Source organism: Triticum urartu, chromosome 2 (assembly GCF_003073215.2).
Source record: "Triticum urartu cultivar G1812 chromosome 2, Tu2.1, whole genome shotgun sequence".
Classification (NCBI taxonomy): Eukaryota; Viridiplantae; Streptophyta; class Magnoliopsida; order Poales; family Poaceae; genus Triticum; species Triticum urartu.
This window is the reverse complement of record NC_053023.1, coordinates 485592382-485664470: the sequence shown is the minus strand read 5'-3', so window position 1 is coordinate 485664470 and position 72089 is coordinate 485592382. Positions and strand designations below refer to the sequence as shown.

The following is a 72089-nucleotide window of genomic DNA, read 5'->3' as shown; positions in this document are numbered from 1 at the left end:
TGGGTTTTTGTCTTTGTTTTGCATTTTTCGATGTCATGCATTGTATATCATGTCATCATGTGCATCTCATTTGCATACGTGTTCGTCTCATGCATCCGAGCATTTTCCCCGTTGTCCGTTTTGCGATTCGGCACTCCTATGTCCTTCGGCGCCCCCTTTTGCCTCTTTTCGTGTGCGGGTGTTAAACTTTCTCAAAATGGACCGAGATTTTCCAAGCGGCCTTGGTACACCACCGGTAGACCGCCTGTCAAGTTTCGTGCCATTTGGAGTCCGTTTGATACTCCAACGGTTAACCGAGGAACCGTAAAGGCCTCGTGTGTGTTGCAGCCCAACACCCCTCCAAAGTGGCCCAAAATCCATCCAAACCCCATCCATCATATCGTCCGTTCGATCACGATCGCGTGGCCGAAAACCGCACCTCATTTGGACTTTCCTAGCTCCCACTACCTATATATATGTGCACCCCTCTGAAATTTTCGGACGAAACCCTAGCAAACCTCCCACCTCGCCGCCGGACGCGTCCGGACCGCGCCGGACACGTCCGCCCGCCGCCGCCCGGCGAACCAGAGGGCGCCACGTGGTAGAGCGCCGCCACCCACCGTTTCCGGCCCGCGAGCCCAGGTCCGGCCCCCGCGGGCCCGCTCGTCCGCGCCGCCCGCGCAAGCCTGCCGCCGCCGCCCGCTCCTCCACGCTGCCCCGCGCCTCCTCCACCGCCGCCCCTGCTTCGCCGGCCGCCGCCTCTCGCCCGCCGCCCGAGATCTGCACCGCCGCGGCCTTCCTCCTCCGCCGGTGCCGACCTCCGCGACCCGAGCCCGCGCCGGATCCGGCCACCGCCCTCGCCGGAATCCGCCCTCTCAGGCCATCTCCCTCCACTCCGGCCTCTCCCTCCACTCTGTCAAGCTCCCCGGCGAAGATCCGGCGAAGTTCCAGTGCCACCTCGGTTCACGTGCAAAAGTCAACCCTAGATCTAGAGGTTGAATTTTGCCTAAGTCCTTTTCTGCTATATTTTCTAGCCATGTTCATTGCATCATAACTCCGCATCTGTAGCTCCGTTTTGTGCGTGCCATATATATTGAATCGTTCATCAGGTTGTGCTCATCATTTTATTCCATTGCACCATGCTTGTTTGAGACCATCTTGAAGCTCAAATTGTTGAAGCAAGAGTGCTATAAAATGTTAGTTCCTGTTACGTAGCAGATCTTGAGCATTTGTCATTTTTGCCATGATTATTGTGTGCTGCATATGAGCATGAGCTCTGCATGTGTTTTCGGCTATGCCATGCCATCTTTACAGGGGTGTATGCCATGTATTTTTGTGATCAATGTGGTGACTAGCACAAGCATGCAAAGTGGCTCTCATGATATTGCTGATTTCAGGGACTTGGAATTTCACTATCATTTCCCTGCTATTATTTTAATGCCATGCATTCATGTTGCTACAGAGTGATCCATGCTTCTTTTGAGTATGTTCAGTAAGGATGATTTTGACATATGGTTATGCTCTATCCATCCTTGTCCTTGTTTGCATTTATGGAGTACCCTAGCATTACTCAATCTTGCTCTACTTTTGCTATAAAATGTTCCTGGCAGATTGTTTACATGTTAATCAATTTTGCCAAGGTTGTTGTAGTTGATCCATGCATGCTATGAGATTGTTCTTGCCATGGTTAGCTTCTTGATCATGTCTTCTTTCTGGTAGTATGCTTATTTTATCATGCAATGCCTTGTGGTGAGTGAATCGAGCTCGCAAAGAGGCCTTCGTATTTCTGTTTATGCCATGTCCAGTTTTCTGCTAAGTCTGAGTCTGTTAACGATTCTTACTATGTTTACATTGGTGCCATTATATCGTCTGTTCCTTTTTAGCTTATGGTCAGTAAGGGACTTTTATTATATGATTTTAGTATATTCATGCCATGCTTTGTATTGCTATGTTCTGATCCTGTAGCATGTTGTTATCTTGCTCTAAACATTGCTTCCTGATGCTAAATCCTGACATGTTAGTATTTTACATGTTAGTATTTTCACTAAGTCTGTGAAGCTGATATCTTTTGCACTTTTTCCATGCTTTTTTGAACCTGCTCTTGTGTGATTTAGCCGTAGCTCAGTGTTCATCTTTTGTCAAGCATCTTGAGTAGATCACTGCCATGTGCATTGTTGCTATGTTGGGGTGCAGTAGCTTAGTTTCTTGTTGCATTCTAGATGGCATCGTGCTATTAATCGCAGAATTGTGCCATTATTGTTTTGCTTTCCATTTGCAAACCATGTCCCCGATTCCGGCGATCTTTATATCGATTTCAACTGGAATCATCTCGTCTTTCCAGCGGCACTCTTGGTTTGCCAAGTTGAGGCCTGGTTCAATCTTTTCCTTCCAGAGCTCGCATATGCATTGCATATCACATCCCGCATATCATGTCATGTCTTGCATCATGTTGCTTGCGCATTGCACCGTGGTTGATCGTTGTTTCCTTTGCTTGTGTTCTTGCTTTGGGTAGAGTCGGGAGACGATTGCGTGATTGAGGAACCCGTTGAGTACGCTTACGAGGATCAAGCTTACGTCAACTCGGAGAACTTTGCAGGCAAGATGACCATACCCTCGAAATCACTTCTATCTTTGCTTGCTAGTTGCTCGCTCTATTGCTATGCTGCGATACCTACCACATGCTTTATCATTGCCTCCCATATTGCCATGTCAAACCTCTAACCCACCTTGTCCTAGCAAACCGTTGTTTGGCTATGTTACCGCTGATGAAGCTATGTACCTAGGGTAGGGGCATGGACCTGTCCAAACTGACCTACCCAAGGACATCCCCGGAAGAAATCATCTTTCAATCGACTTGGAGGTGTTCCACTCGACAGACTCGAAGATACTCGACCAAGACCAAGCCACTCGACAGTCAGGAGACCTAAAGGCACTCCGCATGCTAACGGTCGGTTATTAAGTAGCTTTTATGGTCATCATGGCACTTTATTACTAGCGTTACCAGTAACGCCCTGCCTTAATGTACATTGAACCCTTTGTAACGTGGGCTGGCTGGGGTCCTGGCGCACTCTTTATAAGCCACCCCCCTCCTCCGAGACAAGGGTTCGCACCCCTGTAATTCATACACGCATAATCCAGTCGACCGCCTCCGGGCTCTGAGACGTAGGGCTATTACTTCCTCCGAGAAGGGCCTGAACTCGTAAACCTTGCGTGCTTACAACTTCTCCATAGCTAAGATCTTGCCTCTCCATACTTACCCCCCTACACTACTGTCAGACTTAGAACCACGACAGTTGGCGCCCACCGTGGGGGAGGTGTTTTAGCGTTTTGTTGGAGGAGTTGCGATCTTTTCCGACCCGAATCATCATGGTTTTCGGCGGAGTTTTGGTGGAGGGCCGCGAGATCCGTCTCGGCGTGCTCACATTCATCGCCGACGACTCCGCTTGGCTTCAGGAGGCTCCGCTCGACGTGGACGCACTCCCTGTCCGCGGGGCAACGCACTTTAGCGCATGCGTCCGCGGCGTTCTCCTGCGGCAACCATCGACCCCCTACCGGTCGGCTCCTGTGTTGTCCTCCCTCCCTGTTTCCCGCCGGCGCAAGCGCTCCGGTCGGTCGAGACTTCAGCGGTGGGTGAGACACGCGGTGGCACGCCAGTCGGCCACCCCTCAAGTCGCGGCGATCGAGCCCGACGAATCCCTCTACGGCCTGTTTGACCTGTCGACTGGCTCCGCAGAGACCGCATCCGAGTGCGACAGCAGCGATCCGGCGGTGGAGGTTCTGATGGTCGATGGACCGCCCAGTCCTCCTGGTTTTCCCCGCATCGACGAGGCGCAGGTGGAGGCGACCCGTCGCGTCCCCATGAGGAATATCTTCACGAGCCTCTCACGTCGCTGCAGAGAGAAGAACTTCGCCGCCGGAACATGGATGCACTACACACTCCTATCGTAGGAGAAACCCTCGAGGGTCGTGCCTTGGAGGACGCGCGTCTGGCAAACTTGGCCGAGCGCACTCGACTGGAGAACCTCCAGCGATCACTCGACGAGCGTGCGCGACAACGGGTTCCCGAATCCAGTCGACGTTAGCTCTTCCCGCCCCCGCAGGTATATCGAACTCCGATTCAGAATTTAGCAGCTGTAGCCCGTATAGCAGAGTCGATTCAGCCTTCCCAGTCGGAGGCTGGCAGAGGCTTGCTGCAGATCAGAGCGTTACTTCGGGTAGCAGGAGACCAGAATTCCGCTGTTTCTCAGTCGCGGAACAGGAATCACAGCAGATCCGTTGTCGCAGACACAGTCCAGTCGGCTCATAGCCCAAGATCGCCCCGAGGCGTGAGGGACGTGGGGACCGGCGTAATCAGTATGGGAACCGTGAGCAATATGATCACCGATTCGATCGTGATGATCGACGTCGAGTGCCCACCCCTCCCCCGAGGAGCGAGTCGTATGCGCCTCGACAATAGGATGACAGGTGCCCTCGTAGTGTTGGGCGAAGGATTCTAGTCGACTCTAGGGAGCCAGGCTTTGATGCGAGATCCATTCTCGTTAAAGGTTTGGTCGACAGGAACAGAGCTCATCGGGAAGGTCACGATAGAGATGCTCCTGCCAGCAGCAGAGCACATGTTTCGGGGCCAGAGTGCTTTAGTAGAGCCATCAGGGCCGCTGTGATTCCTCCCAACTTCAGGTTGGCAACTGGAGTCAGCAAGTTCACTGGCGAGTCCAAGCCCGATACTTGGCTTGAAGACTACCGAGTGGCCGTCCAGATTGGCGGCGGCAATGATGAAGTGGCCATGAAGCACCTGCCTCTCATGTTGGAGGGCTCGGCCAGAGCATGGCTGAACCAGTTAGCACCCAGCAGCATTTACACTTGGGAAGATCTCGCCCGAGTGTTTGTCACCACATTTGAAGGAACATGCAAGCGGTCGGCAGGGCTGACGGAACTGCGGTCTTGCGTGCAGAAGCCGAATGAAACCTTGAGGGATTACATCCAGAGATGGATCACGTTGCACCACACGGTAGAGAATGTGCCTGACCACCAAGCAGTCTGTGCCTTCAAAGAAGGCGTCAAGTACAGAGAACTGAATCTGAAATTCGGTCGGACCAGAGATATGTCTCTGGACCGGATGATGGAGATTGCCACCAAGTATGCTAATGGTGAAGATGAGGATCGACTCAGGAGTGGCAAGCTCAAATCAGTCGCCCAAGAAACCGGAGGAAATCCCAATCGGAAACAGAAGCGGAAAGCCGAGCCGGCTGCTCCTAGGGAAGCCTTAGCTGTAACCCAAGGAAAGTTTAAAGGGAAACCTAAAGGACCTTGGAACCCCAAGAAAGTTAAAGACCAGGACGGAAATGATGTGTTGGATTTGCCATGTCTCGTCCACACCAAGAAAGATGAAGAGGGTAATTTCATTTACCCGAAACATACCACTCGACAGTGTCGAGTCCTGATCCAGTAGTTCCAGGGCAAGCAGCCCAAAGATAAGGAAAAGGAGTCGGACAAAGTTGAGGACAAGGAAGATAGTGATGACGGATACCCTCAGGTCAATTCCACTCTGATGATTTTTGCTGATGTTGAAAGCAAAAGTCGACTGAAAGTTATCAACCGAGAGGTGAATATGGTCGCTCTGGCGACACCCAGTTATCTGAAGTGGTCTCAGACTGCCATAACATTCGACCGGTCCGATCACCCAACGCACATCGCCACCCCTGGGAGGCAAGCTTTGGTGGTCGACCCAGTTGTTGAAGGCACTCGACTAACCAAAGTCCTGATGGATGGTGGCAGTGGTTTGAACATATTATATGCTAAGACGTTGAAAGGGATGGGTATTCCGATGTCCAGACTCGGTGCCAGCAACATGAGTTTCCATGGAGTCATTCATGGGAAGAAGGCTGAATCACTCGGCCAGATTGCTCTTGATGTGGTTTTCGGTGATTCCAAGAATTACCGCAAAGAAAAGTTGACATTTGAAGTTGTAGACTTCCAGAGTGCCTACCACGCTATTTTGGGCAGGCCGGCTTATGCACGCTTCATGGCCCGACCATGTTATGTGTATCTCAAATTGAAGATGCCTGGCCCCAAAGGTGTGATCACTATTACGGGCAATCGGAAGAAAGTGGAAGAATGTTTTCAGAAAGGTTCGAAGATCGTCGATGCTCAGATGGCAGTGGTGGAGTTACGGGAATACCAGAAGACTGCAGACCCGAGTGATTTGTTGCGAGCCAAGAAGCCCGCTATAGAATCAGCTTTTCAGTCGACTGGCGACACGAAGATAGCTCACATCCACCCGACCGACCCCAGCGCTGCTCCAACTCATATCTCGACAACACTCGACTCCAAATAGGAAGAAGCGCTCATCCAGTTCCTCCGTGAGAACTGGGACATTTTCGCATGGAAGCCTTCTGACATGCCGGGTGTTCCCGGGGAGCTGGATGAGCACCTCCTAAGAGTCGACTCAAAAGTAAAACCTGTCAAGGAACATCTCCGACGGTCCGCCGTCCAGAAGAGAAAGGCCATTGGCGAGGAGGTGGCTCGGCTCTTAGCAGCGGAGTTCATCCGAGAAATCTACCACTCCGAGTGGCTCGCCAACGTTGTTATGGTCCCCAAGAAGCACAAGTCACTTCGCATGTGCATTGACTTTAAACATATCAATCGGGCCTGCCCGAAAGATCATTTTCCTCTCCCCCGCATCGATCAGATAGTCGACTCGACTGCGGGATGTGAGCGACTGTCTTTTTTAGACGCCTATTCCAGGTACCATCAGATCCGTCTGTATGGACCTGACGAGATCAAAACAACCTTCATCACTCCATTCGGGTGCTTCTGTTATGTTACCATGCCGTTCGGCCTCAAGAATGCCGGAGCCACATTCATGAGGATGATTCAGAAGTGTTTGCTCACTCAAATCAGTCGGAATATGGAGGCGTACATGGATGATATTGTGGTCAAGTCATGGAAGGGTTCCGACCTGCTGACTGACCTTGCTGAAACATTTGCCAACCTCAGGAGGTATGATATCAAGCTTAATCCATCAAAGTGCACATTCGGAGTTCCTAGCGGAAAATTACTCGGTTTTCTCGTTTCCGAACGGGGAATCGACGCCAATCCAGAAAAAGTCGATACCATACTCCGAATGAGAAGTCCTGTGCGAGTGCACGACGTCCAGAAGCTTACTGGTTGCTTGGCCGCCCTAAGTCGATTCATATCTCGTCTCGGTGAAAAGGCATTGCCTCTTTACCGATTGATGAAGAAGTCCGACAAGTTCGAGTGGACTCCTAAAGCTGATGCAGCGTTTGCAGAGCCCAAAGCTCTGCTCTCCACCCAGCCGGTGCTTGCTGCCCCAATCAGCAAGGAGCCTTTGCTGCTTTACATTGCAGCCACAGGACAAGTCATCGGTACGGTACTTACGGTCGAGCGGGAAGAAGAAGGAAAAACCTTCAAAGTTCAGCGCCCAGTATATTATATTTCTGAAGTCTTGACCCCATCGAAGCAAAGATATCCTCATTATCAGAAGCTTGTATATGGGATTTATATGACCACAAAGAAAGTTGCTCACTACTTCTCTGATCATTCCATTACAGTCGTCAGCGACGCTCCATTGTCAGAGATCCTGCATAACAGGGATGCAACTGGTCGAGTGGCAAAATGGGCGATTGAACTCCTTCCTCTAGATATCAAGTTTGAGGCAAAAAAAGCTATCAAGTCCCAGGCAATCACAGATTTCGTCGCCAAGTGGATTGAACAGCAACTGCCGACTCAGGTTCACTCAGAGCATTGGACCATGTTCTTCGACGGCTCCAAGATGCTGAATGGTTCTGGTGCCGGAGTGGTGTTGGTCTCCCCTAGAGGAGATAAACTCAGATATGTTCTTCAAATCCACTTTGATTCCTCCAATAACGAGGCAGAATATGAAGCACTTTTATATGGGTTGCGCATGGCCATTTCACTCGGCGTCCATCGCCTCATGGTCTATGGCGACTCAGATTTGGTGGTTAATCAGGTGATGAAGGAATGGGACGTCATAAGTCCAGCCATGACTGGTTATTGCAATGCAGTGAGAAAGCTGGAGAAGAAATTCGAGGGGTTAGAGCTTCATCACATACCCCGACTGAAAAATCAAGCAGCTGATGATCTGGCAAAAATAGGTTCCAAAAGAGAAGCCATTCCCAGCAATGTGTTTTTGGAACACATCCACACACCATCAGTTCAGGAGGATCCCTTCACTGAAGAGGCCCCGCAGCCAAAAAGTGCCACGGATCCGACTGAAGTTGAAATTCCAGCTGTGGTCGACCTGATCATGGAAGTCTTGGTCATCACTCCCGTCTGGACAGTACCGTACATTGCGTACATTCTAAGGAAAGAACTCCCAGAGGATGAAGAAGAGGCTCGACAGATCGTCCGTCGATCCAAGGCCTTTGCAGTCATAAAGGGACAGTTATATAGAGAAAGCGCGACTGGGGTCAGCCAGAAGTGTATTACACCAGAAGAAGTTCGGATGATCCTTGATGATATCCACTCGGGGACCTGTGGTCATCATGCGTCCTCTCAGACCATTGTGGCTAAAGCATACCAAGCGGGATTCTACTGGCCAAGAGCCAATGAAATGGCAAAAGAGATAGTCGACAAATGTGAAGGATGTCAGTATTACTCCAATATGTCGCACAAGCCCGCGTCAGCCCTGAAAACCATTCCACTCGTCTGGCCCTTCGCTGTTTGGGGGCTGGACATGGTTGGACCACTGAGAACGGGCAGGAGTGGCTTCACTCATGTACTGGTAGCAGTCGACAAGTTCACCAAATGGATTGAAGCCAAGCCTATCAAGAATCTTGATGCTTGCACTGCTATCAGTTTCATCAGAGAGTTGATATTCAGATATGGTGTTCCGCACAGCATCATCACTGACAATGGGTCAAACTTCAATTCCGACAAATTCAGGGCCTTTTGCGCCTCTCAGGGCACTCGGGTCGACTATGCTTCGGTCGCTCACCCCCAGTCGAATGGGCAAGCAGAAAGGGCAAACGGCCTAATTCTCAAAGGACTGAAACCCCGATTGATGCGCGATCTCAAGCACACAGTAGGTGCATGGGTCGACGAGGTTCCATCAGTCCTTTGGGGATTTAGGACAACCCCGAACCGATCGACCGAAAGAACCCCATTCTTTCTGGTCTACGGAGCCGAGGCAGTCTTGCCGAGTGACCTGCTTACAACGCTCCCCGAGTCGAGCTCTACTCTGAAGATGAAGCAGAACAAGCCCGGCAGGACGCAGTCAACCTCCTGGAAGAAAAAAGAGAAATGGCCATGATCCGGTCGACCATCTATCAGCAAGACTTGCGTCGATTCCATGCCAGAAACGTGAAGAGTCGAGCCTTCCAAGAAGGAGACTTAGTCCTCGGAGTGGATCAGCAGAAACCACACACACTCGCTCCTACTTGGGAAGGCCCCTTCATAGTCACCAGAGTCCTCCACAATGGAGCATACCACCTCTACAATGTCGATCGCCAGATTGATGAGCCGCGAGCCTGGAATGCGGAGCTCCTCCGCCCCTTTTATACTTGAATTCTCACTCGGATGATATGTAATAAGAAAAAACTCCTGTAGTTTATTTATCAAAGACAAGAGCATTATAATTTTCCCAGTGATTATTATTGTTTTTGTTTGCGTGAGAAATCCCCCAGTGGGTGGCTTAGCTGCGAATCCTCTTCGCCTAAGTTTGTAAAAATAATTTCCTACCGAGTGGCGAGCCAGCCTCCCACTCGGGGGCTTAGCTGCGAATCTGTTTCGCCTAAGTATTTAAAAAATCCTACCAAGTGGAGAGCAACCCTCCCACTCGGAGGCTTAGCTGCAGTCCAGTACTCGCCTAAGTTCTCTCGCTTGGAGACTTAGCTACAGTCCGGCACTCGCCTAAGTTTGAAAAAATCCTACCGAGTGGAGAGCAATCCTCCCACTCGGGGGCTTAGCTGTAGTCCAGTACTCGCCTAAGATTCTCTCACTTGGAGACTTAGCTGCAGTCCGGCACTCGCCTAAGTTTGAAAAAATCCTACCGAGTGGAGAGCAATCCTCCCACTCGGAGGCTTAGCTGCAGTCCAGTACTCGCCTAAGTTCTCTCACTTGGAGACTTAGCTGCAGTCCGGCACTCGCCTAAGTTTGAAAAAATCCTACCGAGTGGAGAGCAATCCTCCCACTCGGGGGCTTAGCTGCAGTCCAGTACTCACCTAAGCATCTGAAAATCCTACCGAGTGGTGAGCCAGCCTCCCACTTGGAGGCTTAGCTGCAGTCCAGTACTCGCCTAAGTACGAAACACATCTGAATCCTCAAGGACGACGAGGTGCAGGTCGACTGCCACCTTCTCCGTGAGAGCTTCGCCACAAATACAATGTGCGCTCCATCCTGCTCTACAGTAACGAGGTGCAGGTCGACTGCCACCTTTTCCTTGAGAGCTTCGCCACTAATACAATGTGCGCTCCGTTCCGCTATGCACTAACAAGATGCAGGTCGACTACCACCTTCTCCTTCGGAGCTACGCCACAAATACAAAAGTTGTCTCGAATGGAGAACGATTCCCACTCAACGGGGGATTCATGAAGATATTTAACGATAAACCAAGTTCAGATAAACCCTAAAGGTTCCGGACCACAGATCGAAGTGCTCGGGCTTTCAGCCCAAAAGAGTTTAACGGTTACAAAAACCACTCGGCATCCCGAGGCAAATTTAAGGTGAGGCATAAAAGTTTGTTCACTCCGCGGGAGGAGGACTAGCAGGCTCGACGAACTCGTCTAGGTCGACGTCGTCGGCGATCCGAGTGGCTGCAGCAATGAAAGTCTCCATAAAAGATCGGAAGTCATGCTTCTGGGTGTTGGCGACCTTGATTGCCGCTAGCTTATCTTGATGCACCTCCTTGCAATGGACGCGAACCAGAGACAGGGCCACATCAGCTCCACACCGGGCAGAAGATTTCTTCCACTCCTGCACTCGATCGGGGATTTCATTAAGTCGAGTCATCAGGGACTCGAGATCATTCTGGGGCATGGTCTCTGGCCAAAGTGCCGGGTTGATCCGCGACATGGCGACCTTCAGTTGAGCCAAGTAGTCCACGACACCGTCGATGCGGGATTCCAGTCGGAGCAGATTCATGGCAGTTTCATCTTTTATGGGAGAATTGATTGGGTCCAAACCTGGCTCAATCCGCCTAGTCTCCTCCTCGAAGTTTTGGCAAAACTCTGCATTCACGATCCAAGGATAAGTCAATTTTCGTACACCGAGTCGACATAAAAAAAATCAGTCGGAACAAAATGTGCACCTTCAAGCTTGATGAACAACTTCTTGGCAAGGCTCCTCAGATAGCTCTCCAGATCGTCCCTCCTGTGAGAAATGCTTTCCATCTTCTCGCCCAGGATGAGATTCTCCTTCTTCCAGCGCGAGCACTCCTTGTTGGCGTCATTCAGAGCAGATTTTAGCCTGGTATTCTCTTCTTCCAACTGGCCGACCGAAGCCAGTTTCTGTTCAGCCAGAGCGGTTCTGTCGTCAGCCTCCTTTCGAGCAGCATCCAAATCCTGATCCTTCTTCGCCAGATCTTCTCTCAGTTTCTCTACAAAGAAATGATGCCTGATTCAGAAAGAGCAGAAGGGTACTCAAGCCTAAGACAGACCAGTCGACAAATTTATTTTACCAGTGGCGTCGTCCTTGACCCTTTACAGCTCTGTCTTGGCCAGCTCCAAGTCAAGGTTCAGTTGGATCTGCTGTTTCTCCAACTCAGCAAAGCGAGCTCCAAGATCACAAGATTTCTGAAATCAAAGGGGAGAAGTTATTTTTACAGCGAAAAACAACAAAGTCAATAAGTACTAAGGCTACGGTCGACTGCCCGCAGTCCACCATAGCCTCGGGGACTACACCCAGTGGGTGCACTTTGCGTGCCCCCACCGGTTCTGATCCCACTTGACCGGCCCGCCGGAGTCGAGTGCAAAAAAAAAAGAACTCAGACCACAGTCTACTGCCAGCAGTCGACCGCGGTCTCGGGGACTACACCCAGTGGGTGCACTTGGCGTGCCCCCACCGGTTCTGACCCCACTCGACCTGACCGAGTGGAAGAGACAAACTATCAGTTCAGTTTACACTCGACAAAATACAAAGACTACAGTCGACTGCCCGCAGTCCACCGTAGTCTCAGGGACTACACCCAGTGGGTGCACTCAGCGTGCCCCCACTAATTCAAAGTTCAATCAACGCACCCAGTGGGTGTACTAACGCAAAGATTTTCGGAAAGAGTCTTCAGATATCATATCGTAGGCAGCCTGACTGGCGTCTCGCACCATCTTCATCTTCTCCATCATGACGCCCGCTTGGCGAATAGCTTCCTTGGCAGCATTCACTTCGTCTTCTGCGACATGATGGGTCGCAAAAACTAAAGGTGGGTCGATAGGGGCCTGAGCAGTCGACGAAGAAGGCAAGGCACTCGACAGTGGCACGGCGAAGGTAACAGAACCCTGATTGGCGTCGCCAGTGTCCTGAACGACTGGTTCCGCCCTCGGCATCGACTGTAGCGCCTCGCTTGCAGGATCTTGCCTATTCTTCCTCGTCAAAGACCTCTCGGGCTCTTCATCATCATCGGGGAGGTCAATAATGTTGGGAGCTGTGCAAAGTTCAATTGCCAAAATCACATCACCCAATGATGCACATTGCAGTTGAATCGACCGAACAAAGACAGTATGGCAGAAATCATACCCAGATTAGAAGTGACTGCATCCTCCATCACCTCATCATCGTCCCTGTAAGCTGAGGTCCCGGAAGTGGCAGCGCTGACAGTTCCAAAGTTCATCCAGTTAAAACAAGAAAAACAAACAGCGCGGGGCATCGAGTGAATACAAAGAGAGACACTCATGCGGAAGCGACGGGAATATCAATCTTAATCTTCGGCAACGCCTTCCGAGTCTTCGGCTCTGCAACTTTGGGGTTCTTTGGCACCTTCTCAGTCGGGGTTGGTGAAGAGATCCAAGGACGCTTCAAAGACTGACCAGCCTAAGCAGTTGCCTTTTCGCGGGCGCTCAGTCGTTCTTGGTCAAGCTTGGATCGCCTCTCCCTGCAAGGGGGTGACTCGACTTCTTCTCCATCGCTTGAGTTGTCGCTTCCTCCATCCCCTTCACCATCGGAAGTCCACTCGCCACTGTCGCCGCCGCTTGCCTCGCCTTCCAGAGCTTGCTCTTTCTCTCCGTTGGGCATTGAATACATTTCAATAATGGCCTGAAAGGAAGCAGGGAGAATAAAGTCAGTCGACGCGGTATAGGCAGCTGCGCGAGTGAATTCAGATTACAAGCGAAAACTCAGAATCAGACCTTCTCTGGTGCATGAGACTGGTCGAATGGGGGAACTCTCCTGGCTCCCCTAGGGTTATCCTTGTTTCCGGTAATGCCCGACAGCCACTTCTCCAGTGTGTCATCATCGACCTCCTCCGGGTGAATCCGAGTGGAGTCTTCAAGACCCGAATACATCCACATCAGATGGTCTCGGGTTTGGAGAGGCTAGATGCGCCGCTGAAGGAAGACCTCCAAGAGATCCATACCGGTGACCCCGTCACAGATAAGCTAGACCACTCGCTCGACCAGCACCCTCACCTGCGCTTTCTCCTCCGGGAGCACCTTCAAAGGGGATGGTTTCCTCACTCGGTCCATGGTAAAGGGAGGGAGGCCAGTCGACTGCCCTGGCGTCGACTGGTCTTTACAGTAAAACCAGGTCGACTGCCATCCGCGAACTGAGTCGGGAAGAATCATGGCCGGAAAGGAGCTTTTCCCTCTCATCTGGATACCAAGACCCCCACACATCTGGATCACTTGAGTCCTCTCTTCACTCGGATTAGCCTTTTTCATTGTCTGGGAGCGACAAGTGAAAATATGCTTGAAAAGACCCCAGTGAGGCCGGCAACCCAGGAAATTCTCACACAAAGAAATGAAAGAGGCGAGATAAATAATTGTGTTGGGAGTAAAATGGTGGAGTTGTTCCCCAAAGAAGTTCAGAAATCCTCGAAAGAAAGGGTGAGGAGGCAAGGAAAATCCACGGTCGACGTGGGTGGCAAGAAGAACGCGCTCACCCTCCCAGGGTTGCGGCTCGGATTCCTTCCCCGGAAACCGCGCCGAGTCATAGGGGATCAGCCCTCCTTTGGCCAAGTCGTCGAGGTCTTCTTGGGTGAGCTTCGAGTGGATCCAATCGCCCTGGATCCTGTCCTTCGGCAGGCCGGTTCGCGAGGAGGATCCGCCCGACTGGTCGCCTTCCCCTTCGACCCCGTTGTCGCCTTCTTTGCCCGCTCCAGAGCCGCCATCTTCTCCTTCCCCATCGTCGCCGGCGAGACGCATACGGAATGGTGGCGCGAGAGTGAGAGCGAGCGCAGCGGAGGAGCGTGAAGAGGAGAAGAGATAATGGGGACGCACTGTTCGGGAGACCCCGGTCCAACGCCTTATATGAGGCCGCTTCCGAGTGGCTGACTGGTAGGCCCGGGCAGTTCTGTCAAATCCCATAACAATCGCTTGCGCGATACGTGGTGAAAAGGTGGCACGGGGATTGAGGCGGCTCCGCTCTATCCCATCCGATTACTGCGGCCTCCCCGTCCCGCGCGCTTCCCAAAATTCGGATCCCACAAAATCTGCGGGCAGCAGAACAACTTGTCAGACCAAAGATCTCCTCCGCACCATCACTCGGAGCCTTTCAAGTAAAGAAACTCACTCGACAAAAACCTAGGAATGGATCAAGGCGACTGGAAAGGAAGTCGCTGCCATTGCTCAGGTTCATTAATCTGACACAAGAAATGCTCACGGCATGAAAAATGAGTCGAAGAAGTGCTCAATCCCTTTCCCACTCAAACCTCGATCCATTCGGGGGCTAATGATGAAGCTATGTACCTAGGGTAGGGGCATGGACCTGTCCAAACTGACCTACCCAAGGACATCCCCAGAAGAAATCATCTTTCAATCGACTTGGAGGTGTTCCACTCGACAGACTCGAAGATACTCGACCAAGAAGCAACCACTTGACCAAGACCAAGCCACTCGACAGTCAGGAGACCTAAAGGCACTCCGCATGCTAACGGTCGGTTATTAAGTAGCTTTTATGGTCATCATGGCACTTTATTACTAGCGTTACCAGTAACGCCCTGCCTTAATGTACATTGAACCCTTTGTAACGTGGGCTGGCTGGGGTCCTGGCGCACTCTATATAAGCCACCCCCCTCCTCCGAGACAAGGGTTCGCACCCCTTTAATTCATACATGCATAATCCAGTCGACCGCCTCCGGGCTCCGAGACGTAGGTCTATTACTTCCTCCGAGAAGGGCATGAACTCATAAACCTTGCGTGCTTACAACTTCTCCATAGCTAAGATCTTGCCTCTCCATACTTACCCCCCTACACTACTGTCAGACTTAGAACCACGACAACCGCTTTGCTCAGCCCCTCTTATAGCGTTGCTAGTTGCAGGTGAAGATGGAGTTTGTTCCTTGTTGGAACATGTTTATTGTTGGGATATCATTATTATATCTTGTTTACTTTAATGCACCTATATACTTGGTAAAGGGTGGAAGGCTCGGCCTTATGCCTGGTGTTTTGTTCCACTCTTGCCGCCCTAGTTTCCGTCATACCGGTGTTATGTTCCTTGATTTTGTGTTCCTTACGCGGTTGGGTTATAATGGGAACCCCTTGACAGTTCACCTTGAATAAAACTCCTCCAGCAAGGCCCAACCTTGGTTTTACCATTTGCCACCTAAGCCTTTTTCCCTTGGGTTCCACGGACTCAAGGGTCATCTTTATTTTAACACCCCCCCCCGGGCTAGTGCTCCTCTGAGTGTTGGTCCGAAATGAGTAGACTGCGGGGCCACCTCAGGGCAACTTGAGGTTTGGTTTTACTTGCAGGATGTCTCATCCGGTGTGCCCTGAGAACGAGATACGTGCGACTCCTATCGGGATTTGTCGGCACATCGGGCGGCTTTGCTGGTCTTATTTTACCATTGTGGAGATGTCTTGTAATCGGGATTCCGAGTCTGATCGGGTCGTCCTGGGAGAAGAAATATCCTTCGTTGACCGTGAGAGCTTGTGATGGGCTAAGTTGGGACACCCCTACAGGGTTTTGAACTTTCGAAAGCCGTGCCCGCGGTTATGGGCAGATGGGAATTTGTTAATATCCGGTTGTAGAAAAACTGACATTTAACTTAATTAAAATGAATCAACAGCGTGTGTAGCCGTGATGGTCTCTTTTCGGCGGAGTCTAGGAAGAGAACACGGTCTCGTGTTATGCTTGAACGTAAGTAGCTTTAGGATCACTTCTTGATCTTTATAGCTTCTCGACCGTGCTTTGCTTCTCTTCTCGCTCTCATTTGCGTAAGTTAGCCACCAGATATGCTAGTGCTTGTTGCAGCTCCACCTCACTATCTTTCCTACCCATAAGCTTAAATAGTCTTGATCGCGAGGGTGTGAGATTGTTGAGTCCCCGTGACTCACAGATTACTTCCAAAACCAGATGCAGGTGCCGATGATGCCAATCCAGGAGATGCGGCCGAACTCAAGTGGGAGTTCGACTGTAAGCCAACTCTGTACCTCTTTCTTATTCAGTACATGGGATGTGTAAAGATTACCCCTCTTGCGACATGCCTACAATGCGGTTATGCCTCTAAGTCATGCTCCGACATGTGGGAGATATAGCCGCATGGTGGGTGTTACAAGTTGGTAATCAGAGCCTTCCCCGACTTAGGAGCCCCCTGCTTGATCGAATCACATGCGTTATGGAGTCTAGAAAAATGTTTTGAGTCTTATAGGATTATATATATCAGAGAGTAGGATTCTTTTTACTCCTCAGTCCCTTCGTCGCTCTGGTGAGGCCTCCTGACGTGGAGTTTTGACTCATCTCTTCTTAAATTTCACGAAATTATTTTTTTAGGATCATGCGGGTATCTTGGAATTGTTCTGATGGTTTTGTGACGAGAACATTGTTCTTGGTGCCTCCTGACATTTAGGGGTTGTGGCAGTGCCCCGGAAAGTTGAGCTCCGAGGTGTTGTCATCACAATTTTATCGTTGTAGTTCTGGAATACCTGAGTTCGCCGACATCGAAAATCTCCTTTATGCAGTTGTTGGTGAGATAACCTCGACGCCACCCAGTACTGGGCGGGAGTTCGGGAGTATTGCCATACCTCGTATAACGGATGCTTTTTGAAGGTTGAGGTAAATGATTTCCGAAGGTTTCTTGGTTATATGTTGAAGGACGGATACAACTGGATGTAGGATTTGCTAGTTCTGGGTGAGATGTCATGTTTCCACTGTATCCCCAACACCTGATTGCATAACCAGAAAGTTTCGGGAGTTTCATAGGTGGGAATTCATGTAGCTCTAGTATTTCTTCCCCGCAGATATTTGGTTTGTGATTGGGTAATCCTTACCAATTATTTGTTCATATCCGTACCTTATTGTTTTATTCATCTACCTCTATCTAAGTGGCTTCTCAATTTATGGAAGTGTGATCATTTACTTTGGAATTCATTCATTCATTCTTGTTCGAATGTTAAGGCTATATGTTGCAATTTCGATCCATTGATTCAGCTTGAATATATGTGTTTCAAGATGCTAACGGATGTCAACCTCTTCAGGATGGCTCCTCCAACGCGTCAGAATCCAGAACCACCGCCACCACCTCCACCTCCGGAGGCATGGCAAGCTGTCATGGCCTCTACCAACGCCAACATGCAGATGCTTATGCAACTCTTGCAAGAGCATAACCAAGGAAATCAAGGCCATGGCAACAATCAAGCTCAGTTTGCTACCCTCAACCAGTTCCTCGCAAACCAACTGAAGTCTTTCAGTAACTGTGTCGAGGCCACAGATGCTGACGATTGGCTCGTGGATATCTGCAAACATTTTGAGTATAGCAATGTCAGGCCTGAGGACTTTGTCGAGTTTTCTTCATTCCAACTCAAAGACCAAGCTGCTGAGTGGTATCAACAATACAAAGATTCTAGAGGAGGTCGTGTGATTACCTGGGATGATTTCTGCTGAGACTTCAAAGCTCACCACATTCCTCAAAGTGTTGCTGAGAGTAAGCGCGAGGAGTTCCGCAATCTGAAGCAAGGCAGTTTGTCTGTTTACCAATACAACATCCTGTTTCAGAGGCTCGCTCGCTTCGCCAAACAAGACGTCCCTGACGAGAAGAGCATGATTTATCAATTCAGAGGTGGCCTTAGAGAAGATCTACAACTAGCTCTCGTGCTTTTTGAGCTGAAAAAGTATGATGAGTTCTACAACATGGCACTAAAGCAAGAGGCCGCTCAGATCAAGTGTGATGCTTCCAAGAAGAGAGTCAGGGATGCAACTCCTTCTTCTTCTTCTTCAACTCAAGTGGCAGCTAAGTAGCAAAAGTTCTGGTTGCCTCCTCCTCCTCCATTCTGTCAGCCTTATCAGCAGAAGAGTAAAGGTGGCAATGTATCTTCCCACCCACCCAACCCAGGCTATCAGAACAAAGCTTTGTCTCATGCTCCAAGGTCAAGTGCTCCGTATCACCGTCCACTCTCAGAGGTTACTTGCAACAAGTGTCAGCAGAAAGGGCACTATGCAAACAAATGCTTCAACCATAGGCGCCTTCCGCCTCCTCCTCCTGTGAGATCTGCCAGCAATGCAGTGATCAAGCATAATTCCAAGTTTGCCAAGGTCAACATGATGAACGCAGCTCAGGCAGAGGACTCTTCAGAAGTGATCGTGGGTAATCTTCATGTTAATGATATTCCTGCAAGAGTTCTTTTTTATACTGGTGCATCGCATTCTTTCATGTCATTCCCATTTGCATCGAAGCACAATGTTGACACAGAGGTTTTGTCCAAAGTCATGCAAGTTGTTTCTCCCGGAAAGCTTATGACTTCTAGTTTGGTTGCTCCCGATGTCTCTATCCAGTTTGGAGACTATAAATTTCTGTCCTCTCCAATGGTTCTTGGTAACTCGGATATTGATCTAATTCTCGGCATGGACTGGCTTTCTAAGCACAAGGCTCAGCTTGATTGTGCTGCCAGGCAGATTCAATTGACACACTCGTCTGAGGATGTGATCGTCTTTGCCGCTCGTGATGATACTATTCGACTATTTTCTCTCAATGAGAAGGGCGAGTTGAATGCCATCTCTTAGATTCCAGTCGTTTGTGAATATCAAGATGTCTTTCCAGAAGAGCTTCCAGGAATGCCTCCTCACCGGCCAGTTGAATTCGTCATTGATCTTGAGCCTGGCACGGAACCTGTTTGCAAACGTCCTTACAAGCTTGGACCAGAAGAGTTGAAGGAGCTGAAGAAACAACTCGATGTACAAGAGCGTATGGGTCTGATCCGACCAAGTTCTTCTCCTTGGCGTTGTGGTGTTCTTTTTGTCAAGAAGAAGGATGGCACGGACCGACTTTGTGTCGACTACCGTCCATTGAACAAGAAGACCATAAAGAACAAGTACCCACTTCCCAACATCAATGAGCTATTCGAACAACTCAAAGGTGCTCAAGTATTCTCCAAGCTTGACCTCCGTATGGGCTATCATCAGATTCGCATTCGTGAACAAGATATCCCCAAGACAGCATTCAGAACAAGCTATGGTTCCTATGAATACACTGTCATGTCTTTCGGCCTTGTCAATGCTCCTCCAACATTCTGTCGCATGATGAACTTCATCTTCAACCCTTACACAAATGACTTCGTCTTGGTGTATCTCAATGATATTTTGGTCTTTTCCAAGAACAAGGAGGATCATGCCAAGCATTTGAGATTGGTGCTAGACAAACTCAGAGAACATCAGTTCTATGCGAGTTTTGGCTCGATGAGGTTCTCTACCTTGGGCATATCATCTCCGCCAAGGGCATAGCTGTTAATCCTGAGAAGGTGTCTGCAATCGTGAATTGGGAACCGCCTCAGAATGTGAAGTTTGTCTGGACACCTGAATGTGACATCGCTTTCAACACCCTCAAAGAGAAGTTAGTCACAGCTCCAGTTCTGACTCCTCCTGGTGAATCCAAACCATTCGAGGTTTTCTGTGATGCTTCCCTGCAAGGTCTATGTGTTGTGTTAATGCAAGAAAAGAAAGTTGTGTCCTATACCTCTCGCTAGTTGAAGCCCAACGAAAAGAACTACCCCACTCATGAGCTCGAGTTGGTGGCAGTTGTCCATGCTCTTTTAACATGGAGACATCTCTTGTTGGGAAGGAAAGTGGACATCTTCACTGATCATAAGAGTCTCAAGTACATCTTCACTCAACCCAACCTCAACCTCAGGCAGACTCATTGGGTCGAAATGATTCAAGAGTATAATCCGAATATTGAATATACTCCAGGCAAGGCTAATGTCATTGCAGACGCTTTGAGCACGAAGGCTTACTGCAACAGTTTGATTCTCAAGCCCTTCCAACCGGATCTTTGTGAAGCTTTCCGCAAACTTAATCTCCAAGTTGTTCCTCAAGGATTTCTTGCCAACCTCCAAGTTTCTCCTACTTTGTAAGATCAAATTCTTGAGGCATAACTTCTTGATGCAATGGTGAAGAAGGTGAAGATTGGTATTTCCAAGAGCCAACCCAAGTACAAGTGCTATCGCCTTGATGACAAAGATACTCTATTCTACGAGGATCGCATTGTTATTCCTAAGGGTGATCTCCGTAAAGTCATTATGAACGAGGCTCACAATTCACTCCTTTCCATTCATCCTGGAAGTACGAAGATGTACCATGACCTCAAGCAGTCGTATTGGTGGACTCGAATGAAGCGCGAGATTGCTCGGTTCGTAAATGAATGTGATGTCTGCAGAAGAGTGAAAGCGGAACACCAATGACCAGCTGGTCTCCTCCAACCTCTTGCCATTCCAGAATGCAAGTTTGACCATATTGAGATGGACTTCGTGACTGGATTTCCCAAGTCCAAGCGTGGCAATGATGGTATCTTTGTTGTCATCGACATCTTACAAAAGTGGCTCATTTTCTTCCTATCAAAGAATCTATCACAGTAGCTCACTTGGCAGAGCTATATACCTAGATTGTCTCTTTGCACGGCATTCCGCAGTTGATATCTTCAGATCGTGGAAGCATCTTTACCTCTAAGTTCTGGGATTCCTTCCAGAAGGCTATGGGCACCAACATTCGCTTCAGCACAGCCTTTCATCCTCAAACTAGTGGACAAGTCGAGCGAGTAAATCAAATTCTTGAAGATATGCTCAGGGCTTGTGTCATTTCCTTCGTTATGAAGTGGGAAGATTGTCTTCCATATGCTGAGTTCTCCTACAACAACAGCTTCCAAGCGAGTTCGGGCAAGGCCCCATTCGAGATTCTCTATGGCAGAAAGTGTCGTACCCCTCTTAATTGGTCAGAGACTGGTGAACGCCAACTTCTTGGCAATGACTTGATCACAGAGGCTGAAGAAATGTGCAAAGTCATTCGTGAAAATCTCAAAGCCGCGCAATCGCGCCAGAAGAGTTACTATGATAGCAAGCATCATGACTTGGCTTTCGAGATTGGAGACCATGTCTACCTCCGCGTCTCTCCAATGAACGGTACTCGTCGCTTCGGTATCAAAGGGAAGCTTGCCCCTAGATATGTGGGTCCTTTCAAGATCATGGGCAAAAGAGGCGATCTCGCCTATCAACTTGAGCTTCCATCCAACTTTGCAAATGTGCACGACGTGTTTCACGTGTCTCAGCTTCGCAAGTGTTTCAACACGCCTGACCGCACCATCAACTTCGAATAGATTGATCTCCAAGAAGACATGTCTTATCATGAGCATCCCGTTGCTATTCTTGAAGAAACTGAGCGCAAGACTCGCAACAAGCCTATCAAATTCCTGAAAGTGAAGTGGTCACATCATTCCGACCGAGAAGCCACCAGGGAACGCGAGGACCACCTCCGTTCCGAATATCCGTAGTTCTTTCAGTCCTAGATCTCGGGACGAGATCCTTTCGTAGTGGTGGAGTGTTGTAACACCCCGGATGTAACTTACCATATTTGTATTCCAACTCTTGCCATTTTCAGCTATAAGTTATGAGATTCGTGGTTGGGTTTTTGTCTTCGTTTTGCATTTTTCCATGTCATGCATTGTATATCATGTCATCATGTGCATCTCATTTGCATACGTGTTTGTCTCATGCATCCGAGCATTTTCCCCGTTGTCCCTTTTGTGATTTGGCACTCCTATGTCCTCCGGCGCCCCCTTTTGCCTCTTTTCGTGTGCGGGTGTTAAACTTTCTCGAAATGGACCGAGATTTGCCAAGCGGCCTTGGTACACCACCGGTAGACCGCCTGTCAAGTTTCGTGCTATTTGGAGTCCGTTTGATACTCCAACGGTTAACCGAGGAACCGTAAAGGCCTCATGTGTGTTGCAGCCCAACACCCCTCCAAAGTGGCCCAGAACCCATCCAAACCCCCTCCATCCTCTCCGCCGTTCGATCACGATCGCGTGGCCGAAAACCGCACCTCATTTGGACTCTCCTAGCTCCCTCTACCTATATATATGTGCACCCCTCTGAAATTTTCGGGCAAAACCCTAGCAAACCTCCCTCCTCGCCACCGGACGCGTTCAGACCGCGCCGGACACGTCCGCCCGCCGCCACCTGGCGAACCAGAGGGCGCCACGTGGCAGAGCGCCGCCGCCCACCGTTGTCGGCCCGTGAGCCCAGGTCCGGCCCCCGCGGGCCCGCTCCTCCGCGCCCACCAGCCGCCGTCGCCCGCTCCTCCGCGCCGCCCCGCGCCTCCTCCACCGCCTCTCGCCCGCCGCCCGAGATCTACGCCGCCGCGGCCTGCCTCCTCCGTCGGTACCGACCTCCGCCACCCGCGGCCGCGCCGGATCCGGCCACCGCCCTCGCCGGGATCCGCCCTCTCAGGCCATCTCCCTCCACTCCGGCCTCTCCCTCCACTCCGGCAAGCTCCCCGGTGAAGATTCGGCGAAGTTCCGGCACCACCTCGGTTCGCGTGCAGAAGTCAACCCTAGATCTAGAGGTTGAATTTTTGCCTAAGTCCTTTTCTGCTATATTTTCTAGTCCTGTTCATTGCATCATAACTCCGCATCCGTAGCTCCGTTTTGTGTGTGCCATATATCAAATTGTTCATCAGGTTGTGCTCTTCATTTTGTTCCATTGCACCATGCTTGTTTGAGACCATCTTGATGCTCAAATTTTTGGTGCAAGAGTGCTATAAAATGTTAGTTCTTGTTACTTAGCAGATCTTGAGCATTTGTCATTTTTGCAATGATTATTGTGTGCTGCATATGAGCATGAGCTCTACATGTGTTTTGGGATATGCCATGCCATATTTACAGGGGTGTATGCCATGTATTTTTGTGATCAATGTGGTGACTAGCACAAGCATGCAAAGTAGCTCTCGTGATATTGCTGATTTCAGGGACTTAGAATTTCACTGTCATTTCCCTGCTATTATTTTAATGCCATGTATTCTTGTTGCTACAGTGTGATCCATGCTTCTTTTGAGTATGTTCAGTAAGAATGATTTTGACATATGGTTATGCTCTATCCATCCATGTCCTTGTTTGCATTTATGGAGTACCCTAGCATGACTCAATCTTGCTCTACTTTTGCTATAAAATGTTCCCGGCAGATTGTTTACATGTTAATCAATTTTGCCAAGGTTGTTGTAGTTGATACATGCATGCTATGAGATTGTTCTTGCCATGGTTAGCTTCTTGATCATGTCTTCTTTCTGGTAGGATGCTTAGTTTATCATGCAATGCCTTGTGGTGAGTGAATCGAGCTCGCAAAGAGGCCTTCGTATTTCTGTTTATGCCATGTCCAGTTTTCTGCTAAGTCTGAGTCTGTTAACGATTCTTACTATGTTTACATGGGTGCCATCATATCTTCTAATCCTTTTTGGCTTATTGTCAGTAAGGGACTTTTGTTATATGCTTTGAGTAGATTCATGCCATTCTTTGTATTGCTATGTTCTGATCCTGTAGCATGTTGTTATCTTTCTCTAACCATTGCTTCCTGATGTTAAATCCTGACATGTTAGTATTTTCACCAAGTCTGTGAAGCTGATATCTTTTGCACTATTTCCATGCTTGTTTGAACCTGCTCTTGTGTGATTTAGCCGTAGCTCAGTGTTCATCTTTTTTCAAGCATCTTGAGTAGATCACTGCCATGTGCTTTGTTGCTATGTTGGGGTGCAGTAGCTTAGTTTCTTGTTGCATTCTAGATGGCATCGTGCTGTTAATCGTAGAATTGTGTCATTATTGTTTTGCTTGTCATTTGCAAATTGTGTCTCCTATGCCAGTGATCTTTATATCGATTTCGACCAGAATCATCTCATCTTTCCAGCGGCACTCTTGGTTTGCCAAGTTGAGGCCTGGTTCAATCTTTTCCTTCCGGAGCTCGCATATGCATTGCATATCACATCCCGCATATCATGCCATGTCTTGCATCATGTTGCTTGCGCATTGCACCGTGGTTGATCGTTGTTTCCTTTGCTTGTGTTCTTGCTTTAGGTAGAGCCGGGAGACGATTGCGTGATCGAGGAACCCGTTGAGTACGCTTACGAGGATCAAGCTTACGTCAACTCGGAGAACTTTGTAGGCAAGATGACCATACCCTCGAAATCACTTCTATCTTTGCTTGCTAGTTGCTCGCTCTATTGCTACGCCGCGATACCTACCACATGCTTTATCATTGCCTCTGATATTGCCATGTCAAACCTCTAACCCACCTTGTCCTAGCAAACCGTTGTTTGGCTATGTTACCGCTTTGCTCAGCCTCTCTTATAGCATTGCTAGTTGTAGGTGAAGATGGAGTTTGTTCCTTGTTGGAACATGTTTATTATTGGGATATCATTATTATATCTTGTTTACTTTAATGCACCTATATACTTGGTAAAGGGTGGAAGGCTCGGCCTTATGCCTGGTGTTTTGTTCCACTCTTGCCGCCCTAGTTTCCGTCATACCGGTGTTATGTGCCTTGATTTTGCGTTCCTTACGCGGTTGGGTTATAATGGGAACCCCTTGACAGTTCGCCTTGAATAAAACTCCTCCATCAAGGCCCAACCTTGGTTTTACCATTTGCCACCTAAGCCTTTTTCCCTTGGGTTCCGCGGACTCAAGGGTCATCTTTATTTTAAACACACACACACACCCCGGGCCAGTGCTCCTCTGAGTGTTGGTCCGAAACGAGTAGACTGTGGGGCCACCTCGGGGCAACTTGAGGTTTGGTTTTACTCGTAGGATGTCTCATCCGGTGTGCCCTGAGAACGAGATACGTGCGACTCCTATCGGGATTTGTCGGCACATCGGGCGGCTTTGCTGGTCTTGTTTTACCATTGTCGAGATGTCTTGTAACCAGGATTCCGAGTCTGATCGGGTCATCCTGGGAGAAGGAATATCCTTCGTTGACCGTGAGAGCTTGTGATGGGCTAAGTTGGGACACCCCTGCAGGGCTTTGAACTTTCGAAAGCCGTGCCCGCAGTTATGGGCATATGGGAATTTGTTAATGTCCGGTTATAGAAAATCTGACACTTAACTTAACTAAAATGAATCAACAGCGTGTGTAGCCGTGATGGTCTCTTTTCGGCAGAGTCCAGGAAGAGAACACGGTCTCATGTTATGCTTGAACGTAAGTAGTTTTAGGATCACTTCTTGATCTTTATAGCTTCTCGACCGTGCTTTGCTTCTCTTCTCGCTCTCATTTGCGTAAGTTAGCCACCAGATATGCTAGTGCTTGCTACAGCTCCACCTCACTACCTTTCCTACCCATAAGCTTAAATAGTCTTGATCGCGAGGGTGTGAGATTGTTGAGTCCCCGTGACTCACAGATTACTTCCAAAACCAGATGCAGGTGCCGATGATGCCAATCCAGGAGATGCGACCGAACTCAAGTGGGAGTTCGACGAGGACTCAGGATGTTAGTATGTTTCCTTTCCACACGATCAGTAGTGCAGCCCAGTTGGGGCGATCGGGGACCTATGCATTTGGGGTTGTCTTTATTTTGGTTCCATAGTCGGACCTTGATTGTATTCTAGATGATGTAATGTTATATTTATGTATTGTGTGAAGTGGCGACTGTAAGCCAACTCTGTACCTCTTTCTTATTCAGTACATGGGATGTGTAAAGATTACCCCTCTTGCGACATGCCTACAATGCGGTTATGCCTCTAAGTCATGCTCCGACACGTGGGAGATATAGCCGCATCGTGGGTGTTACAGTGTCGTCATTGCTTTTAAAACTTGCATCCACTCGTAATTGCCACTTCCCCCTGCGTTCGTTGACCGTTCCGAGGCCAACCGGGGTTTCGGTTCTCTCTTGTCAAACCACCTAACCCTATGCAAAGCCACCCGTCACGCACATCCGAAAACTTCCCCGAACCCGGCCCACTCAGTCATCACTGATGGGTCCGGATCATCCCCAAACATCTCTAAAACATCTTCGTTTTCGCATTTGGACTCCCTAACGTATTTATTCTCGACCGTCGGATTTCAATCAGATGATCCAAACTCCTCTCTTTCTTATATATATAGTCTACCCCTAGTCCATTTTGGACCTAACCCTATTTCCTAGGGATCCTCCCAGCCACCACCACTGCTCTCCATCCCATCACCCAGATCTGTCGCCACCCACCTCCTCTGTTTCCATGCCTAAGCAACCCCCACGCCTCCTGCCGATCCCCATGGATGTTGCTTCCTCTGCCCGCCGCCCCTCTCCAGCAGCCACAAGCGCCCTGAGCTCCACCTCGCGTGCCACCTCCTCATCCCCGCGCAGCTCGGGGACTCCAAGCCCCCTCGATCTAGCCATCTAGGAGGACGTCGACCCACGCCGCCGTGCCGTGCTACTCCCGCGCCACTCAACCTCCGCCTCCTCTGCTCGCATCTCGCCGGAGCAGGCCCCACCGCGTCGCCCACCGGTGATCCCAACACCTCATAGGAGGTCCCGCCCTGGACGCCCGAACAAGCTCGCCGGCGTTCTCGGTCGTCCTCGCACCGTCGCTCTACACTGAGCATAGACCCCGCAGCCGCCGCCGTCTTCACCCCAGCAGCCGCCGCTGCCCGTCCATGGACAACCGTGGCAAGCAGGCCAGCCGCACCACCAGAGCTCCATCCCGCCGTCCAACACCGCCGGATCACCAGGAGCTCAAGCCCCACCATGGCCGTGCCTGATGGCGCCAAGCCCCACCTCACATCGCACCGCCTAACTCCTTTACCCGGATCCACCCCCGCATCTCGCTGGCGTACCCTGCGCCTTCATGTCTTCCTCGCCCGCACTTCGCTACGAACTCCTGCTTCATGTCGCACCGGTGTCCCACTCGTTCTGCTCGGGAATGAGCACGACCCCGCCCTCTGCTTCGATCTCCTCCGCGTTGACCGGCCGCACGTCGTTGGCCACATCTGCCGCATCGAACCGCAGTCGCGCGCTAAGGCCCCGCTCCCCCGATCTGCAGGCCTGATGGCCCATGGTGAGCACCACCGGATCTAGGGATGTGCGCACTGTTGGGCCAGTTCAAGTTTCAGCCCGTGAACATTTTTTTAGTTCTGGACGATTTGCTAATTATCCCAGGTTTTACAGTTTTGCAGTAAAGTCCCTCTAGATCATGCATATAATAACTCCACAACCGTGCATCGGTTTATTAAAATGTTTTAAATATGTAAAATGCTTAGAATTTCATCTAGTTTCATAATATGCAACTTTCATCCATGTTTGAAATGTTTAAATTGATGTTTGCATTTAATTTGCATAATGACATGCTAAAATGGTTTATTTCATAAGTAAATAACTGTAGCTCCGTTTTAAATAAACTTTATGTAAATGGTCTAGAAAAATGCATAGATTAACATGGTGGCATTAATTTGCATGTTTAACCACTCTAAAATTATGTATAGGGTAGAGCAGTAGCAAATTCGAAATATGCATATGGGGATTTTTCCGGAATTTTTGTGTGTTGTTTCCGGCCTCATTTAAGCTTGCCTAACTAGGTAGTTTACTTATGGTTCACCACTTGCCATGTTTAACAATATTTAATATTATTGAGTAGTTTAAACAGGGAGAGAACTAAGTAATTGTTGTGAAGTTTCGTCAATATGCAACTCGTTGCATATTGAGCTCCACTTAATTTGTAGTATTGTTTGTTGCACTTTGCCATGCCATGACTCATTAAACCGGACATGCATCATACTTGGTTGTGCATCATACCATGTTTATGTGATGGTTGTTTACCATGTTGTTTGCTTCTTTCCAGTTGTGCTTCTTCTCGATAGTTCCTATGACGTTGCGATTGTGAGGATTCGTTCGACTACGTTGGTTCGTCTACTTCATGGATTCGGTCTTCTTCCTAGCGAGATGTCAGGAAGATGACCGTCACCTTGGATCTCACTACTATCATTGCTATGCTAGTTGTCTCGATGTTATCGCTATGTCGCGCTACCTACCACTTGTTTATCAAGCCTTTCAAATTGCCATGATAGCCTCTAACCTTTTTACCCTCCCTAGCAAACCATTGTTTGGCTATGTTACTGCTTTGCTCAGCCCCTCTTTAGCGTTGCTATTTGCAGGTGCAGTTGCAGGTTGTTCCATGTTGGGACATGGATTTCATGGGATATCACAATATCTCTTATTTAATTAATGCATCTATATACTTGGTAAAAGGTGGAAGGCTCGGCCTTTTGCCTGGTATTTTGTTCCACTCTTGCCGCCCTAGTTTTTGTCATATCTGTGTTATGTTCCTTGATTTTGCATCCCTAACACGACGAGGGGTATGGGGCCCTCTTGACAGTTCGGTTTGAATAAAACTCTTCCAGCAAGGCCCAACATTAGTTTTACCATTTTCCTAATAACAAATAAAACTTGCGTAGGGACTTGCTGGTCCCCCGTGGACTTAATCAACCCCTAGGCCAATGCTCCGCATGAGTGTTGGTCCAAACTGGGCGATGTCCGGCAGCCCCTGGGCAACCAGGGTCTCAGCCAACCCGGCGTCTGGCCCATCCAATGTACCCTGAGAACGAGATACGTGCGACTCCTATCATCCTAGGTCGGTGCATCGGGGGGTCTTGCTGGTTTTGTTTTACCATTGTCGAAATGTCTTGTGCACCAGGATTCCGAGTCTGATCGGGTGTCTCGCGATGGAGGATTGTCTCCGCGGATCGTGAGCTTGTCATGGGCTAAGTTGGGACACCCCTGCAGGGTTTAAACTTTCGAGAGCTGTGCCCGCGGTTATGTGGCAGATGGGAATTTGTTAATATCCGGTTGTGGAGGACTTGGAGTAAACTCAATTAAAATACACCACCCGTGTGCGTAACCATGGCAGTCTATTTTTGGGTGCGTTCGAGAAGAGAACACGGTTGGGTTATGTTTGAATTTAAGTAGTTCAGAATCACTTATTGATCGTTACTAGTTTGTGACCGTTTGCGTAGTTTCTCATCTTACTCTTGTACTCGTAAGTTAGCCACCATGCATTGCTTAGTCGCTGCATCAACCTCACCACCTTACCCCTTCCTTACCCATTAAGCTTTGCTAGTCTTGATACCCATGGTAATGGGATTGCTGAGTCCTCATGTCTCACAGATTACTACAACAACAGCTGCAGGTGCATGTTATGCGAAGCTTCGATGTGAGAGCGATGCTTGCTTGCTTTTGGAGGAGTTCTTCTTCTTCTTCTTCGATCAAGGGTTAGGTTATGGGTCGGGGAACCTGGGATTAGCAGGGTGGATGTTGTTCTTCTTTTTCGTTTGATTTCATCCGTAGTCGGACCCTGCTCTTCTGTATGATGGTTGCCATGTATTGTTGTATTGTTGTATGAATGATGTAACTTGTGGCGAGTGTAAGCCTTTATCTTGTATTCTCATCTATTCAGTACATGGTATGTTGTAATGATATCCACCTTGCTATGCGCTCGAAATGCGGTTGTGCCCCAATCATGAGTTCATCACGTGATTGGGATAGAATCGCATCTTGGGCACTACACCTAGAGAGACGCATAGCTCTATACCTTTTCAAACTTTTTGGTACTTGTTGCCAAAGGTGGAGAAATTGTATAGATCATTGGCTGAGAGAGAGAGAGAGAGAGAGTCTCGCTTTTGCTCGTTTGTTTTTCTCGAGTTCTTGCTACTGTTTCCGTTTGATTCGTGCTACTTTAGTTGTTATGCTTGTGAGATACTACGTTTGTCTTGTGTGATTGATCACACTATGCTTCATGTGGTGCTTATTTCTTATCTCTATCATTATTTCTGTATGATCATTCACTTATGTCTTTGGTGATGCGTGCATACTATTTCACTCATATCATTTTGTGTGCTCCACCAAGATGTATGTGACATGGAAGAGTGACCCATGATCATAATCGATTGTGCATTTGCATTCAAACGCAAATTTTTAATAATGCATACATTTAGGGAGAGCTCTTTCTTATCACATACTTCTCGAAGCCATGATGTATTTCATTCATTTAATCATTTGTCGAAGCTTTTATCTATATGTTGTCATCAATTACCAAAACGGGGGAGTTTGAAAGTGCAACTAATCCTCGGGTGGTTTTGGTAATTCATCACAACATATATTTCATTGAACTAATGTCCTTTCAAGATAAATATTTTAGGATGTTCAATGTTTTTCATGGCATGAACTAGAGACGTGGACCCCTCAAAATGATGAGGACAAGGATTGGCAAAAGCTGAAGACTCTACATTTTTGTTTAAGTGATCCAAGATCACATTGAGTCCATAGGAAAGCCAATACTAATAAAAGAGGATGAGGTGTTGCTTAATGGTCTACTTGCTCAAAGTGCTTAGTGATATTGCTCCAAAACCCTTAGCCACTTTCTCTATCCAAATATGTCCAAAACCTAATTCCCAACTCGACCCCACCGATATTTCCCATCCGAGGCCACCGAGTTCATTTTAACATAGCAATTGCCAAAACCCTAACAGTTCGGTCACACCGATATGGATCCCGGTCCCACCAAGATGGCCTTGCCAGTGCTGTGACTTGTTGCATTCACTTCGGTCCCACTGAGATGTTACAATCAGCCCCACCGAGTTGGCTTGACTGATTCTCTTTTGCTCATTGCATTCACTTCGGTCCCACCGAGATGTTACAATCACTCCCATCAAGTTGGCTTGACTGATTCTCTTTTACTCATTGCATTCACTTCAGCCCCACCGAGATGATGCAATATGTTGGGGATATAGCTATCAGTTATGACCCGCCCAGGAGGGGCCGGGTCAGCCCCAATGGCGGGTTACACAAGAAGCCCAGTAAACATTAAGATGATAGTTTATTAAATCTTATAGAAGGCCCAAGGGCCTAGAGGCAGCTTAAGGCCCAATATTACAAACCGTCGTATGTAAGGAAAGACTTATAAAGAAAGGCATGTAAAGGAAGTCACCGAGCCGGGCACGATTATGAGCCAGCTGGGACTCTGCAGGCCACCAGGCGTCATCTCGTGTATATAAGGGGATGACCCGGTGGCGGCTTAGGGCAAGAAACAAGAGATCGATAACCAAGCCGGCGAGTTAAGCCTCTTGGTGATCAAAACCCCAACAATACCAACACAACTAGACGTAGGCTTTTACCTTCATCGTAAGGGGCCGAACTAGTATAAAACCTCTTGTGTCCTTTGTCCCGATTAACCCCTTTAAGCTTCCTAGTTGCGATGGCCCTACGACTAAGTCCTTTCGCTAGGACATCTGCTGTGACAATTCCACGACACAATCGGTGCCACCGGGATGAAGTTTTCCCTAAGCCCTAGCACATCGGTACCACCGAGTTGTTCCCTCCGGTCCCACCGAGATTTCTAACGTTCCTATTTTTGTATTGATTGGTGCCACCAAGTTTTCTAATCGGTGCCATCGAGATGGGTCAAAAGTGTGTAACAGATAGATTTTTGTGTGGAGGCTATATATACCCCTCCACCTCCTTTTTCTCATTGAGGAGAGCCATCAGAACGTGCCTACACTTCCACCATTCATTTCTAAGAGAGAACCACCTACTCATGTGTTGAGATCAAGAGATTTCATTCCTACCATTTGAACCATGATTTCTAGTCTTTCCTAAGTTGCTTTCCACTCAAATCCATCTTCCACCATAGACAAATCTATGAGAGAGAGTTGAGTGTTGGGGAGACTATCATTTGAAGCACAAGAGCAAGGAGTTCATCATCAACACACCGTCTATTACCTTTTGAAGAGTGGTGTTTCCTAGATTGGTTAGGTGTCGCTTGGGAGCCTTCGACATGATGTGGAGTTGAACCAAGAAGTTCTTAAGGGCAAGGAGATTGCCTACTTTGTGAAGATCTACCCGAGTGAGGCAAGTCCTTCGTGGGCGATGGCTATGGTGGGATAGACAAGGCTGCTTCTTCATGGACCCTTCATGTGGGTGGAGCCCTCCATGGACTCGCGCAACCGTTACCATTCGTGGGTTGAAGTCTCCATCAACGTGGATGTACGATAACACCACCTGTCGGAATCACGCCAAAAATCTTCGCGTCTCCATTGCGTTTGCCTTATCCAAACTCTTCCCTTTACCTTCATATGCAATGTTTTACATTCCGCTGCTATACTCTTAGAATTGCATGTGTAGATTGATTGCTTGACTTGTCATAATTGCTAAAATCTATCCACAACTAAAATTGGGAAACAAAAAGTTTTTTATTTGACCAAGTAGTCCATTCCCCTCTCTAGACATACTTTCGATCCTACAAAACCCTAACCCTAGTAAGCATGACATGGAGGTGGACGACTTCACTTCTCGAGGCTCCAGAGGCGGATGTTACGGAGGTGGAGCTGAAGAGCGCCGAGGCGAATCTGGAGAAGAGGAACCCTGAGGGCTCATGGCCGGACACGGGGAACGGGCGTCGGCGATCATAGATTAGGTGTATTAATTATACCTCCAGAGTTGGAAAAGCACTACTTAATTGATGTAAATATAATGAAACTAGATGACACCCCGCGCGTTGCTGCGGGGATTGTAGCAAGAACAAACTGGATATATTAGACAAATGAAATACATATAGATAATTTAGGTATACTGTTAACCAGTCATCTCTCAGGTAAAATAAAACCATTTCATAAAACTGAACAATGCACAACTGGCTATAGGAAAATACAAAGACCATGTGTTTATATCAATATTTGGTGGCGTTCTTGCTTCCGGTGACTACTCAATCATTCGCTCAACCAAAACATCTGACAAACAAAGTGCAAATAAAAAACCCTGAATTCAAATAGGCATTGGAGATTTCCTTTGGAGGTGGTAATGCTTCTTCTTAGTCACTTGCATCATATCTCACTTCTTATCTTCATCTTGCGACAACAGCGAGCAGTCATCTACATTAACAGGAAGGACAATGCTGGCACTTGAAGAGTAGAAACAGAATAGTGTGCAAGAAGATGTGCATGATGGCGAGAACAGAAACATACCAGTTCAGGCTATATCATAATTCTGCAATTTTATTGACCCTCTACTACATTCAGTGAAGTAAATTATTATACGACAATTAGCGAGAAAAGTAAGTTTCAAATGACATAAAGTAGTAAGCACATTTGACTTCATAAGACAATGCCAGGTAAGTGAGTAAGTTCTTAAACTTAGCATAGTGAAGAACTTTGGTTCAATAGCTGAATATAGCTTTCCATAAGCATATTAAGCATTCCGTCTATTATATTGTAATTAATATTGTAAAAATTATGGCTTTGGAAGTCAGGATAACTTGTTCCAAAAACAATGGCATGTACGATATGTCAAACAACTATGACAGTGAAGAGAGATTAGTAAAGTTACTGTTTCTAATTCCATAAAAGCTGGACATAATTAGACTATGGGCGTAACACTGAAGCAATAAAAGAATGACAATATGCTATAACAATTAAAGCAGAAGATGTTCTTACGTCTATATATTAGGAAAATAGCACTTGAGAGCACAACCATCAGGAACTGCTAGATGATTCCATCAGATAATATCTTCTTCCTTGGACAGCTCACATGCCTATACTTGTAAACACTCTCGGGTGTGCATATATGTTGAAGTAACTCACAAGTCACAACACTAAAGCATCGGAATGATTGAGACTCAATCGCCGAATAAAAAAAAGTAACCTGCAATCATCAAAATATTGCGACTATCTAGAGATACATTCAACACACATCAGAGATTACAAATAGAAGTTTGTTGAATGACACAGAAGATTATTGACGGCAGACCATTAGAGAAGATTTGAACATTTTTGTAAAGTAATTTCTTTAGAGGGCTTCTTTAGCAATGCATGCAAAAAATAATGCATCCGACTAACGAAGCAGAGGAGTAGTTCATGGTGTAGTTCATGTGTGACACAACAGTTCTCCTTCTCCTCCCCTGACCAAGCAAATGCTTCTGTCGGCTGCATATCTACCTGATCATGTTGACTCATAGGAAATTGATTGCCATCCTTTTCTCCCAATCTTTGTGCAGGTTGAGGTGCTCGTAGGCGGCACCGAGACTGAAAGTGAAGAAAGTTTTGCAGTACTAACCTTTATACTAAGTACATGCATTATAAGTTGAAGCATAAAACCTGGAAGCGAAGGAAGTTTTGCAATATTAAGATCACTCGGATTTAAGAGTAGAGAAAATCTTCATCAGTCATTCGCATGTGGCATACTGATTGAAGAGCACAGAAGCTCATCGGGCGTCAGTGAGGTCATATTGATTTGGGTAAAATATAAGGGAATGCCTAGAATGCACGTACACTTGCAGGAATAAAACGAACAAACCATTGTAATTATTACGAAAATAATACAGATTGTAGTATAGAGATAATCACAAAGTGACAACATTAACCATAAAAATCTTGAGCACATGATCTGGTCATACAGTGCAATATTGATCTCTGTAGACGAATAAAAATGCAGTGGTCGGAAGGTTGAATGCAGATAAAGAGGCAGGGATATGGAACATCCTGATGCACAACAGTAAGGGAAGGGGAAGAAATTAGAATGCAGCATGGGCTTGAAAGATCAAAAACAGGATGAAACATCAGTGCGTATACCTTCATGCGGTAGTAGAAGTAGGTGCGGCCTGCTGCAAAATCAAGGGACACATGTGCACGGAGCCATCCCAAAAAATAACAGAAAAGAAAGATGATGGATAAAGACACTATGACGAAGAGGAATAGAGATATTATAGGAATCGAAAGAGAAATTGCGACAGTAAAGAACCAATCTTGATCACTTAATTTTTTGGAAATAGTCAAAAGGGGGAAATCCACAGCATACCTGGAGTGTGTAGTAGAAGCATCTCTAAATGATGTCAACATGCATAGGGTGGCCTGATGTAACTGATGAGGCAGCCGCAGTGGGGTTGTGCGGCAAGCTTGGGCCATGAACGGGGAAGGGAGGCGACAACTGTCTGGACGGTGGATGTAAGAAGAGGTTGCGGCTGGCTTGAGTAGTGCAGACGGCCAGTGGAGGAGCAGCGCCGGAGCTACCGTGGATGAAACGGAGACATAGACGGGACGGGAGGACCAGGGCACCGCCTCTTACGATGCATGCACCACACCAGCAAGGGGGACGTAGCCCAAGAGAATCCCGGAGTGCCGCGGAGGAGAGCCAGATCGGCAGTCGTGCCGGAGGAGCACATGGGATCCCGGCCGCCGCGCCGTACGGTAGACATGATAAGATTTCTGATGAAGGGCTTGATAGGTTGCAGCTTGCGTAGAAGATGTGTAGCGCGGCTGGAGGGGAGAAGGAAAGGTATGCGATGGGAATGGGAGAAGATTGTGGAGCGATGGGCATTAATAGCGGCGCGCACGTTAGTCGGGCTATAGCTGATGTCTGATCCAATGGGCTAACAAGCGTGCGATAAAAAACCAATTGATTATTTCCATGATGATGTGGGAACAATTTTTCTTTTGAGATAGAAGGGTTGATGACGTGGATAGCTTGATGTTTAGATAAATAGCTTAGTGGGAATAAATCTCTTAGGTATATAAGATTCGTCAGGTTTATATGAAAGACTGTATTTGAATGAATTTCTTCTGGTTAGTTCGAATTTTAGGCTAGATGTATGCGGACAATGTTGGATGACAGCCTTCTGCATCGTGTCCACGGACTGATCTTTCTATCCGTAGATAAATGCAGAAGAAAATTTGCGGATTCACGTTGAAGATGACCTTACACGAGGCCTTGTTTATGCAACCGTAGCCAGCACATAACTGGCCACAGGAATATCGAGACAGTTCGTGGATGTAGATGATCGGGCCTCCCTGTGACGCAAGGGATGACGCCAACCAAACGGAGGAAACGTGGCCAAAGGGAGCACGCAAACGCGACCAAGAGTCCGTGCGAGACGTGAGGTCCTCCGTCGTCCCCCAACCGACAACCGCACATAGACAGCTATACGTGACCCGATCGGAGCCGTCCACCACCCGAACCGACTCCGTGATCGAGAATCCACCAAGCACCAACCACCGTCTCTCTTATATAAGCGTTCCCCTCGCCCCGTTCTCTCCTGCTCCCAGCACCGCCCGTCGCAGGGACGGCTCATCTTCGTTCCGTCGCGGGGATCGTGAGGTGCCAACTATCTCCTTTCTTCTCTTACTTTAGATCTTTGAATTGTTAGATAGAATCATGTATGGTCTACTTCAGATTACCAGTATGGTTTGGTCGTGATTAGGTAGTTGGGTATGATTTCGCTTTTTAAACAAAGCTAGATCTAGATCCAAGAGAGTATATGTTTGTCTTCATTCTTGCCCTAGTACTACGAATTCGATCTATATATGTGTTTGTTTATTCGTTATAAGATTGTTATGGGGATTCCTGGATTGTTGTCTTAAATTCCAAATTATTTCTGTTCCAAATTTGTTATAACTATATTATGGAGCCAAAGTTAGACAACCTTTTGTAGTACGCTGTTCACCTAATCAGGATTTCTGTTCTGAATATTCGTCAACGCCTTTCAGATCTCATGGGTTATCTCTTCTTTTTGATTAAGTGGTGGACGATTCGCCTCTCCAAATACATGTCTATCCCTTAAGCGAAGGGATTTTGTGGCCTTCCGTTTGTGACGGCTGAATCGGTTGATGCGTCAGATCCGTCAGTTTATGCCATCTGCTTCCTGTTCGCATGCCCCTGTGGATGTTTATCTCCGTGGAACGCCACTCCTGCTGGTTCATCTTCACTGGTTTATGATGCCCACGGCCAACACCACTGAAATCTTCTCAGACGATGGTTGGTGGTTAAGCTGAAGAATGCTTTCTTGAGGCTTTCTTGTCTCCGCAAGGCGCCAGAAGGAAACGGGCCATCCGATATATGGTTTCTGTTTGCCGATCAAATGATGTACGTGTTCCCTTCGGCTCACAAGATGATGCTGGCCTGTCTCCAAACATCACAGAAAGGTAATTGTGTTGGTAAGCTGATGATGCGCATGTGAGCACATGCGTATTGTACTCCTTGATGTACCAGTACATTGGTAGGCCGCTTGATGTACCAGTACATTGGTAGGCTAGGACGGCCTTTGCCATGTCGGGTGCGCTCGCTTGGCAGGCCACGAGACAATAAAAAGTATATTTGGTGGTGTTTGCGGGGTGGAGATCGCACGGGAACAATCTATTTGTTCTACTTTGCCCGGGTTCTCCACCCTGCCATGTGTCTCTGTCCTTCTCCTGTGTTTGATTTTGCGGCATCATCTGAAGTACACCACGATCCTACATAGCAAATATGTCAGACAGGCCTGGGCGCAGCGGTGACTACTTTGTGAGGATCAATTTAACTACGCACGAAGGTACATCTAACTGCTTCTTTCAGCGTTATATCAATTTAAATTTGAAGTGACCCTGAAACATTGGTACCCTTTTCTGAAGGGTCAATCTGAACTGACCTCGTAGTTGTCGATCCAAAAATGCTTGTGCATTTCATCTCAACTAAATGAGCAACTGTATAAATGGTGGACCTTCAGTTTGATACAAGGTTGATCATACCCGTAATTTTGTACCCTTGCACCCCGAGAATGAAAATAGGGAAATTCCCACCATCTACTTGCGCAACATGGGCTAAGTGATCCTGAGAACTTTTAATAACTCTGCATATTTATTTTATCTTACCATGCCGTGTCCGTAGTCTTGTGGTCCTAAGAAGGCGAGTTGCTTGCATTTCCTGTTGGTTACCATGAGTACTTCTGTATGTATATACCATCGGAAGACTTGATTCCTTTGTGTACAACTAGTTAGTCTTTGAAATTTATTTGTATACTTAGTTACTGGAGCTTGTCCAAATATTGCTGCTGCATCATACTACCTCACGTGGAAAGTTGGATTCGTTTTGAGGATTACTGGAGGCAGATCTTCATATCTAATGAAGTTGCAGACTAGTTATGATTGTCAATGCCATTTTCGCTCTTAAGAAATGTTGCTAGTGTTTGATATACTGAAACCTGAATTGAAGAATGTGTTGATATATTCTGTAAGGTGCAGGTGCTGCGTCGAGGATGCCTGGTTAGTTACGCAATTTCAGCTCGCTGATTGCCTGCTTAAATTGCAATATGTAAGATTAGAGAACCCAGCGTGCGGTTTTTTCATAGCTTAAAATGTCTTCTGTGAGGACTGACTTGTTATGAACTGTGATTCAATTTATTGAATATTTTTTTACAGTTTGTAATTTAATATGTCTTCTAAAAGTCGTTTCAAGTTAGATTGGATTGGAGAATTTTGCTCTGCATGGCTCGTCTTGGCTTGATCTGAATATTTTTGATTTGTCAAACAAATCTATAATTTAGTTTGTCTTCTAACATTTGTCTAACAATAGCTATGCATTCTTTTAACCTTTGTCTTAACAAAGTTGTTAAAAACAAAATTATGTAATTTTTTCAGTATAAGCAGGCTTATTCAAAGTGGGTTTGTTTCAAATCAAATTCAATTGGATTGGAGAAGAATCTTGGGGCTGTGCTCGAGTCTGAAATGGCTTGATCTGCATATTTTGTCAACTTAAAAGATTAAAAGATAAAAGATGAATAAATGGTGGATCTTTAGCTCTGAACTGGGAAGAGCATTCTAGCAAACAAATTGCTGGGAATGATGGTTCGACTCCATCAAGATCCTTTGTTTGAGAGTAGTATCTTCTTAGGGGCCATGATGGTATTTGCAAGAACCGGGGCCATTCAGTCTCGTCATTTCATCGTGGTCTGTAGACGTGGGAAATACCGTTGTGGCGGGCGGCACATGCCATGCATTGAGAACCTAATCTGTCAACATCTTTTTATGAACGCAAGACCAATGCCCTCTTTATTGAGTTGTTGCGTTCGCCAACATCTTCTTATGAACGCAAAACCAGTGCCCTCTTCTTATTGAGCTGTTGGGTTTGACTACTCCCCCTCACTCAGTTTACAGGGCGTACCTCTAGGTCGTCAGTTTATAACCGTAATACAAGTCATATATTATAAAAAATATATTAATATAAACTTCAGATGTTCTATTTTTAAACGGTATAATTTTTGTGTTATATAGTTTATATTAGGGTGATAAAATTGGTAGCCTAGGTATACACGTAGGATTTGTAAACTGAAACGGAGGGAGTAATTGAGATGCGAGTCTTGGGAGACGTAAGGTTGATTTCGTTCTTGATGAGCAAATTAAATCCTGTTGGAGCTTGGTGAGCAAATTAAATCCTGTTGGAGCTCTGGGCAAGAAATTGAATTGAAAATCTCCAAGACGTGGCTGGTAATCTGGATAGGTTAATGAAATTAGAGCACACAAGTTATCTTCCTAAAAAGAAATTAGAGCACACAAGTTATCTTCGTAAGAGATTTATCTCTTTCTAAAAGAAATGATCGGTTGACTATTTTATAGAGGAAGAGAATTCTTAGAAAGATGGAAGAGCTCCTTATCAAGGAGAAAATTATGTGGAAGCAGAAATTTTGGATTCATTTTCCCTTTCTTGCAGGCTCATGCAAGGGCTTTATCTCTGTACTCTTCCGGCATAGGTCTGTCCTTGGATGCGTGTGATAAAGGGTCCCTTCTAAAATTTCATATCAACAAACAGGATTCAGGTATATCTCATTTGTTGTTCGTTGATGACAACCTGCTTTTTTTAAACTTCTTTAAGCGGACCATCGATTGAACTTTAGACAATTAAAAATGTTTTGACGATTTATGAGGAGGGACGGGTCAGTTGAGTCATGATAAGTGTGCTTTATTATGTTTGGGAGAGTTGTAGCTTGGAGAAGTGGCCACTATGGTTTAGTGCTGATGGTTTTAGTTATAAATATCTGGGTTTACTAGTGCTAGAAGAAAGAAAGAATACATAAGTTTGACAAGGAAGGCTATGTGACTGGATTGAAAAATGTGCTTATAGTGGGAAGTTTAGATAACATTAGTTATAGAACCTCCTTTAGCCTATGGAATGAGAATTTTAAAATTTCTTTTATGTGAGGAATTATCCTAGATTATTCGGAATTTTTGGTGGGGAGATGAAGAGAACAAAAGAAAACCCATAGGCTAGCTTGGGACAAACTATAAAACAAAGAAAAATCCATTTGACGAGGGAGGTATGGGACTACTTCCCATGAGGATTTGGTGATTATCCTGACAGGGCATCTTCTTGCACGGTCTGACTCAGCAAGGTATTATGCATGGACTGGAACTTCTAAAAAAAGGGTTATTTGAAGAGCGTTCGATGGATCTAGTATAAATATTTGGATCCTTATGATTTCTAGTCTAAAGATTTTAGCTAAAAATAATAGAACCATGTCAAATGGGTGTCATGAGCAGGTCGAAGAAGGGATGTAAATTTGATCACTCACTCATTCTATCCTCATGATGCCGAAGAAATTCTAAACATGTGTATTCAAGGCTCGGTGGACAAACGATTTTTATTGCGGGTGCATAATCTGGCATTTGAAGCTTAAGGAGCGTAAGGAGGATTGTGGGCAATCAAGTGGAGGCGTGAATGGGGATAAGGAGCTTTGGAATGTCATATAGAAGGCCAATGTCCATCAGAAGATCAGAATTTTGTTTGGCATGTGATATCTAATAGCCTGATGGTCCAGGTGAATAGACTTATGCACCATCTGGCTACTCCGGTGTGCACTCTATATTTGTGGAGTGGAAGATGAAAGCATGTTCCATGGTCTGGTGGCTTACCCTGAGGTGAGCTCTGTGCATGGAGTTGAGTAAAGTGTGGAATATTTCGGGGAGTGAAATCTTTAACTTCTCAAGGCCCGATTGGATGCTTATCTTGTTGGATCAGTTAACTTCTCTATTACAAGAACATACCTTATTCACATTCTAGGGAGCCTGACACTTAACAATTCTGTTTCAAACTTTGCTAATTTTGTGGATAACTATTTGTTGTCGCTCTTGTCTTGCCATTCCAATGTAGAATCGGTCCCCAGTGTCAAAGTTAAAGTAGTAGCGGATGGGATACATACTCCTCGTAGTATTCATGAGGTATGAGAACCTCCGCCTTTGGATTGTATTAAGATAAATGTGGATGGTAATTTTGTGGAGAGTATTTGCGCTCCGAGTTTGGGGTTGTTGCCAAAAATTCAGTTGGCGACCTCCTTACCTCCTCTTGAGATTATATTGATAAAGCAGAGCTTCAAATATGTCTCGCTGGTTTGTATATCGATATCACTCTTCATAGGTCTGTTTATTTTGGAAATTGATTGCTCTTTTGTGGTTTCTTTCCTAGCACATGATACCCTTAATAGGTTGTCCCTCGTTGATTTGAAGAAGAAGGCTTTAGTCATCACAAAGCCACTTCCAAATTTTAAGCCGGCAAAGATAAACAAGCAGGCCAATGTGGTGGCACACGAGATAGCTAAGTTTAGATTTGTTAATAGATCGAATGGTTTTTGTGTTGAGGTGCGAGAATCAACTTTTGACCATGGGGTATCCATGGTAGCGTGGTCAGAAATTAGCAGGGTGTGTACGACTCGTCGTACACTTGACAAAGTGGCATGACGATGTTTTTAAATAGGTCCAATCGCCTCGTGGGAGCGCGACCTACGTCCTATGGGAGGATCGTCGAGAGTGGTGCATGGGACACTTAGAGTGCAACCGCTTTTGGTGTCCCACTACTCCTGACTAGTCCGAGCCTTACAAGGTCCCTTGGACTCTGAGCTCTCAGCCTTCGTTTGCCCTCCTGAAGGGGCTTGGAAGGTAAGAGTGATCCTCCACTTGAGTCAACACAAGTGAGAGTGAGTTGGTTACATGTCGGGTGGGGGGGGGGGTCATATAGCCTAGGGGTCCTTGACAAATGACCAAGGCTACCAGTAAGGAGGTGGGAGGATAGAACTAGGTAACTTATTGTCCTTTGACCCATGTGCTCCCAATAGGGCCAGGAGGTGGGTTGTGGTCCTTTAGGTTGAAAATCCCTACACTAGGAGAGGCCTCCTTGCTTGGGCTTGTACTTTGCTACTTTGTCTTCTCCTTCAATTTATTCTTTTATGTGGTCTTCTTCCTTTGACAGGTCTTGATTGGTGATGTGGTATTCCATGTAGGACAGGGGTTGGCACCTTAAGTAGGATTAAAATCCTTTACTGTAATAGGAGTCCCCTTGAGCCAGAGTCATAAAAGTCTTCTTTGTGTCTTCAGATCAACAATCTTATATTTTTCGAAGGATGTTTGGGAGGTGGACCTGACTTCTACTTCTTGTTGATGTACTCAGTAGGTAGATTGTGTCCTCATCGTCCTTCACCGGTCCCTCTGATGGTTGTCGATGTCTTCCGGAGTCCCCAAGACATAACTATGACCTTTAAGAATCTTTTTGGATTCGAGGACAAACTTTCAAGTCCCCAAGTGCTCCTGTAGGTGCATACAACTTTCGAGGATTTTTTTTGGAATTTTTTTCAGATTTTTTGATGATTCCTTGAGCTTCTTCGCGAAATCCTGGTCGAAACAGGGCATTCCGGGCACATTTTGGACCTCCAAGGCTTTATGAAAAATGCATGTGGCCTCATGGATGAGCTTTTGCATAATTTTCCATAATTACAAGGGCCTCTTCATAAAATTTCCTTTTCTCGTGAAAAAAGGAAAGAAATATCGGTCGGCTGTGGGCCGAATTTTGGCCCATATTAAGCCTTAGTCTGGCCACATCGCGCACAACTCTCCCTTTTTCCTTTTTTTGTAGCCTCTTGCTGGGCCCTGTCGGTTGGACTAGCCCGGTTTCAGCGCGAGACAACGAACGTTCGTGATCGAGCCCATGGCTCCGATATGACGGTCCGGGCAACATCTTCAAATTCCGTATCAAAACCCTAATGAGTCCACCAGAGGTCCCTGTGCAGCAGTCGTTTTCGTCCTGCGGTGATGTCGGCTCAGGCAGTCGGCTGCGCCTATAGAAGAGGCACCCCTAGTTGCTGCGGGATCTCTGGTTGCACCACTACATCGTTCAAGGTGCTAGATCATGAACTGACCCTAACCATTTCAACAAGGAGGGAGCCGCACAATCACAGGGTTAGCCGCAATCAGAACCCGCGGGTGTAGAACTTGCTTTGGCGAAACGAGTTGAGTGACCACGCAGAGCCGACATGGATGGGAGGAGCTCCAAGAACGATCTGATCCAACGTATTTGGGTTTCCAATGTGGCGGGGAGCAGAGGGGAGGAGGGGATCGGAGCGGGGTTTCTGTTTGCGGTGTCGACGTGGACGGGGGAAAGTAGGGAATATCGCAACTGAACCGTCGCTTTCCTTTTCCTTTTTCTTGATTTTTTAGGGCTCCTTTTTCCTGATGAGATCGAAAACGGTAGCTATCCACGGAAACAACACAAACACTCAGCCTAATGGGCCGGTTCCCTCGGCCAAAAAGCCCAATCAACCAGCATACTCTGCTTTTGCCGCCGGAAAAGTGCCCCTTAGGACAGTAGGAAAACGGGCGCACAAATCAGTTTGGACGGCCAAAAACGGTTCGATCTGGACAATGGATGGCCTAGACGTCTAATGGCGTGAGAAGTCGCGAACGTGTATGAGGGAAGATCTTTTTCCGGGCATCCCCCCTTTCCATTACTTAGTGCTACTTCTTGATCTTGCGTTAGTTTTTCCCTTGAAGAGGAAAGGGTGATGCATCAAAGTAGAGATAAGTATTTCTCTCAGTTAAGAACCAAGGTATTGAAGGAAATATGCCCTAGAGGCAATAATAAAGTTGTTATTTATATTTCCTTATATCATGATAAATATTTATTATTCATGCTAGAATTGTATTAACCGGAAACTTAGTGCATGTGTGAATACATAGACAAACAAAGTGTCCCTAGTATGCCTCTATTTGACTAGCTCGTTAATCAAAGATGGTTAAGTTTCCTGACCATAGACATGTGTTGTCAATTGATGAACGGGATCACATCATTAGAGAATGATGTGATGGACAAGACCCATCCATTAGCTTAGCATAATGATCGTTTAGTTTTATTGCTATTGCTTTCTTCATGACTTATACATATTCCTCTGACTATGAGATTATGCAACTCCCGAATACCGGAGGAACACTTGTGTGCTATCAAACGTCACAACATAACTGGGTGATTATAAAGGTGCTCTACAGGTGTCTCCGAAGGTGTTTGTGGAGTTGGCATAGATCAAGATTAGGATTTGTCACTCTGTGTGTCGGAGAGGTATCTCTGGGCCCTCCCAGTAATGCACATCACTATAAGCCTTGCAAGCAATGTGACTAATGAGTTAGTTGCGGGATGATGCATTACGAAACGAGTAAAGAGACTTGCCGGTAACGAGATTCATAGAGGGAATGACGTATGTTGTTATGCGGTTTGACCAATAAAGATATTCGTAGAATATTTAGGAGCGAATATGAGCATCCAGGTTCCGCTATTGGTTATTGACCGGAGATGTGTCTCGGTCATGTCTACATAGTTCTCAAACCCGTAGGGTCCGCACGCTTAACGTTTGATGACGATTTATATTATGAGTTATGTGATTTGATGACCGAAGTTTGTTCGGAGTCCTGGATGAGATCACGGACATGACGAGGAGTCTCGAAATGGTTGAGAGGTAAAGATTGATATATTGGAAGGCTATATTTGGACATCGGAATGGTCCCGAGTGATTCAGGTATTTTTCAGAGTACTAGAGAGTTACGGGAATTCGCCGGGGAAGTTAATGGGCCTTATTGGGCTTTAGTAGAGAGAGGGAAGAAGGGCCACGAGGTGGCGCGCGCCTCCCCCCTGCCCCAACCGAATTGGACAAGGGTTGGGGGCGCGGCCCCCCTTTCCTTCTCCCTCTCCCTCCTTTCCCAATTTCCTACTCCGAAAAGGAAAGAAAATCCTACTAGGACTTGGGAGTCCTAGTAGGACTTCCTACACTTGGGGCGCCCCTAGGAGGGCCGGCCTCTCTCCCTTCCTCCTTTATATACGTGGGCAAGGGGACACCCCAAAGGCACTCCAAGATTTGTCTTAGCCGTATGCGGTGCCCCCCTCACTACTACAGGATGCTGCTAACGCGACACTATGATTAGAGACTCTTCGACGAAACTATGTGCGATGCAATAATCACAAACGGTGGTGTGAAAACCCCGTCAAAAAAGGTGCAAAACGTTCGCGATGGAGGATGCATCAAACACAGTTCAAATTTTAGTTGCGTGTGCGATGTAGGGCATACAGTTCAGTTCAATTAACCATTTTTGATGAGGAGGAACAAAAGAAACGGGCAACCAGATGAAGGTGTGTGCGATGTACAGCATACAGTTCATTCGGATGAACTATTTTTGATTAGGCAACACAAAAGAAACGGTCAGCCAGATCAAGGTGTGTGCGATGTAAATCATACAGTTCACTCGGATGAACTGTTTGTGATTAGACAACACAAAAAATGGTCAGCCAGATCAAGGCGTGTGCGATATACGACATGCGGTTCACTCGGATGAACTGTTTGCGTTGAGACAAGATAACATGAATGGTTCAATATAACAAATACCATAAATATTGCAAGATTCAAATTCAAAGATTACAACGCCCAAATTCAAACATTGCAAACTTCATCATTTCTGAAAAGGGATCAGCCGCTGACAAGTCATGTATGGGTTTGACACAATGACTTCCAATTGCTTTGCCATATGCTCTTCCAATACGAAGTTTGGAATTTTTGGAGGCTCTTCCATTCCGCAGTACCTACCGGCTCTGATAATCATACCATTCATCTTTCCTAATTAAATGTGTGTTCAACCTCAGTATCCCCAGCACCTTTTCTCTGGCAAGAAAGAACCTGGCAAGTGTAATCTCTGATAAGGTCCCTCGGTAGGAGTTCAAAGTAATATTTGAGATTTGCAGATCCAGGCATTTGATGTGATTGTCATTATAAACATTATCCACCTCTGGGCCTATTATTATCTGCAAAAGAAGAGAACGTGTTAGTGCCTACATGCAGTTTTGAACACTGCTACACACCCATTTGGTTTGCAGGATTTGTAAAATGCACCAACGTGCCATCTTCGATCTGGCATGATTAACATGGGCATTTGATTACAATCTAGAAACATGTAGCCTTCTTCATAAGAGGTTGGGTTGGATGAAAAATTCCCTAAGAAAACTAGTACAAATGAATCCAAAGGAGAAATGCTTATGGACGATTGTAACCATATGAATGAAGCAACCAATATGGGGTGGGGGTGTATGTCCTAAAATCCTCCAAAATTCCTTCAGAAACTATAGCACATTGTCATTCTAAACTTGGGAAAAGGTGCAAAAAATTGAACTCCCTTATTGTTAACATTTAACAGGAAAGGAACACCACCTCGATATACAACTTCTTCAGGCACGGAAAGCATCTCAGGCAACTGACAACTTGGTCCAGTTTGGGGCCGACAGATTCTAGTGCCAAGACTGCCAAGACCTTCACTGTGCCCAGAGTCTGGGTGAAGCTTCGCTGGATGACAGACGAACATACATCTTCAAAACTAGAAATAACGTTGATATCAAGAAGGAGAGGTATAAGGCGACTGTTGTACCTGAAAGTTGTAGTATTTGAGAGACGAGTAGTCCACCACTTTCAATTTAGGTGCAGAAATGGCATTGATTCTTGTTGGACCTTATTGATCAGCTACAAGTAATCTCTCAAGTGAAGGTGTGTCCTGGATGACCATATTGTGGTCCACCTTTTGTGATCTCTCGTTGCAGCACCAGCAACACACATAAATAGTCCGAAGAGTCCTGGAGGTGATGTGCAAGGTACTTGACCAATTCATCGCCTAAAGACGAAGGAACTCGAGTGTAGTACAGCCGCCGAAAAGGCGCTCCATGTCATCCTTTGGGATGCGGACATCAACGAGCTCGAGGTGCTTCAGTCGTGGTAGAAAAAGAGCGGGCGCGTCATTAAGGGGGGATGGCAGTTCATGAACTTGGTGATGCGAAGCGTGGGCACGAAGCGGAGCACGGACTTTGGCAACAAGCGCATATGCCCATCATTAGAACTGAGCTTCTCGAGCTGATCTATGGCGGGGGATAGGAACCACTCGTCAAGCTTGGCTCGGTCCTTTCCATTGGAATGGAACTTGCCCGTGATAAGGCCTTTGATTGGGCCATGGTGACTGCCGAGGATCTGAGAGAACGCATCCAAGCTTTGGCGAGAGCCATGAAAGAGCTTGTGGGCGTCGAGGAGGTCCACAGGGGTGAGGAGCCATAGGGGGAGCCACCACCGGGAAAGGGGGCTGTCCTCGCCGGATATTTGATTGGGAGGAGGGATATGATGACTATCAACATATCATCGGGGAGGTTGTTGATGAAGTATAGGCCTACTGGAGTCGCTTGCGGTTCTTTCTCGACCCGCCTCCGCTTGTTGGCAGCCTCGTTCTCCACCTCGTCGGTGGCGACGGAAACCTCTGTCTCCATATTCACGCCGTGCTCCGGTGCTTCAGCAGCCCCGGCGTCGCCACTCCCTCCGATGGGGCATTTCGGCGGCACCCTCATACACTCTGACGGCTTTGAGGACTCAGAGCGGCATCGAGGATGCGGGTGGAGAGAAAGGATTGTGTGTGTGGCGAGGATGGGGGGTGCGTCCGCTCGGCGGCGCCATTAATATAGACCAGTGGGAGCGAGGCGGGCGGTGGTCCAAGGCTGTCTCGCTTCCCGGTGAGAACGACTGCTTAATCTCTATGAATGAAATCTATGCTTAATTACTGAATTTTAGTTGCAAAAAATAGATAGTGCTATTGATTTTTAGCTGCATATTTTGACAAATCGCAGTGTCTCTTGGCTTAGCGCCGAAGTCTGGCTTTAATTTGCATACCGTAATCTGAACCGTTTGCGTTGAAGAGATGCACATATCCTGCGTTGAACAACTTGTACGCTTCCCGGTGAGCCTGCGCACTGGACTGTGCTCGCACGCCTCCCGTTCAGTCAAGCAGCTGTCCACACGGCACCTCCTATAGACATTAAAACTAAGACATGTGGCGTCACATGAATGGTTAACAGAATGCACACGGTTTGAATTATACAAATGTTTGAGATATTAAAGTGGCAACTATTTTTTCAAAATGCCTTTGTTGGCTGTCATTATTCGAGTGCGCCTTCTCTCAAAATGGACACGAAAAATACCACAGCATGTCGGGTGCCATTCCATGATAGCATGCCAAGTTTCATGAATTTCAAACGAGTTTTAGATTTACTAGAATTAAAAAAAGTATCTCAACGTTTTGTCGGAATCAATGGTGCCCTGGTGTTTGAAATTCATTCACATTTTTTGCATGGTACCTAAGCATGCACCCAAGGACACATAATTGATTTTTAAACCAATTTATATGCACTGGAGCATGTGCTTGTAGTTCAAATTTGAATTATGCACATAAAATGCCTAGAAAACCCAGTTAATGTATAAAAAAGGCAAAACGAACCCCGAAAAATTCCAAGATTAAACACAACACTCTTGTTGTTCTATGTTGGAACTGGAAATTTTTTGAAAGCAATAAGAGGCAACGGATATCATTTCGTCCCCAAAGGTGGCACGTTCCCTACCGAAACCATCACGCTTGTTGTGAGAAGCTTATACCCAAACCCGCCCCAAATGTGACAATTTTTTTACCACGACATGTTGATGCCGCTCCATGATAGCATGCCAAGTTTCATGAATTTCAAACGAATTTTGGATTTACTAGAATTTAAAAACCAGGCATCTCAACGTTTTGCCGGCAATCAACAGTACCCTGATGTTTGAATTTCATTCCCATCTCTTGCATAGGACCTAGAAATTCACCCAAGGACACACATGTGATTTTTCAACCAACTTTGGTGCACTGGAGCATGTGCTTGTAGTTCAAATTTGAATTATGCACATAAAATGCCTAGAAAACCCAGTTAATGTATAAAAAAGGCCAAACGAACCCCAAAAAATTCCAAGATTAAACACAACACTCCTGTTGTTCTATGTTGACACTAGAAATTTTTTAAAATAAATAAGAGGCAACGGATATTGTTCCGTCCCTAAAGGTGGCACGTTCCTTACCGAAACCATCATGCTTGTTGTGAGAAGCTCTGCTTTGTGAGAATCTTATGCCCAAACCTGCCCCAAATGGGACAAATTTTTTACGACGACATGTTGATGCCGCTCCATGATAGCATGCCAAGTTTCATGAATTTCAGACGAGTTTTGGATTTACTAGAATATAAAAACCAGGTATCCCAACGTTTTGCTGGCAATCAACAGTGCCCTGGTGTTTGAAATTCATTCCCATTTCTTGCATGGGACCTAAGCATGCACCCAAGGACACATATTTGATTTTTCAACCAATTTGTATGCACTGGAGCATGTGCATGCATTTCAAATTTGAATTATGCACATAAAATGCCTAGAAAACCCAGTTAATGTATAAACATGTCCAAACGAACCCCGAAAAATTCCAAAACTTAATAAAACACTCTTGTTGTTCTATGTTTGCACTAGAAATTTTTTGAAAGCAATAAGAGGCAACATACATCGTTTCATTCCCAAAGGTGGCAAGTTCCGTACCGAAACCATCACGCTTGTTGTGAGAAGCTCTGGTTTGTGAGAAGCTTATACCCAAACCTGTCCCCAAATGGGACAAATTTTTTACCATGGCATGTTGATGCCGCTCCATGATACCATGCCAAGTTTCATGAATTTCAAACGAGTTTTGGATTTACTAGAATTTAAAAACCAGGTATCTCAATGTTTTGCCGGCAATCAATAGTACCTTGGTGTTTGAAATTTGTTCCCATTTCTTGCATGGGACCTAAGCATGCACTCAAGGACACATATTTGATTTTTTTAACCAATTTATATGCACCAGAGCATGTGCATGTAGTTTAATTTTGAATTGTGCACCCGAAATGGCTAGAAAACCAATTTAATGTATAAAATGTCCAAACGAACCCTGAATAATTCCAATTCTTTTACGACACACATATAGTTGCATGTTCACTGCAGATAAAAGGTCTAGCAATTCAAACAGCGTCCATTGACATTGTGATCCCATTATGTAATTCAAATCAAGTAGATCCCACACAATTTATTATCACCACCATGTGAGATGTAGTACAAATATCTTGGAGCACCGTCGGTGTATAGTACGCCTATGGCTTACGCGAGAAGGTGCGTCGGCTTCAGTCCACAGCCGGCGTATCAAGCACACTTGCTCGCTCCCCAAATACTCCCGCCTCTGCATCCCTCACAATCTCGAAAATATTACTACCTTGTAATCTCGAAAATATCTAGCGTCTGGAAGATTTTAATGTTTGATAGCACACGATTAGTATGTGCAGACCGTGTGCGATGTTTGTTACTCCCGCACTGCTTTAGTCCCTTGATTCAAATTTTCAGTAGCCCCGGCGCGGAGGGCGTTAAGGTGGGCCCTGAGGATGAGGAGATCGACATCGACGAGTGGAGGAGTGCCTTCCCCAACGACCCCGACGATGTTACAGACCCGGACCTGGCTCGCGGCACACCGTACATGACGAGGAAGGATTGGCTCAACCTCTACTTCGACCAAAAGTAGTTTAGCTTAGTTTAAATTTATGTTTTATGTTCGGTTATGCAAAACTATCTATGTTTATGTTTGAATGCATGCTACTTTTGGTTGAACCTGGTTTGAACTTGATCAAATTGAAGTTTACAACCTTAGGCCCTGTTTGGATCGCCGTTTGTCTTTTGAATACACCTGTAAAAAATACACACATGCGCCAGTCGTTTGAATTCCGGCTGGAATTTGCACAGCGGCCAATAACTTACAGGTGTAAGTTATACACCTCCGTATTGAAATAGAACCATTCCAAGCACGACCTTAAGTTTAGGGGATCGACTAAGTTCAATCCTTTGACTTTTTAAGGATCACCTAGAGATGTCCTTATGACTTGTTTATTTCAGTTCTTCACAATGTGATGCTCTATATGTGCAACTATTTGCCATGCATTTCAATTTCATCAATAACAGTTTCAACAATACCACTATGAATTACGATATTTGGTTGTTGTTAAGGATATTGCAGTTAACATGCCTTTTCGTTTTTTTAACAATAACTATTGTACCGTAGACCTGCACAATACCAGTTTGAATGACTATTTGCTTGTTTTTAAATGTTATGCCTGATGCAGTTAACACACATTTCCACTTCATGTTTTGCTTAACTAGCGTGCTTAAGCCCGCACACTGAAGCTATCATTTGTAGATTATGTTGTCTACCATGGATATATTTGGTTGATGTTTAGCCTGTTGTGCTTAACATGCCTTTATATGTACTCATGCAGGACAATATTGAGAACAATATTGTTTTCCATCAAGGTTAGTTTCATCGCATTGCTTATATGTACTCACTGTTCAGGATATCGGTAGCTGGTACCATATAGCCTGGGGCTGATAAGGGATTAATCATCGAATCAGACATTTCACCGAATATATCTGTAACCCATTTATCAGTAGGTTAAATAGGGCCACATTTAATATATCCGAGGCTACATAGCAACGTGCATTGTATTGAATGACAAAATATGCAATCCCAGGCTACATAGCAACAAGGAAGAGTGTTACCTTAATGTTCTGACGATATCTAGATATACATGTAATAAAATCTTATATAATGGGATGGAGAGAGTGTTGTACTATATCATTTTTCAATTGTTGTTTAGCTTCTAATATTAACTTGGTGCTTTTAGGTACATATATCATTGCCAAAGATCCACACTTCGACCCTTTCTGCGTATGGGGCAATGAGGTATTCATGAACCAGCATCAAGTGAGGAAACTGATAAAGATTGTTATTAAAATGGGTCAAAAGATGTCAATCGAACTATTTGTTTACACTTTATGCAAGACAACAGTGAACTGCAGGATGGTAAGTAAGAACCCTGTAGCCTTCTTTTTACTGCCCGTAATGAGTTATGTTAGATGACAATATCTGAATCTTTTTTCCTTTGCAGTGGATCCTGAAGCAGTTTACTCAAGATTACCTCTCAAACTACATGATTGGCGGCCGGCCATCACAAGGGGTTGGACTAGAGTCCTGCATGCCTTCTGCATCCAGGAGAGCACAATAGGGCCATTCTGCCACACCTTGTTCAACAACCGGAATGTCTGTTGCCTCTTTCTTTACCATCTGTAATAGTACAAGTATAGAACCCTGGTTCATCATTCTTTATTTGGTGCTTATGTAATTCTTAAACATATGTACCTGTGAATCGAATAATGCATTGGTTGTTTGAACCTGATGGACATGAATAAAGCTATAGCCTACTTTCAAGTTTAAATTAGGTACAATTTTAAATAGCAACAATTAAATTAGGGAGAAATTACGTTGTGCAGGTCATTACGGCACACACGGTTGGTAAAACACAAACGTTTGCGATATACACCATAATCCGAGATGGTTCACAGAGAGGAAATGTGTGCAAGCATGCACATAGTTGTCATTTGCAAAGCGTGTGTGATGTCATACACTATCACATACGGTGCGGGAAAACTGAATGTGTGTGATTGTCTACCTATCGTACACAGTTTATAATCAAGAACTGTTTGTGATGTGCCAGGCATCGTAAAACTCCCATGCTTGGAATCTGCCTGGAAAGCTCCCGTGCCTGGAATCTGCCTGGTATTAGGTAAAACCACAAAAATTCGATTGCGATGTCAATGAGAGCACAAACAAGTAGCAAGGATGAAGCGTTTGGGATATTCGAGATATCGGAAACGGTTATATAGGGACAACTGTATGCATCAAGGCTCCCTATCCCCGACGGTTTCTGGGTCGTGTGGGAAGGACCCCGATATCGCCCACACTCACTTGGCGATGGTTCCAAATCCCGTGGCGGAAAGGGGTTAAAAACTGTTTGTATAGCTCCAATGCGTACCAGTGCCTCCACAGTTACACACCTCGATCATATCGTCGTAGTGCTTAGGCGAAGCCCTATGCCAGTAACTTCATCATCACCATCGCCACGCCGTCCTGCTGACAGAACTCTCCCTCATCCTCAACTGGATCAATAGCTCGAGGGACGTCATCGCGTTGAACGTGTGCTGAACACGGAGGTGCTGTACGTTCGGTGCTAGGATCGGTTGAATCGCGAAGACGTTCCACTACATCAGCGGTGTTACTAAACGCTTCCGCTTTCGGTCTACGAGGGTACGTGGACACACTCTTCCCTCTCGTTGCTATGCATCTCCTAGATAGATCTTGCGTGATCATAGGATTTTTTTTTGAAATACTGTGTTCCCCAACAGTGGCATCCGAGCCAGGTCTATGCATAGATGTTATATGCACGAGTAGAACACAAAGAGTTGTGGGCGATAATAGTCATACTGCTTACCACCAATGTCTTACTTTGATTCGGCGGTATTGTTGGATGAAGTGGCCCGGATCAACATTACATGACCGTGTTCATGAGACTGGTTCTACCGACGTGCTTCGCACACAGGTGGCTGGCGGGTGTCTGTTTCTCCAACTTTAGTTGAATCGAGTTTGACTACGGCCGGTCCTTGTTGAAGGTTAAAACAACACACTTGAAAAATCGTTGTGGTTTTGATGCGTAGGTAAGAATGGTTCTTGCTAGAAGCCCGTAGCAGCCACGTAAGACTTGCAACAACAAAGTAGAGGACGTCTAACTTGTTTTTGCAGGGCACGTTGTGATGTGATATGTTCAAGACGTGATGAGATATAAATTGTTGTATGAGATGATCATGTTTTTTAAAAGTTATCGGCAACTGGCAAGAGCCTTATGGTTGTCACTTTATTGTATGAAATGCAACCGCCATGTAATTGCTTTACTTTATCACTAAGGGGTAGCGATAGTCGTAGAAGCAATAGTTGGCGAGACGAAAACGATGCTATGATGGAGATCAAGGTGTCTAGCCGGTGACGATGGAGATCATGATGATGCTTTGGAGATGGAGATCAAAGGCACAAGATGATGATGGCCATATCATGTCACATATTTTTATTGCATGTGATGTTTATCCTTTATGCATCTTATTTTGCTTAGTACGGCGGTAGCATTATAAGATGATCTCTCACTAAATTTCAAGGTATAAGTGTTCTCCCTGAGTATGCACCGTTGCTACAGTTCATCGTGTCGAGACCACGTGATGATCGGGTGTGATAAGCTCTATGTTCACATACAACGGGTGCAAGCCAGTTTTGCACACGCAGAATACTCAGGTTAAACTTGACGAGCCTAGCATATGCAGATATGGCCTCAGAACACTGAGACCGAAAGGTCGAACGTGAATCATATAGTAGATATGATCAACATAGTGATGTTCACCATTGAAAACTACTCCATCTCACGTGATGATTGGACATGGTTTAGTTGATATGGATCACGTGATCATTTAGATGACTAGAGGGATGTCTATCCAAGTGGGAGTTCTTAAATAATATGATTAATTGAACTTTAATTTATCATGAACTTAGTCCTGATAGTATTTGCATGTCTATGTTGTAGATCAATAGCTTGTGTATAGCTCCCTTGTTTTATTTTTGATATGTTCCTAGAGAAAAATAAGTTGAAAGATGATAGTAGCAATGATGCGGACTGGGTCTGTGATCTGAGGGTTATCCTCATTGCTGCATGGAAGAATTATGTCCTTAATGCACCGCTAGGTGACAGACCTATTACAGGAGCAGATGCAGATGTTATGAACATTTGGCAAGCTCGGTATGATGACTACTTGATAGTTTAGTGCACCATGCTTTACGGCTTAGAACCGGGACTTCAAAAACGTTTTGAATGCCACGGAGCATATAAGATGTTCCAAGAGCTGAAATTGGTATTTTAGACTCATACCTGAGTCGAGAGGTATGAGACCTCTGACAAGTACTTTGCCTACAAGATGGAGGAGAATAGCTCAACCAGTGAGCACGTGCTCAGAATGTCTGAGTACTACAATCGCTTGAATCAAGTGGGAGTTAATCTTCTAAATAAGATATTGATTGATAGAGTTCTCTAGTCACTATCACCAAGTTACTGGAACTTCATGATGAACTATAATATGCAAGGGATGACGAAAACGATTCCCGAGCTCTTCGCGATGCTAAAATCGACGAAGGTAGAAATCAAGAAAGAGCATCAAGTGTTGATGGTTAACAAGACCACTAGTTTCAAGAAAAGGGGCAAAGGAAAAGAAAGGGTACTTCAAGAAATAATGGCAAGGAAGTTTCCACTCCCGTGAAGAAACCCAAAGCTAGACCTAAGCCTGAAACTGAGTGCTTCTACTGCAAAGGGAATGGTCACTGGAAGCGGGACTACCCAAATACTTGGCGGATAAGAAGGATGGCAAAGTGAAAGGTATATTTGATATACATGTTATTGATGTGTACTTTACTAGTGTTCATAGTAACCCCAGGGTATTTGATACCGGTTCAGTTGCTAAGATTGGTAACTCGAAACAGGAGTTGCAAAATGAACAGAGGCTAGTTAAGGGCGAGGTGACGATGTGTGTTGGAAGTGATTCCAAGGTTGATAAGATCACCATCGCACACTCCCTCTATCTTTGGGATTAGCGTTGGAACTAAATAAATGTTATTTGGTGTTTGCATTGAGCATGAATATGATTGGATCATGTTTACTGGGATACGGTTATTCATTTAAGTCAGAGAATAATTGTTGTTCTGTTTACATGAATAAAACCGTCTATGGTCATACACCCAATGTAAATTAGATGCCAAAAGATGCCTCTTTTATCATATTTGTGGCACTGCCGTAGTGATACACATATTCATAATATTGATGCCAAAAGATGCAAAGTTGATAATGATAGTGCAACATATTTGTGGCACTGCCGATTTTATCATATTGGTGTAAAGCGCATGAAGAAACTCCATGCAGATGGGCTTTTGGAATCACTTGATTATGAATCATTTGATACTTGCGAACCATGCCTCATGGGCAAGATGACAAAAACTCCGTTCTCCGGAACAATGGAGCGAGCCACCGACTTATTGGAAATAATACATACCGATGTATGCGGTCCGATGAGTGTTGAGGCTCGTGGCGGGTATCGTTATTTTCTAACCTTCACAGTTGATTTGAGCAGATATAGGTATATCTACTTAATGAAACACAAGTCTAAATCATTTTGAAAAGTTCAAAGAATTTCAGAGTGAAGTGGAAAAGCATCGCAACAAGAAAATAAAGTTTCTACGATCTGATCGTAGAGGTGAATATTTGAGTTACGAGTTTTGGCATTCATTTAAAACAATGTGGAATAGTTTCACAACTCGCACCACCTGGAACACCACAGCGTAATGGTGTGTCCGAACGTCGTAACCGTACTATATTGGATATGGCGCAATCTATGATGCCTCTTACCGATTTACCACTATTGTTTTGGGGTTATGCATTAGAGACAACTGCATTCACATTAAATGGGGCACCATCTAAATCTGTTGAGATGACACCACATGAACTGTGGTTTGGCAAGAAACCTAAGCTGTCATTTCTTAAAGTTTGGGGCTCGATGCTTATGTGAAAAAGCTTCAACCTGATAAGCTCGAACCCAAATCGGAGAAATGTGTCTTCATAGGATACCCAAAGGAGACTGTTGGGTACACCTTCTATCACAGATCCGAAGGCAAGATATTCGTTGCTAAGAATGGATTCTTTCTAGAGAAGGAGTTTCTCACGAAAGAAGTGAGTGGGAGGAAAGTATTACTTGATGAGGTAGTTGTACCTTCTCCCAAATTGGAAAGTAGTTCATCATAGGAATCAATTCCAGTGATTCCTACACCAATTAGTGACGAAGCTAATGATGATGATCATAAAACTTCAGATCAAGTTACTACCAAACCTCGTAGGTCAACCAGAGTATAGTCTGCACCAGAATCGTACGGTAATCCTTTCTGGAAGTCATGTTACTAGATCATGACGAACATACGAACTATGAGGAAGCGATGATGAGCCCAGTGTTGGGGAACGTAGTAATTTTAAAAAAAATCCTACGCACGCGCAAGATCATGGTGATGCATAGCAACGAGAGGGAAGAGTGTTGTCCACGTACCCTCGTAGACCGTAAGCGGAAGCGTTATGACAACGCGGTTGATGTAGTCGAACGTCTTCACGATCCGACCGATCCTAGCACCGAAGATACGGAACCTCCGTGATCTGCACACGTTCAGCTCGGTGATGTCCCTCGTACTCTTCATCCAGTTGAGGCTGAGGGAGAGTTTCGTCAGCACGACGGCGTGGTGACAGTATGATGAAGTTACCGACGCAGGGCTTCGCCTAAGCACTACGACAAATATGACCGAGGTGTGTAACTGTGGAGGGGGGCACCGCACACGGCTAAGAGATTGTCTGTTGTGCCTTTAGGGTGTCCCCTGCCCACGTATATAAAGGAGGGAGGAGGAGGCCCGCCCTAGAGGGGGTGCACCAAGTGTGGGGAGTCCTACTAGGACTCCCAAGTCCTAGTAGGATCCCCTTTTCCTTTCCGGAGTAGGAGAGAAGAAAGAGGGAAAGAGAGAGAGAGGAGTAGGACAGGGCAAGGGGGGCGCCGCCCCCTTGCCCCTAGTCCAATTCGGACCTATGGGGGGGGGCATGCACCTCCTTCCCTTTGGCCTGCCTCCTCTATTCCCGTATGGCCCAATAAGGCCAATACTTCTCCCGGCGAATTCCCGCAGCTCTCCGGTACTCCGAAAAATGCCCGAATTACTCGGAAGCTTTCCGATGTCCGAATATAGCCTTCCAATATATCGATTTTTACCTCTCGACCATTTCGAGACTCCTCGTCATGTCCCCGATCTCATCCAGAATTCCGAACAAAATTCAGTCATCAAATCACATAACTCATAATACAAATCGTCATCGAACGTTAAGCGTGCGGACCCTACGGGTTCGAGAACTATGTGGACATGACCGAGACACATCTCCGGTCAATAACCAATTGCGGAACCTGGATGCTCATATTGGCTCCTACATATTCTACGAAGATCTTTATTGGTCAAACTGCATACACTACAAAAAAAATACACTTCTGTGATGATACGTGTTTGTCACAGTAGGTCGCGTTTTCTGTCATGCATGTACATCCATGACGATTTTATGACAGAATCAAGATAGTCATACCTGTGTTGTCGTAGAAGTGTTCCATGACATTACCAAAATTATCATCATGGAAGTGTCCACTTCCATGACGATAAATCGTGCGTCACAGAAGTGCTTTCGTCAAGGGTGACCGACACGTGGCATCCACCGTAACGGAACACTGTTAAGCTATCGGGTCGGATTTTGGATCCGATAACCTGTTAACAGCCCCGACCAATGGGGATTTTCCATGTGTAAAATCATCACTGGCTGGAGGAGACATGTGTCAGGTCCGCGTTGGCACAGGTGTCACTCATCCAATGGGCGAGACGCGCCTATGATATGTTGACACGTGGACCGGCCCATCAAGTTTAAATGGGCCGGCCCAACTGAAGGCCCACAAGATTTTGTGGACCATAATGGGCTGGCCCAGCTAAAGGCCCACGAGATTTTGCATACCATAATGGGCTGGCCCAGCTAAAGGCCCACAAGATTTTGTGGGCCATAATGGGCCGGCCCAGGTAAAGGCCCACAAGATTTTTGTGTGTCATAATGGGCCGGCCCAGCTAAAGGCCCATGAGATTTCGCCGACATTAATGGGCTGGCCCAGCTGTAGGCCCACAAGATTTTGAGGACCCTAGTAGGCCGGCCCATTAACTGGCTGCCATGTTTTGGGCCAAATGCCGGCCCATATTTGATCCGGTCCATTAATGGCCTGCCACGCTCCGGGACTAATAGTGGCCCATATGAGATCCATCCCGTTAAAAGCCTACCACGTTCTGGGCCAAATTACGGCCCAGATCAGGTCCGGCTCTTTAAGAGGCTTTGGGCTCAATTATGGCCCATATCAGATTCGGCCCGTCAACTGGACACTATGCTTTTGGGCCCACTTGCTAAAGACCCACTTAGTAATTCGGCCTGATATTAGTTTTGGCCTGTTAAGGGCCCATTTAACATTTCGGCCCTATATTAATTTCGGCCTGTTAAAAGCCCGTCATATAGTTGGGCCTAACTACGGCCCGGTTTGCATCCGGCCTGCTCGCAGCCAATATCTGATTGGGCCAAACAAGGACCGAGACAATTTTGGCCTGTTAAAAGTTCGTGATTTGATTCGCACAATCATGGGCCGGGGTTCATTTCGGGCTGCTGCCGGCCCATGAGCTGTTCGGCATGTTTCAGGCCCAACCTACATCGTGATTGCATGATGGCCCGATTATGTACCGTAATTTTACGGTTTGGCCGGTTTACTGCAAAGACAGGATATATATACAGTAAAATAACTGCAGCATCGTGAATAAGAAAAAACCTAGACTATACAATAAAGAAATTACGACATATTACATCCACTGGGCATTAAAGTTCGCCACTATGATAATAAAGCACAAGCAGACAACATATTACATACACTGGGCATCAAAGATCGCCACCAGTGCAAATAAACACGCCGACATAATAATATACAAAACCGACAACACTTCAATAGAGTTCAAGAAAGGTTAGCCCTGCTGGGGAGCTGCAGCGCAAGCAGCTGAGCAAGATGTTGAGACTGCGCTTGTTCAACACTTATATCTTCCTCACTCTGAAAGATAAACAAGCAGACAGATGACAGGTTTTGCACATAAAAGTATCAATGCTGACAATTCATCACATTTCTTACTGACGAATAAAGTGACACAGTTTAAAATTGCATTAACACAATATGGTATTGTTCAAGTCAAGACATGGCCGGAAATGACATTGTGAAGGAGTTGGCAGCTTCACGACACCACTGGATTACAGATCAAGAACTCATAAGTATCAATGGTTAGTGTGCTGTCAATTTATACCATTTCAGATTGGCAAATAAAGAGACGGTTTAAATAATAGTAGAATGATACGACATTGTTCATAGTTAAGACATTGCAGAATATGACATTGTGCTGTAGTGGGTAGGTTCACCACACCACTGGATTACAGATGAAGAACAGAAGCATACATGCAGTGCAAAAGAAGATCACTTGCTCTGTATAGTTTAATTTACATGGTATGAAGAAGGAACTTGGTTGTAAAACTGAAAACTTAAATTGAGAAAGGACAAACTTTTGTTTATGAACTACATAATAAACTTTAAACAAGCAATTTGATGCAAACACCAAAAATAAACAGCGGTTGCAGTCATGCCTAACCAAATATATACAACAAAGTTTGAAGGCTTGAGATGGACAAACTTACATTACTGGTGAAGACAGGCTCTATAAAGGCCTTGTCCATGCTGATGGGGGGGGGGGGGCAATTCAAGAAGTTTGCCACAGAATCTTCTTCAAAAGCATTGCCTTTATTCTACATTTTGTTAAGAGTAAATATAGATGTGATAATATACGAAAAAATGGAGAAAATTTAAGATAATATGAAGAGTGCTGCTACATAACCAAGTAGCTATAAATGTAAGTGCAGCGATACAGGCAAAAGGTACAGCCAAGAGCAATGCACAACTAAACTTCTTCAATACCAACCTTATGGTAAGAGTAATATAGATCTGATGTGTAGAAAATGGAGGGCAAAGGAAAATAAGCTGCAGAGTGATGGTACATGAACAACTACCTGTCATTATAAGTACACTGATAAAGGACATCATGCACTTACAAGAACAATGCAGAGCTAAAAAAACATTGGCATTGGATATATTCTACACTAATGTAACCATTCATACAGATCAGATAATCTGGAGCGAACAATTGATAAGCAAGCTATCATGCATATTGCTGTCACAGGTATGTATGCAAGTATAGTGATACAGGACAACAGGTACTAACAAGAGCAAAGCAACGGGCAGCATATTTGCGATATCATGTCATTCTTGTCAAACCGGAATTCTTCTTCGAGCAGATTTCCTGCAAAAAAGATCCGTAAGGCACATGCGAAAAAGTAGAAGTTCAAATTGTCATGTGATTTCATAGACAGTACCTCATCCTGGGAACAAGACCAGTGCATAACAAGGTTTTTCCATTCAACGTCTTCTAAATTTAGCACAGGAGACTTCACCGAAAATTCGTTTATAGACTTGCCATCAAAGTGTGATTTCCTCAGGTAACACCGATACTGCTGCAATGCTTCCTTGAAAAGCACAAGCAAGCTTTGCTCGTCATGACTATCCAGATTGACCCTCGCCCAGTTACAACAATGTAATGTAAATCATTGATGTGTTCAATCAGCAGAAAACAGGAAAATAATAACCATAAATAATAGCACTTACATGTAAGTTGGACAGGAAGATGTGAAAATGGTGTTTGTCTTCACAATAATCTTCCCATGATGGGAATATATGCACGTAGTCCCTAAAAACATTGAAAGCATTGTCTTTTAAACTGGGAATAAATGGAATGGGGTTCCAATCTGCAGGAATTGGCCGTCTCTGCAGTTGGGATAGGTCTTCAGCCGGTGGACTTGCTGTACTTTTTGCTGGAGTGGGATTTTTCTGTGGTACAACTGGTGCTATGGCAAATGAAATCGGTATACCTTTTGCTGGAGTGCAGGTCCTGTGTGGTGGGGCTAGTGGTGTGGCCAGTGAAGTATGGATACAGTCTGCTAGAGTCGGTCCTATGTTTTGTGTCACTGGTTGTACATCCAATATAAGTGGGGTGCTGTCTGATTTCTTCGGCACCACCACATTTTTCAAGGACTTTGCTGGTGCTCCTTCAGGTTCGGCAATCACCCTCTTCCTTTTTTGATGTCTGATGCACAAGAACAACATTTGAGTGAAAAAACATGGTATGATGACAGATGGAATATGTATTGATAATGGATGGGCATGGCATCTCGACATATATGATGAGTAAACTAAGCAGATGGCGGTGCAACAAAGTAGAAGAAATGCAAGATACCCGCAATCAATAAAACATTGCCAAATTAGAACAGGCACCTTGATGGGTGAACAGGACAGGCCACCTACCTTTGACTCCTCGAGGTTAGAATAGTCATTAGGATCATATTCTAAACAAGAATCAACAGGTGGGGCGCGTATGAGTTTCATTGCATCCAGAATGGCACTCAATGCCTTGGTGCCAATTTTGTAAGGCATTGCAGTGTTTAGCTTCAAGAGTGGACTGCTGCTAGTGCGACACAAAGCAGCTACACAGATCATAGTGTAGATATAACGGGAAAACCTTAAGCATCTGAGTAAAATCAGCAAAGTGGAACTTGCTGGAATATATGTGCTAGTATTGCCGGTACGGCTAGAAAGGCTTCGGATACCATCTCTCTTCAAGTGAAGATGCGGTACTGTTAATATCAGTGTAACTCTGAAAGGCGACACAGCTCCCTGCATTTCCTTGCTATTCTTATAGGATTCAAGTGGACAGGCCACTACAAATCCTATTCCTATGTTTACAAGATCCTACGAATCAAAGAGGCTCAAAGTGTCCATCATAACTGACCGTATAGACCTCTACACTGCAAATGTCCCTGCTCATCTTCAGTACAAGGAACATATTGTACTACTATCATACTCCCTCCGTTCCAAAATATAAGTCTTGGTAGAGATTTCCACTATGGATCACATACAGATGTATCCAGATACATTTTAGAGTGTAGATTCACTCATTTTGCTCCATATGTAGTCCATGGTGGAATCTATACAAAGACTTGTATTTAGGAACGGAGAGAGTACATATTAAAGAAGAACGAAAGAGGAACATGGTAAAGAAGAGCAAGCAGATTTTGGATAATAAAATGTTGGTTGCGCAGTGCCCACACATGATGAACCAGAGCACATTAAGAATGCAACTCCCAGCTGTCTCTCGACCATTTCAGGCGGTTGGATGAAGATCCTACGTCTCCTAACCCTTCATCTTCCTCGTCTCCAATTCTTCCCATACAGAACACCGCACGGGCCGCCGGCCGGACCACCGACCCCACCGCTTGTGTTCCTCCGCCACCCCCACCCCCACCCCCGCCCCACCCCCACCCGCGTTGAGTTTTCTTCGTTCGGCGAGGCCCCACAACCACCCGAGCCCCTTCAATCGCACCGGCGAACTCCGGCGAGCTCTGAAAAATCGACTGACCCAATTTTGAAATTTAGTCTACTGTGATTTAACTAGTGTGGAATATAAAAGGGGAAAACCATAAGCATTGGGAGTATAGTGTTGAGCGTGCCATGACGGATCTGAAGGTGCAAACCGGACAAAGGCAACTTCGCAACCAAGACAAGAAATCAGAGTAAAGCAATGGCGATCTATTTTCTTGCTGCGATAAATAAGTTGAGCAGATATGCGAGAGTACCGCCTCTGGTGCGGCGCCGTGTACGCATCTGCTGAGAATTTGAGGGTGCTGCGGTAGCGATGGCTATCGGCGGCGTGGAAGCAGATCTAGGAGGGTAGACGATGGCGGCGGGGCGCGGTGGACGAGACGGTCGTAGGAGCGATGCCGGCAAGGTGGACATCGGCGGGGATGAAGCGAGAGGACGGGATGCAAGGATCCCGGTCCGAAGCCGTGGATGAGAGAGGTCGATCTCTTGTAATGGACGGCGGCGGTGGGGTATCAGCTCTGACATGGTGGAGGAGGATGGCGGTGGATGGGGTGGCGGACGGTGGCGGGCGGAGGAGGGTGGGGTGGAGAGGGTGTTTTGGCGCCCACGGAGTACGAATAGGGAAAAGGGAGGTAGAGAGGAAGGGGGGAACCATGTATTCAGGGCGCGCTTGTCTCAAATGCGAGGAAATTTACAAACTTAGCCCCCGTTTCAAATTTCTACTACATCATAGCAACATTAGTCGGTTGGGGATATGACGGTAATCTCGCATACACCGAATATTTGCTGACGAGAGTTTGTTTTTGGCGCCCACCGTGTATGAATATGAATCGGGGAGGGAGTCGATTTCGGCCGAGGACACACTGTGTTTTGGTGCCCACCGTGTATGAATCCGGGTGAGAGGTGGTTACGTCACGTTTGGGTGAAATTACAAACCTACCCCTATCAAAACCTATAGAAATCCAGCAGATAGGCTTTGCGTGGCAGGGATAGGCAGTAGTGATTTCCATCTCGCAGATTTTGGTTTCGGGCGGTTACTGCGACTTTCCCCGCTTTGTTCAAATTTTGCAGAGTGCACGTTTACCATGCCAACTCAATTCGAATCCCGTTTGTATTCTATTTTTTCGGGCGGGATCCATTTTCAATTGGAATTACATTCTATATACATCATTTTTTTTATATATACTTTCAAAAGCACAACCCCAATTATACATAAATATGGTTTACAAATGGCATAATCTCAGATTCATAAGGTTGTGTCCATCAATTTGGATTTTCAAATATTTGAAACCACTTTATGTTGAAATCCAATGTATGCATTCCTCGCTAACTGTCTCCAATTAACGTGTGTTTCATGCGGGTTTTTTTACTTCTCAAACATATATAATGTGTTTCACACACGCAACATATAGTGTAATCCCATTTAGACATTAATTGCATACAAACCATGCATTGTTTGTAATTGAAGAATCTATGGATCACCAATATTGATAAACTATATAACATTACACGTGTGCCCAAATTCAAATGAATATGCATGTTTGATACACCAATTTGCGTTATGATATTATCAATGTCGTGATCTCTAGTTTAAATATTTGAATCCCCTTTAATCCAGATATTCGTCTCATATATCTATCACTCATTCTTATATAGGACCATCTCTCTGGACCTATACGCGTTCATCGTCTCTTAGGTATCTCTCGTGCTACCTGTATGTTGACAATGATCTTTTATCTTCGTAACACACTGACGGTACTCTCTCCCTCGACCTTCATCACTCTATCTCTCTCTAAGTATATCTCGCTCCCTGCTATGTGTCTCTAACTATGATTCTCCATGTGGAATCTCTTTCTCTCACACAAACACAAAACTTTGTCTCCCGGGGTCTCATTTCTCTCTACTATTCCCATGTGTTCCACTCGCACACCCCTCATACAGAGATGTCTTTCGCTCCTTAGATATGAGAACCCATGACTCTTCCTCTTCAATATCTCTTTCTCACACACAAACACAAACTCTGTCTCCTAGGGTCTCATATTTCTCCATTGTTCTCTTGTATGTCGCTCACACACACCCCCTCTCCCTAGAGATATCTTGCGTTCCCTCGCATGTCTCTCTAGCTATCACTCTCGTTGTGAAATATCTTTCTCTCTCGCAGACACAAAACTCCGTCTCTCTGGATCTCATTTCTCTCTGATATCTGTTTGTATGTGACTCACATGCACCCTCTCTCTATCTCTCTCACACCCACACACATAACCCAGCCTTCTGATCCACTCGACTCCTATCTCTAACGCACACTAGCTAGCATCTTTATCTTTCTATTTATCTGTTTCTCCATCAACCTTCTTTCTCACCCTCACTCTTGATTCCTATCACGCACACTACATATGTTTCTCTCTACATGCAGTCAAGTGCCCTCTCACACACATATATAACTTCACCCTTTGAACCACCCGACGGTCATCTCCAACACCCAAACTAGCGGATGTCCCTCTAGCTAGCATCTCCATCTCTGTATCTATCTGTAGTTTCTCCGTCAACATTTCTTTCTCGCACGGAGTCTTGCTTCCTATCACCCACACTATATATGTCTCTCCATACATATGCATTTATAGGTTGGTCTCTTTTGCACAATCGTTGCGCCTCACTCCCTCTACTCGCCATAGATGCATGCTCCAGCCCACGCCACTATCTCTTAAAGACAAAAACACATACTCAATTGTCGGGCCTTCTTCCCTGCATTCTCACATGCATGCATATTGTCATACCGATCCGTCTCTCCCATGTCGTTGATCTTATGACTTACGTCTTCTTTCTTTTATCTCGATCATGCGCGCGCGCGCACACACACATCCCACGTATACATGTATACCTCTCACACATGCACATTCAAGGTCTCTATGTCTCCATATGTAGTTAATTACCCTCAATCCTAATGCCACATCGAATCGTTCTCCTCTTTTGTGCACATAACTTCGCCTGGATGGGTAAAACACACACTCACACTTAACAATCTCCTTCTAGCTACCCCCCGCCTCTCACTCTTCCCCTATATCCTCAAAACCAATAAGATCATCCCTTTGTTTAATTCCCGCCTACATGCACCATCGATATATAGTAGTCTTCCTCGGTGTCTCTCGAACAAACACGTTCTCTCGCTGTCGACTCCTCTCACGCGCACACACCTTCTCTTCCCTCTCTACGGGCATTTTCTCTCTCGCACCCAATTGTTGGTGGCCTCTGCCATACACATCACCTCTCTATGATGAAGCCATGCACACTTAAATTACATCCGCCACAGAGAACCCCGCGACACACACACACACGCGCGCGCGCGCGCGCACACACACACACGCACGCACCCCCCACACACACTAAGACTCCATCTCTCTCTCTCTCACACACACAAACACACACACACACGCACGCATGCACGCACCCCCCACACACACTAAGACTCCATCTCTCTCTCTCTCACACACACACAAACTAAGACTCCATCTCTCTCTCTCACACACACACAAACTAAGACTCCATCTCTCTCTCTCTCTCTCACACACACACACACACTAAGACTCCATCTCACACACACATGCTCTAGGCGGAGCATTTGTTCCTACCACCCTTCATCCAACCTTACCCGTATGATAAACAATCACCTTTATTTACTTGCATAACATGGACAAATTCCACTTTACTTTAGTAGTCAGCAAACTTATCGTCTGTACCCTTATAAAAAAACGAGTTGGCGGTGATGGTGTGCCTGCCATCTTGTAATACAGACCGTATGATCTATATCTGAGGATAGAAAGCAAACTATGATAATTTTACAAAAGATACCCGCACCTCTCTCCACATCATTATCTCCCGCAACCTCATTGCTCAGCAATTAAAAAAGGAACAAGTCTCTAGAACAATCTAGCATGCATGGTGGCCACTGCCGCCTGCCGGCGCCGTCCATCCCCATGCCTCCGCCCATTCCGACCACCAGTCAACACCACGCTCCACTCCTCCTCGCCTTATCTCTCATCTTTCATTTTTTTGATGACATTCTCGAGATACCAGTTTCCTGATAAAATTCTCGAGATATGATTAGTTTTTACACATGGGATTACTCCTGCATGGGTCAATCACAACATGTGTTTTGTAAAAAAAATGCATATTGATGTTCCCTGCAATGCACGAGAATCTTGCTTGTAATTATATAATGCAAATCACGAGCAGGAAGTGACATTTTTTTGACACAACCACGTTAACATGGCCATGTAAACCACTAGCTAAACTAAATACCATTATACTTATATCCCGATGCAAAAGGTTGAGTACATGTCCGAAGAGTAGAGTTGCACACACGCACTCTGTCTCTCAGAATCTCTCTCTCACACACACACACGAGAATTTCCATTGATGAGTGCAAAGAAAGAACCGCTAGGATGCGTGCTAAAAAGATGCCTTTATAAGAGCATGTTCTTCTAGTTCCTATGAAAATAAAGATGAAGATCTAAAAGTTATTGGTGTGTCCCATATTAAATCTTTGTTTTGCAATATGAATCTTTATAATGATGGGACTGAATATGATCCACCTTTACCTAGAAGGCGTTCCAAGAATTCGGAATTTTTTGATCTTGATGCTAAAATTGATAAAAGTGGGATTGAAGAAATTAAAACCCTAGATGTTGCTAAACCCACCATTATGGATTTCAAGGAATTTAACTATGAAAATTGCTCTTTGATTGATTGTATTTCCTTGTTGCAATCCGTACTAAATTCTCCTCATGCTTGTAGTCAAAATAAAGCGTTTACTAAACATATCGTTGATGCCTTGATGCAATCTTATGAAGAAAAACTTGAATTGGAAGTTTCTATCCCTAGAAAACTTTATGATGAGTGGGAACCAACTATTAAAATTAAAATTAAAGATCATGAATGCTATGCTTTATGTGATTTGGGTGCTAGTGTTTCCACAATTCCAAAGACTTTGTGTGATTAGTTAGGTATTCCGTCATTTTGATGATTGCTCTCTAAACTTGCACCTTGCGGATTCCACTATTAAGAAACCTATGGGAAGAATTAATGATGTTCTTATTGTTGCAAATAGTAATTATGTGCCCGTAGATTTTATTGTTCTTGACATAGATTGCAATCATTCATGTCCTATTATTCTTGGTAGACCTTTCCTTAGAACGATTGGTGCAATTATTGATATGAAGGAAGGAAATATTAGATTCCAATTTCCATTAAGTAAAGACATGTAACACTTTCCTAGAAATAAAATTAAATTACCTTATGAATCTATTCTGAGAGCCACTTATGGATTGCCTACCAAAGATGGCAATACCTAGATCTATCCTTGCTTATTATGCCTAGCTAGGGGCGTTAAACAATAGCGCTTGTTGGAAGGAAACCCAATTTTATTTTTATTCCTTGATTTTTGATCCTGTTTATTAATATAAATAATTTATCTAGCCTCTGTTTTGGTTGTGTTTTTTGTGTTTAATTAGTGTTTGTGCCAAGTAGAACCATTGGGAAGACTTGGGGAAAGTCTTGTTACACTTGCTGTAAAAAACAGAAACTTTAGCGCTCACAAGAACTGCTGCCATTTTTATTTAGGAAGTTCTATTTAGTTAATTCTTGTTGTATATGATTAATAGATAAATTCCTCACGTCCAGAAATTTATTTTATAATTTTTGGGGTTCCAGATCTTACGCTAGTTACAGATTACTACAGACTGTTCTGTTTTTGACAGATTCTATTTTTCGTGTGTTGTTTGCTTATTTTGATGAATCTATGGCTAGTAAAATAGTTTATAAACCATAGATAAGTTGGAATAGAGTGGGTATATCACCAATGTAAATAAAGAATGAGTTCATTACAGTACCTTGAAGTGGTCTTTTGTTTTCTTTCGCTAACGGAGCTCACGCGATTTTCTACTTTAAGTTTTGTGTTGTGAAGTTTTCAAGTTTTGGGTAAAGATTTGATGGATTATGGAACAAGGAGTGGAAAGAGCCTAAACTTGGGTATGCCCATGGCACCCCCCAAGATAATCTAAGGACACCTAAAAGCCAAAGCTTGGGGATGCCCCGGAAGGCATCCCCTCTTTCGTCTACTTCTATCTGTAACTTTACTTGGAGCTATATTTTTATTCACCACATGATATGCATTTTGCTTGGAGCGTCTTGTATGATTTGAGTCTTTGATTTTTAGTTTACCACAATCATCCTTGCTGTATACACCTTTTGAGAGGTCCATACATGATTCGGAATTTGTTAGAATACTCTATGTGCTTTGCTTATATCTTTTGAGTTATATAGTTTTGCTCTAGTACTTCACTTATATCTTTTTAGAGCACGGTGGTGGATTTGTTTTATAGAAACTATTGATCTCTCATGCTTCACTTAGATTATTTTGAGAGTCTTAAATAGCATTGTAATTTACTTAAATAATCCCAATATGCTTGGTATTCAAGAATAATAAAAACTTTCTTATGAGTGTGTTGAATACTATGAGAAGTTTGATGCTTGATAATTGTTTTGAGATATGAAGATGGTGATATTAAAGTTGTGCTAGTTGAGTAGTTGTGAATTTGAGAAATACTTGTGTTAAAGTTTGTGATTCCTGTAGCATGCACGTATGATGAACCGTTATGTGATGAAGTCGGAGCATGATTTATTTATTGATTATCTTCCTTATGAGTGGCGGTCGGGGACGAGCGATGGTCTTTTCCTACCAATCTATCCCCCTAGGAGCATGCGCGTAATACTTTGCTTTGATAACTTGTAGATTTTTGCAATAAGTATATGAGTTCTTTATGACTAATGTTGATTCCATGGATTATACACACTTTTCTCACCCTTCCACCTTTGCTAGCCTCTCTAATACCACGCACCTTTCGCCAGTATCATACACCCACCATATACCTTCCTCAAAACAGCCACCATACCTACCTATTATGGCATTCCCATAGCCATTCCGAGATATATTGCCATGCAACTTTCCACCGTTCCACTTATTATGACACACTTCATCATTGTCATATTGCTTAGCATGATCATGTAGTTGACATCGTATTTGTGGCAAAGCCACCATTCATAATTCTTTCATACGTGTCACTCTTGATTCATTGCATATCCCGGTACACTGCCGGAGGCATTCATATAGAGTCATATTTTATTCTAAGTATCGAGTTGTAATTGTTGAGTCGTAAGTAAATAAAAGTGTGATGATCATCATTATTAGAGCATTGTCCCAGTGAGGAAAGGATGATGGAGACTATGATTCCCCCACAAGTCGGGATGAGACTCCGGACGAAAAAAAGAAAGAAAGAAAAGAGGCCATAAAAAAAGAGAAAAGGCCCAAATAAAAAAATGAGAGAAAAAGAGAGAAGGGGCAATGTTACTATCCTTTTACCACACTTCTGCTTCAAAGTAGCACCATGATATTCATGATAGAGAGTCTCCTATGTTATCACTTTCATATACTAGTGGGACTTTTTTATAGAACTTGGCTTGCATATTCCAATGATGGGCTTCCTCAAAATGCCCTAGGTCTTCATGAGCAAGCAAGTTGGATGCACACCCACTTAGTTTCTTTTGTTGAGCTTTCATATACTTATAGCTCTAGTGCATCCGTTGCATGGCAATCCCTACTCACTCACACTGATATCTATTGATGGGCATCTCCATAGCCCATTGATACGCCTAGTTGATGTGAGACTATCTTCTCCCTTTTTGCCTTCTCCACAACCACCATTCTATTCCACCCATAGTGCTATGTCCATGGCTCACGCTCATGTATTGCGTGAAGATTGAAAAAGTTTGAGAACACCAAAAGTATGAAACAATTGCTTGGCTTGTCATCGGGGTTGTGCATGATTTAAATACTTTGTGTGGTGAAGATGGAGCATAGCCAGACTATATGATTTTGTACGGATAACTTTCTTTAGCCATGTTATTTTGAGAAGACATGATTGCTTTGTTAGTATGCTTGAAGTATTATTATTTTTATATCAATATTAAACTTTTATCTTGAACCTTTCGGATCTGAATATTCATACCACAATTAAGAAGAATTACATTAAAATTATGCCAAGTAGCACTCCGCATCAAAAATTCTATTTTTATCATTTACCTACTCGAGGACGAGCAGGAATTAAGCTTGGGGATGCTTGATACGTCTCCAACGTATCTATAATTTTTTATTGCTCCCTGCTATGTTATCTACTATTTTGGACATTATTGGGATTTATTATCCACTTTTATATTATTTTTGGGACTAACCTATTAACCGGAGGCCCAGCCCAGAATTGCGGTTTTTTTGCCTGTTTTAGTGTTTCAAAGAAAAGGAATACCAAACGGAGTCCAAACGGAATGAAACCTTCGAGAACGTGATTTTCTCAACGAACAAGACACACGAGACTTGGACCCTACGTCAAGACACAAAATAGGAGACCACGAGGTAGGGGGGCGCGCCCTCCACCCTCGTGGGACCCCTATTGCTCCACCGACGTACTCCTTCCTCCTATATATACCTATGTACCTCCAAACGATCAGATACGGAGCCAAAACCCCAATTCCACTGCTGTAACTTTCTGTATCCACGAGATCCCATCTTGGGGCCTGTTCCGGAGCTCCGCCGGAGGGCGCATCGATCACGGAGGGCTTCTACATCAACACCATAGCCCCTCCGATGAAGTGTGAGTAGTTTACCTCAGACCTACGAGTCCATAGTTATTAGCTAGATGGCTTCT

General features: G+C 45.4%; 2 long non-coding RNA genes across 2 annotated transcripts; one reads left to right on the top strand and one right to left on the bottom strand.

Annotated features, from left to right (window-relative positions):
- Positions 1-32957: 32957 nt before the first annotated feature.
- On the bottom strand, positions 32958-35714 carry LOC125538084. The gene is made up of 2 exons (XR_007296232.1): positions 34934-35714; positions 32958-34843 (listed from the first exon to the last, which is right to left on the bottom strand). It is a non-coding gene; the product is annotated as an uncharacterized LOC125538084 (long non-coding RNA).
- A 580-nt stretch (positions 35715-36294) lies between these two features.
- On the top strand, positions 36295-41157 carry LOC125538083. Its single transcript, XR_007296231.1, has 3 exons — positions 36295-36455; positions 36845-39924; positions 40646-41157. It is a non-coding gene; the product is annotated as an uncharacterized LOC125538083 (long non-coding RNA).
- Positions 41158-72089: the final 30932 nt, after the last annotated feature.